General features: G+C 41.3%; 2 protein-coding genes across 4 annotated transcripts in view; both read right to left on the bottom strand.

The window, feature by feature from the left end:
- Nucleotides 1-6,681: 6,681 nt before the first annotated feature.
- vax2 (ventral anterior homeobox 2) lies at nt 6,682-45,402 on the bottom strand. Its single transcript, XM_030075851.1, has 3 exons — nt 44,294-45,402; nt 38,554-38,741; nt 6,682-12,073 (listed from the first exon to the last, which is right to left on the bottom strand). Exons 1-3 carry the CDS (start codon nt 44,526-44,528, stop codon nt 11,576-11,578), a joined length of 921 nt encoding a protein of 306 aa, XP_029931711.1. The 5' UTR covers nt 44,529-45,402; the 3' UTR covers nt 6,682-11,575.
- Nucleotides 45,403-52,347: 6,945 nt separating this feature from the next.
- adisspb (adipose secreted signaling protein b) overlaps nt 52,348-72,089 on the bottom strand; it is a 30,500-nt gene continuing 10,758 nt past the window's right edge. For all 3 annotated transcript variants that reach the window (XM_030076328.1, XM_030076327.1, XM_030076329.1), the window contains 4 exons: nt 67,498-67,637; nt 60,895-61,033; nt 58,948-59,073; nt 52,348-55,197 (listed from right to left, as the gene is read on the bottom strand). In XM_030076328.1, coding sequence (XP_029932188.1) covers nt 55,097-55,197; nt 58,948-59,073; nt 60,895-61,033; nt 67,498-67,637 — 506 coding nt within the window. In that variant the 3' untranslated portion in view covers nt 52,348-55,096. The remainder of the gene's footprint in view (nt 55,198-58,947; nt 59,074-60,894; nt 61,034-67,497; nt 67,638-72,089) is intronic.

The raw sequence follows: 72,089 nt of genomic DNA on the forward strand, positions 1-72,089 counted from the left end.
CTGTGTTTTATAATATTCCTTCCTATTACTTCCAAACAAGCCAGCATGTGTTTCATAGTCTCATATGAAAAAGACTCCTGAGGTAGGCATCCTATTGGAAGCTGGTTTCTGTTCCCCCCCCGCCCTTCCCCTCCCTCCTGCCTCACTCTCTCCCTGGAAGGTTTTGGGCTGGCCTTGGGCTCAGGAATGCAGCTGTGAATCTTTAGGAGAGAGCTTAAGCCCGACTCTTGTGTGAATCACGTCAAAACAAGCAGACATCACTTAGCCCACGAGAGCTGAGAGAAGCAGGCAGGCTTGGGGCCTCCGCTGAGCCGTCCAGCCCTTAAGGTCACCTGGCAATTAACCTCTGACCGGGCGATGCCCCCCCCCCACCACCACCACTACCACCCCCCCTCCTCTCCACAGTGCTGCCTTTCCTGTCTTTCCCTCTGCCTTCTTTCACTTCCTTTCCGTTGCTCTGCTTGCGTTTCCTCCGGTGCACTTTTCTTTGTTTGTGGGCAGTACACACTCCCCTGGTGATATTTTCTTCATCGATACAGTAGGAAAGCGGTGCAAGACACAGCGAGGTAAAAACACGGGGAAAAAAGGTTAATCCTGCGCAGCCCCGCGTGGTTTCAGAGAGAATTTACACAGAATTCCCGTCTTAAACTGCAACCGAGTCACTGCCATTAAAGGTGAGTCATTACATTACAGTGTCATCCAGTGAGAAAGATAAACTCTGGACACTGTGGTTATAAAAGGATCTCTGTACCTAAACTACATGCCTGACATAGCTGTTTACAGTCACCATGGCAACGACAAGGGCAGACCAGAGTGTTGCAATCTTGCTATTTCCCAGGGTTTTATGACTCCGTGTTGTTTACAGTTTGACAGTGTCCCTAAATAGGAAACCAGTGATAATTCATACCCCAGAAGGTTAGATATAGACAGCTCCCCATTCAAAGAGATACACGTCTGGTCCTCAAACATGGCGCCCAAGTGCCCGGCCTCTTTTTATAATCATAGTCTCTGTTAGAGTACTTCAGTGCCACTAAAAATAAAAGCTCCTTGCACATGATTATTATCACTATCTATCGTGTTTATCCTGTACATCCACAAATTCAAAATAGCAAGTCTTCACCTCTGCCGTTGCTGTTTACTGGCAATCACAGGTAGAAACACTATAAAGTGTACACACAACAGTCAGGGACATGTAAATATTTTTAATTTCATTTGGTTTTGTGGCAGAAAAAATCAGGATAAATAAAAATGTAATGTAGTGGCTTGTTTATTTGAAAAAGTAATGATGCAAGTGATCACTTGCATTGAAAAATCAAAGCATTTGGTTTCTAATTACCATTTAAAAAGGTAATCTGGATGCACTCCAACATGTCTCCTTGTACCACCTCGCTACTCTGGTTAGAATAACCTGGTTAAACTCGTACTCTGATGATCAGAAACCCAGTTTACGATGCCTGGCAGGTCGTGGCGACATGAAAATGTTTATAGCATTTTAGGAGCATTTTGATGTCAACAAAAAGACATAGTGGCAAGTAGCAGCCTACTTTCTATTACTATTGGGATAATCATTTGTCTCCCATGTATTAGGCGCAACCTATTGCTCAGTCAAATATGGAGGAGCAGGATAACCTTTCCATACTTTTGTGCTGGCAGACCGTTCTGGACATCACAGTGGATGGGAATATTCTGTTAGCTGATTTATTTATTTATAGGAACAAGAAAATGCAATTTTCAGGGTATCAGAGGTGGATGTAAATAACTTAACCTGCATGAAACTTTAACTGGGGAACGGGCCAATACTCGGAGCATGTAAACACAGCTGCTAATACCTTCTCCCCTCTGTCTTCCCTCTGCCATCCTCTGTCTCTTCCTGCTGTGTCCCCTCTCTCCCTCTAACCAGGCCGAGCTCCATCAGTCCCACTAATCCAAAACCTCCCCATCTCATCCCAACCCCCCAATATGTGACCCTTGACCCCACGCACCTCTTTGAATGTCACATGACCGTGCAGGTGTGGAGGGGTCCCTGCCCCAGCCAACCCCCAATTAGTGACCCTAATTAGTGGAGGGGCCCCCTGATGGGCCGCTGAGCTGCTTTATAGGGAGGAGGGTGACGGGAGGGAGGAGAGCGGTGCAGCGAAGGGGGGAGAACAGGACAGTGATGCGTGCCTAAAGGTTTGTGGACTCCACACACACACATACACACACACACACTGGCAGCTAACTGTATGTGTGTGTGTGTTAAGAGAAAAAAATGGAACTGGACAGCCCATTTGCTGATGCCCAGCGCGCAGCTTTTGAGTGTTGATTTGGCTTTGATCACACCAACACTGATACTAATTTACACTGAATGCTGGTTCTGCAATTAAAAGCAAATTATAGTTTAAACAAAGAACTATTAAGAAGCATCAGGTCTTTGTGAGATAGAGCTCTATTGATGCTATTTGCGGTTATTTTATCTATTTATTATTTGAAGGAATTTTTAATCGTGAAACATTGGGATCGCTATTGATATCTGTGATCTAATATTGAGAGATCCACAGATGACACATATGACACTTTTCTCAAATGTTGTTGCAGATTTGCGAAGGCCTGCTGAATTGCAAAGCACTGGTGTAAATGGTGGTGTTGTCTGCATACAAACACACTTTTTACTTGTTTACTACCAAACTATGATTTGCGTAACAATTAAAATACAGCACTATACCTAGATTAAATGTAGTGCTGCAGGATTATTGATTTTGAAAATATTATTGTGAACAGAATACTGGAGGTTTATGAAAAACCAAACAAGCACATTGGTCCCTGTGTATTTTTTCATATATGCATGTCACAAAGTGGCGAGTATTTTTTTCCCCCTGCCTTTATTGCACTGAGTTTAGCTTCAAATGAAATGTGCATTATAAATAATAACACTAATAATAATAAACTTTATTTATATCGCACCTTTCATACATAAAATGCAGCTTGAGTGCTTTGCCCTACAAAAAGATAATAAAGTCAACTAAAAAAGCCGAAACAATTACAAGCAAATAATAAAAGGCAGCTTAAAAGTGCTTTGAAACAAGTCAACAATAAACTTTTAAACAACTGAAAGCATAAAAATGAAAGGTGACGCACGAGATATAATATATGTATAGAAAATTAAAATATAAAAAAAACAGAGGAATAAAAAGTGCAGCTTCTTATATGCAAGTTTTAACAGACATGTTGTTCAGCTGTCAAAAGTGTAGATTATTATTGTTATTTTGGTGATTATCAGCATTTTCATCATTCAGATTATTTATACAATGATTTTCCTCAGATCACAATACCAGTCTTGTTGCTTTGATGAATTAAAGCTAATGCCCAACGTACATTTCAGCAGTTAAATATGATAGATTACTAGTTAAAAATTTCAATAAAAACACAATCAGTCCCGTTCGTGCAGCTTCATGCAACAAACTGCTGCTCCATGTCCTTCCTCTGCTCTCCTCCACTCTTTCTCTCCAGCTCTCCATCTATAAACCAGGCCACCCATCTGGTCTCCTTTCTGCTCCCTCTCTCGCCTCTTCCTTTGCTCAAATAAAGGTGCCAATCACGATAATTGGCACCCTGCAGGTCAATTGTCCTGGCTTGGTTTAGGGAAATGCCCCTCACTGAAGTTCTGGCCAGAGGGTTAGCATGGCTAAACTGGACAAACTTTACCGGCTTCAGAGCTCTGCACAGTCCAGGGCTGACTTGTTCTGTCTTTGCACGTAGGGGATAAAGGGATAAAATCCACCCTAAAATGTTTCAACAACTTCTATTTCTGAGCCTGTTGTGTTGTTTGGAATGAATATTTGGCCAAACACTAACAGCATAAGCTGAGATATTGCCTGTGCATCCACAACCACAAACATCAGGTTTCTGAGCCGTGTTGGAAAAGGAGGTTGTGCTCCAACAATGGGATTCTCAGTGGAGTGCTAAACCCAAAACACAATGTGTTTATTCAAGAAGTATGAAAAGGTAGCACATCCCGAATTTTCAGTTCAACGAGGACAAAATATTCACATTTCACTTGTTTGTTTGGCTCACATCACGGCAGAGAAACGGTTACGCGTTGCAGCGCAGAGCCTTCAGCCGAGCGCTTCGAGCTCTGATGAAGGTTTTTGAGCCAACCTCTCAAAATCAAAGAGACTAAAAAACAATCACACAGGGAGAAATCCTTCACAAGAGGCAGAATCACCATTATCTACACTGAGACAGGAGCCTCAGTATACCAGAATGCAATGCAACCTTATGACATGTTACATGAAGAAGGAGCATGGTGATGATAGTTGTCATACCCCAATGTTCATGAACTCTCTGACTTGTTTACTACATTCAGGCTGTGCACACATGCACTCATCTACTGGTGGAAGCTACAAGTTCACACCCCCTTCTCTGTTGTCAAATGGCATTCTGGGAAATGTTCGAAAGCAGTAGTTGAAGTAGAAGAGAAGGGTGCAGGTTGATGAAAAGTTGATACACCCTAAGAATAAATTGAAGCACATCAGAATAACCAATACATTGAGCATCACACATTGGTGGTATCTAACAGCGGAGAGGGTGGAAGTGTCTTTTCAGCAGTTTTAAAACCTGTGACCTGTTCTGCATGAGGATGTGCAGGCATTAAGGTGATGAACATGTAAATCAACACAGAATCGATCTACACATCACAGCACATCATGGATTCTGGGAATTTGTACACGCCTTACCCTGTACACCCGAAACCCTGCACAGTCCCAGCTCTCCTATCAGTTCCATCATTTAACACAAGAAATATGCACATTAAATGATGTCTATAAACTAACTGTATTTTTCTTTAGAAAACCCCTGGCCACAAGATATTTGAGATAATTGAGATTTTATATCCAGACTGTCTCCTCTCATTCTGATATTCATAGACTCTACACACAAGTTGGTTTTTGCACAGTACTGAGCCGAAACTTCCAGTGCACATGAAAGGACCTGACAGACAGCTGAGGTGTGCCATTTTATGAACAATGAATGCAATGAATGAAACCATGACTATACTCTCATAAAGTCTGACTACAATGTTTATTTCTATTTTGCCTCCATACCAATGAGGTGCTGGTCCTGAGACCCATCTTTTAACTGTCCTCCAACGAGGTTTTGCATGTTATTGTCAGTGGCTTCTGCAGTGGGTCTAGTGAAATGATGTCTTATCTTTTGGGACACCTTGGTGGCTCACCTGGTGGAGTGTGTACCACATATGCAGGTTTATCATGGCAGCCTGCCTTCAGTTCCAGCCTGAGCCCTTTGTTGCATGTCACCACCTTCACTCTCCTGCCTTTCCTGTCTCTCCTCACTGCCAGTATCAAAAATAAAGGGAAATGGCATAAAAAAGAAACTCACCTTTTGATTAAACTGTGTATTTTAGACACACACAACATAATTTTTTACTGGTTTCTCAGAGTGTTGCATAGTCTAATTCATTTCTCATTTTCTAGATGTGTTTATACAGTTGTTGTCCCAAGGGCATGTTGCCAATTCAGTCTTTGTGCGCTGGCCTAACCAAAACCGAATGAGAGGTGAAAGACATGAAAAGGAGAAATGTCCACGGCCTGATTTCCTACCATGCTAATGGCAAGGACAGAGAAGCCAAAGGTTTTGAATTAACCTGTGAGCAAGCGAAGGCATGCCCACAGTCCTCCGCGTGCATACTGAATAGTCTGAATACAAACAGCTCGATCACGCGGCTCCCAGTCAGCGCTCACGGAGATTTGATGACGACTCGACTGCACTTTGACAAATGTTCCAGTGATTTGCACCGTGATGAGTTACTGTTTCAAATGTGTAACATACTCTGGGGAGAAAGAGTCTTTATAGTTGTGTGGTTCAAGCAGCTCTAACAGCAGCAGATATTTTAGCTGATATTTCAATGAGGCTACTGCTGGAAATTTAATGTATTAACTGGAAATGCGCAGAACTTACAGAATGGACTGAGGTCATGACTGCCACTGGCGCCTTTGAATTTTTCAATGACTAGAATGACAAATTTCTGCAAGGAAAAGTTGTGATGGGACCATTTGCTTCTATACATTAAAGGTTTAATGCACTAAACTTTATGGATGCCATCAAGATGTAAGGGAACCATGTGATCTACTAATTTGGGTGCTGTCATAAGTGTTTATCGGCTGTTATGTTTTTCCTCCTGGCTTTTGATTGTGTTTGTTGAAGGTTTTTTTTATCTTTCTGGTGGTTGAGAGGAATATTGAATACATACTTGACTGACAATAAAAATCAAAAGTTCATTTAGCGGACCCTTAAGAGCACTCAGCAGGACTTTTTAACATCTTGCTGCTCATTCACTCAACCACTCAATACCATTAATGATTCATAACACCCACACACACTTACACATTAACACATTTTTTGTGCTATTATAAACACAAGCGCCCTTGAAGTACATTCATTCTCTGACCCCAAACCACAGCCTTCACAGTGCATCCCAATCTTAACTTTTACCCTAATTCTATACCTAATCTTTAACGTTGAAATAATCTTAAAGAGATCTGAAAAAAAAGTCTACATGGTTAAATTATTGGTTATTCTCTCATGCAAATAGTCAAAAAAAATGTGGCTGATTTAATTACCTTCACTGTGACCTTTGCAGGTGACGTAATATAAGTGAAAGACAGAAGAAAACACACAACGGGCAAATTACATAGACATATATTTATATGCATATGAATAAAAATACATATACATATTGTACAATATCTTGGCCGAGCGCGAAAACAGCTCTTTCAGACCAGAAACAGAAGAAAGCCTCTTTAAATAAGTGCAAATGTTAATGAGACAAAGAATTGTAAAGCATATATAAAGTCTTTTTCTGAACCTTCTTTCTTTCTCATTTTGTTTTTCCTGTTAAAATCACATGGAACGGACATGGAGATATCTGTGCAAAGACCCATATATATAAATTTATATTTATGTACATAGAGTTTGTTCATCATAAGTAGTAGCTGGTGCCATTAGCTTGACATTAATTAACATACAACTTTACTGCTCAAAGAAAAAAAGAAGTTATGGCCTATGCAGGACCTTGGCTGTGCATCAAAAAAATAATAAAAATAAAATAAAAAATAAAAATAAAAAAAAGGTAAACCACACAGATTCAGTTCATTTCAACATAAAGGAACATTTTCCACACAATCTCAAAGGACTTTACCCATCAACAAAATCATGTTACAGTAGCACTGTTCACAGGGAGAGTAAGTGGAAGAGCTATTTGAAGGCTCTTCCCCGGTTAACGTCTCTGACACAGGACGGAGACTTCGAGACGGTGAATAGCCTACACAAGTGCAAGATGTCACAGATTGCACGTTAACAAAAGAAATACATCTACACAGGTAGAGTGAGAAGAAAACGCCTGAAAGGAAGCTAAAGGAAGCAGAACCACCGTCGACCAAAAAAGGGAAAACAAAAAAGGCTTTCATTTCATTGATGCGCGGCTTTACAGAGGGTTTTTTCTTTTCTTTTCTTTTCTTTTTTCCTCCTTTTGCGCTCACGTGCCTTGAACAGAAGTGGCATCTCCTTCCCATTAATGTCTTCCTGAAGCAAAATCATTCAACTAGTAGCGGCATTTATAGCACTGCGCTGCTGCCTGTGAAGCTACATTGTGAATGAGCGTAAAATAGCTGCAGACTTGCGTTACAAAATGCACGACTGTACAGTCGCAGGGTGAGGAGTCAGTGCTGCACATTAGGGGAGTGCAGATGTTGTTTGTAACCTTCAAAACTGAAAAGGCGCAGTTCACCCAAACTCCAAAAATGTTGCATCTACAAGTCATTGTTTGTTGGGAAGAACCGTCTCCTACGAGTTTTTCCAAATGTAAATTTTTGACATATAGCTATTAGCTTCTTTGCATTGAGGCAAACAAAAACTGGAAACCTCACCAAATCACACAGAAACTATTTGGATGAACAGTGTATCAGGAGCACGTAGGAAAATCTTTTTTGTGCATTTTGGGTGAACTGCTCCTTTAAAAATATCTTTTCCAATATGCTAGTATATTAATGCCATGCCATAACGACTGAGAAAATTATTTTGAAGTCAGCAGCCTTCCATTCGAGGCAACTTTTTAATTCGAAACCTAATTTTCCTCGACCGTGGCGTTTTCTTTGATGTCGGCGACGGACACGTAAACAACTCATCTGCCATCTTGAATCGGAGCTGACACCTGGATACGCGCGGACTGTCATCAATGCTGAAAGCTTCCACAAAAGCGGTAAGACTCTGGGAAAGAGACTCCAAAGCGAGGCGGCGTTTTAAGTCTTTCAGGGAGCGGAGTGAAGTCGTCGGATCACACAGCAGGGGAGCGACTCGGGCGAGGTTCTGCGAAACTCAACAGCACCGTTGTGAGGAAAGACCTTGAGTAAAAAAAGGGATCTGCGAGCGAGAACAGCGGCCTAACATGTGAGGCAAGCCTCCTGACCTCTCAGCTCCATCTCTCTCCTCAATATTTGATGCCGGGGCGTGTGAATTATGGATGGTGCTTATAGAAAATAATACAGTGTTCAACAACAGCAGAGGTGTACCGCTGCAAAGAGCTGAGAGAGATAACAGGGGTTTTTGCAGCACCGCTGGGGTCTGAACACAATAACAAATCACCAGCTACCAGCTTGCACTACATGGGTGTAAAAAGGACCAAGGAGCCGACGCTGCAGCAGACTGGGAGTTTTCAGAGGCGGGGGTCACGGTTTAGTTCAAAACCTTTTCATACACACCGCGAGAGGTTTATTTGCAGCTGGAAATACGCCGAGCTGCTTAAATGTACCTTGGCCTTGTAAGAAACTAAGAGCTTTTTTTTATTATTATTATTTTAATGTCACGGAAATGGCCTTTTTTTATAGGTGTCATATCACCTTTTCAGAGGGTGAGAGAAGGGAACCAGGAAACGTACAATCCCCGCAATGAGATGAAACGTAGAAATGAATAGATACATAAAATAAGAAAGAAAAAAAAAGCGAGAAATGAGAAGTGCCATAAAGAGAGGAAATACAGGTTATGAACAGGTTAAATACAGGTATATGAAATAGCCGTGGCAGCTCGGCTGACCTGCACAAATTGAGGGCAAACTGCTCCAAATCGCAGGTAATCACAGGTGAGATTTGATTCGCTTTGGACACAGAAACAGTGCTGGAAGCCTGAAAACACTGGCAGTTTTTAGCGGAGGCTAAATACATATTTCATCTTCCAAACTTCTTCTCAATCGAAACCTCCAGTGTAAAGTCCGAACGAGGGCTGCTCCAGTGGCGGGAGTCAAGTCAATTTCAAATCAATCAATTCAGAATGTTATTGAAAGACAATTGCAGTTCCTTTGAAAATAATACAGCGTTCCTAGAGTGTTCATTCTCAGTTATTTAAGAGGCAGTACAAATGTTTTTTTTGTTTTTTTTTTCAGTGCTTGAATTTTGAAGAAAACCCACTTCCTGAATTGATTCACCCGTCAGCAAACTAATCCCAAACCCTGGTTGCTACCACCAAGGTCTCCTATTTGATTTTCACTAAAATGTCAAAGCTGGGAAGTTTCCAGACTGGGGGTCAGCAGGGATCTACAGTAAACAAACCGCTCTCAAAATCGAGGAAGGGACGTGGAAGAGCCTACAAACATAAAGTGCTTTCAACCAAGGAAAATTAAAGGAATCGTCTAATTTCAAACGGGCGGCGGGAAAGTCTAACGGGATGACTAGCCGAATGTCATCGTTAAACATCGAAACAGGGAGTACAGAGCAAGCGGCGAAACAAGTACCAATTTCAGAAAAAAAAAAAACAACCCATAAACATCTTGAACGAAGCTTATTAGCTCACGACAAACCTGCCGCGTGTCGCATCCTAAGCATGTGCATAACAGTTTCCTGTGTAAAAGACAAATATGAAGCTTTCCTTCTGACTAGAGATGAGGCGTGATCGGTTAAAACAGCACCTGGCAAAGCTGTTGTTGTGGTCTTGTTGCAAAACTATAATACATGACAAAACATTAAAGGTGCGATCTGCAAAATCGCTGAGGGTCGAACGAGGCGAGGATGGATTAGACTCAACTTACAAAAAAAAAAAAAAAAAGATGGAATAAATAAAGTCTTTACAGTCCTCACTTACATTGCCCCCCCCCCCCCTCCCCTCCGCCGTTCTGCATAGTGCACCTTTAAAAAAAAAAAACATATCTTACAAAATAATATTTGGTGAAACAGCAGCAAATCCTACCTGGTGTTGTGATCTAGCTGTAACACTATGTATGTCCCAACCAAAGTGACAAACAAGGATCCTCAATCGGTTTCTTATGGATCGATTATTGAGTGGAAAAAAAAAAAAAAGCCAATTGCACTGACTGACACCCTCCATCATTTTCTGTATCTGGAAATTTGGTTCTGTAAATAAAGACTGTGCTTATTCTTCTTTTGTGACAATCTGGGAATGCGATTTAGTGAATGAGACAATTGTATGACTGTGACACCGGTGAATAAAAGATTAAAAAGTGAATATGGGTTCAAAGGTCATCTCTCAGACTGACCTTGATTTGCTTCATTGCTTGGAGGGCGTGAGCGTGGCGACGCCAAAGCACCGCCTAATCCGAAAAATGCTTTGGCATGGACGGGTCGAACCAGTTTCTCACAAAAACAGTGTCTCTTTTCCTTCGCGTTTTCTACTTCATATCAAACCATGGAATCCCGAAACACCTTCTTTTTTTTTTCTTTTTTTTTCTTTTTTTTTTTGCACCATTTGTCCAGATCCTATCACATACACAAACACAACCAAAATAAGAATTTACAAAAAAATACTGCTGGACACTATACAGACTGATATTAGAATGCTACGATTCATTCAGTTTTTTTTTTTTCTCAGTGTTTCTTCCATATTGTGACAGCACATAAACTAAAAGAGAACATGGTCACTTGTACGGAAATATGTATTGAAATGTGTACAACTGCTCTCTTTGAAATACCACTCTTTGTCAATCAGACAGCAAAACTACACACTGACTCGGTCTGAACTAAACATGTCAAGTTTTTTTTTTTTTTCTTTTCCTGAACAGTAAATGAAGGCCTATATATAGAGAGAAAGAAAACACGCCCACAAACTCACTGGACAAAGTGAAGAGTCATTTAAATCACCGCAAAGAGACAGAGCGGCGACAAAAATTCCTGTCTTTCAGAGTTCACGCAACATACACACACGTCATTTTGCAAAAATTCACAAGCAAGGTTTTTTCTTTTTTTTTTCTTTTTTTTTCTTTTTTTTTTTTGATTTTTTAGTGTGCAAGAGTGACATCATCACTCTCCACCACATCGTGTCCATTCACCATTTTGTGCCAGCTGCTGGAGTGTGCCAAACAGAGTGCAGGGACACAAAATGGCATTGCGAAGGAATACCGCTCATCTCTTCCTTGTCGTTTTTCACATTTCACACGATCCAGGGTGCTCTCCTCTCCCCGTCTGCAGCCTCAGCAACTGGTTAAGAGTTAAACAGGCGGGTGAGAGACTGAGGGGCAAAGCTCTTACAAACCACAGTACCAGTCCCCTCGCCTCCTTAAAGGGGCGGGGCATATTATTTAAGAGACAGTCTTCTTCCCTCCCAGGTCTGCCTCCTTCCTGTCCAGCCGCATGTACGGCTCGAAGGCCGAGGAGCCGCAGCCGTAGGTGGTCGTCAGTTCGTGGTGCGCGCCCCCCAGCAGCGGCATGGAGAAGCAGAGGGAGTGCGGCGGCGGGACGCCCAGCCGGGGCGAGGGCGGGGTGCCCCCCAACGAGGGCAGCGACAGCCCGAAAGTCCCCCCGGGTAAGGAGCTGGGAGGGGTGCTGCTGCTGATCCCCGGGGAGGAGGAGGAGCCGCCGCCCGGGCTGCCCAGCAGGGAGCCGTTCACCGAGTGAGGCGGAGGGCCCAGGAGGGAGTTGGGCGGCGGGGCGGGGCCCGACAGGAGGCGCCCCTGCTCCAGGAGGCGCAGGATGTTGCAGGTGGCCAGCGACTCGGACGTGGAGGAGGAGCGCTTGTCCGAGTCCTTGGTTGTGTCCTTCTTCTGCTTGGTGCGGCGGTTTTGGAACCAGACCTTCACCTGTAACAACCAGGAAGAAAGAGAAAACAATAAAACACACCTGCATCATTTTTGCCGTCCCACTGGGAGAAAGTTTGGGTGCAGCACAGTTTGACATCTGACACTTGTCATATATAAAACAATATCCACCTCATTCATTTATTTGCTGTATATGCATCAGTTATTTTGTATTGAGTGTATAATAAACTGTAATATGACAACTATTGTTTGTCCACAACGTCTTTCCTTTCAAGGTAATAATTCAGAGGTGAGGAAATACCTCTGAGCACTACCAAAAAAGCATCTGGAAGCAGTTGTGTAGGAGGAGAATCACAACTTAAGGCAATAGAGGAAAATTCACCACACTGGCTTGAACACCCATCCAATCCCATTGCACCAGGGTGAAGAGTGGAAGAGTGGAAACCTCACCAAATTACAAAGAAATCTGAAGGGATAGATTGCACTAGGGGCAAAAAAAAAAAAGGCACAGATACCCGACATAATTCGTAGGATTTTAGTTGGGGACTATTTCCTGCCGATGTATCTATTCACCTCTTCTACTCTTTGGCGATGACAGATAGAGTTTGGTGCCCTTCTCAAACAGATCATGGCCGACTGGAAACCTCACCAAATGACACAGAAACTATCGTGGATGGACAGATTGCAATAGGGGTAAATGGGGAAAATCCTCTTTATATTTTGTGCAAACTGTTCCTTTAACACTGTATTTATGATTGATGTTTCAGAGTGTGATAATAAATGAACACGGCGACATTCTTCTGCACTCGACGTCGACCACCAGAAGTGAACAGGCCGAGGGTCGTGTGCACACGCGACTCGGCTTCCACCGGATTGCCTCTAATTGAAGCCGCGTTGGTTCCTGCAGAGCGGCGTGTTGTGAGCACTCACGGCGGCGAGGGCACGCAATGCCTCGGCAAGCCAACCAGTCGTACGCGCATAAATCTGTGCAGAAACAGACAGAGACGCTGTAATCCCCTGACGCAGCCCATCGGCTCAGCGCTGCCTGTTGTTTTTCTCAACACATTTGATCACGACTGGGCCCGTGCACTTTACCTCCCTCTCACTCACTCTCTCTCTCTCTCTCTCTCACTCCATCAGGCCAGAAATACACAACGGGGGAAAGGTCAGTGATATCACAGTGGAGAGACCGTACAGGAGAGTGAGATAATTTGCTCAATCACACCTCCATGCCAGGGAACACAGAGAAAACAGAGAGACAACACAAATAGGTGCAAAAGCCAAAAGATAGCAATTAGAATTTACAGCACAAAGTATGCTTATTAGTCATACAAATAAATAAAGAGTAAGATGTGTATTAGTAAAAAAAAAATAAAATTAAGTAAAATAAATAAAAATTAAAAAAAAAAAAAAAAAACATTGCAATGATGTTATGTAGGAAGACTTTTTGGCTCTTTAAGTTAAAAAAAAAAATGGAAATGTCAAAAAATCCAAAAGCCATGATCATCACACATCACGTTCGGCTCCTGCATCGCCTTCTCTCACGGCAGTAAAGAGCGAGCGGATGCCACACGAGCCATCATGCCACCCACAGCAGTTTGTGGAAAGCTCAGTGAACTCTGCCTGTCCTTGTTGGCCATGTTTAATTCATGCGCCGCAGTGTAGCTTTAATGTATAGCGTGTGGAAGAGTTGGGCCTGGGTGGGACTTTGATTGGAGGGCACGCTGGGGTCAAGGGAGATCGCAGCACGGAGAGAGCCGCCCGCACACCCACTCTGAGAGGAATCGAGCTCATGAAAGATGCATGCGGGCCTGACCGACTTTCCAGCGCGCTCCGTCTTCCTCTGCAGCCTCACTACTCGTCACCCGGAGGATGCCCACAGCGTGAACGGAGAGCCACAGGCCTGGGTGCTCACACTGCAAAAACTCAAAATCTTACCAAGAATATTTGTCTTATTTCTAGTCAAAATATCTCATTACACTTAAAATAAGACATGATCACCTCAGAAGTAACTTGTTTTTAGCCAAAATTTGCTTGTCTGAATCTTAACAAGCAAATTTTCAAGTGAAAATTTGGCTAAAAACAAGTTCTTTCGTAGGTGATCATGTCTTATTTTAAGTGTAATGAGATATTTTGACTAGAAATAAGACAAATATTCTTGGTTAGATTTTGAGTTTTTGCAGTGCAGTCAGTGTTATCATCTTTCCACTGAATTGTATTGTAATTAAGAAACAAGTCATTTTTATTGTGATATAAGAGTCTAAATGAATGGCAAAGAGGAAATAGTAGCTGTAATCTCTCGCAAAATGAGAGCAGAAACAAATCAGGGAAATGTATTTGAGTTTTATTATAGTCTGAGGATCATCAGTTTGATCAAAATGTCAGCAGAGGCTCTTACATGCAGTCATCCAGAGAATTCTTTATCGTTATCATGACATTAATTTTGCCCACGTTATTTTGTCATGCACATTCACAAACACACACTTTCACACACGTTTACACACACGTTCACTCTCCAGTTTATCGGCAGCATGTCTTATTTCTGTTTTGGTAAGATGACAGAAAACCTGTGTGTAAACAAATGTTCTTACGTTAATAATGTATCGCCACGAGGAACTTTGTTTTTTGACCTCTCTCCTACCTCTTACCTCTCCATTTTTATTCATAATTGATGCTTGTGAAGGCATAACATGTAAGTATAATTTATCATACACTGGAAAAAAAATAAAAAACCCAACAACTAAATTTTACCAAGTCCTTTAGCTTCATATTCTAAAAGTCTTGTTTTTCTTCAAACAAGTGAAACTATCTCAGAGCCGGATGAGATAATCCCACTTGTTTCCAATGCTGATCAACTTGTTTCCTTATTTTTCATGAATCAAGTGTCATTTTCTTGATCCTAGTAGGCCGATCTGCCTTATTCTGCTGTGTTTCAACATATTTATACTTGTTCCCAGTGAAATTCCTGAAACAAGTGAAACAGAATTGGAAAAAAGTTGAATTATCTCATCCCGCAGGCAGATTGGTTTCACATGTTTGGAGAGAAAACAAGATTTTAACACCAAATATGAGACTAAATGGCTTGATAACATAGACTTTTTTTTTTTTTTTTTTGCAAAGCATCATAAGAGGCCATCAAATACACAAAGTAGATGATTCTGCTCGGTTTGAATGGGAACCCATGTATGAGGGACGAAAAATGACAAAACAATAAATAAATGAATAAATAAATAAATACGCATATAAATATATAAATGCATAAATAATTAAATTAATAAATATTTCTACATTTATTTATTTCTTTATTTCTGTTTTTATTCATGCATTTATTTATTTATTTGTGTATTTATACATTTATGCATGTATTTATTTATTTATTTTTACATTTATTTATTTATTTATTCATTTCTACATTTATTTATTCATTTATTTATTTATATATTTATTTTTACATTTATTTATTTATACTTTTATTTATTTCTACATTTATTCATTTATTTATTCCTTCTTTTATTTCTACATTTATTTATTTATTTCTACATGTATTTATTTATTTCTACATTTATTTATTTATTCCTACATTTATTTCTGTATTTCTACATTTCCACATTTATTTATTTCTGTATTTCTGTGTCGTATGTTAATCAGGTGGGCGGTTCTTACATTAGTCTTAAGCACGATTGGTTTGTGGGTGTGATCCTGTCCACTGCTACTACCTGGACTGGCAGTAGCAGTGGATAGCAGTGGACTAGCTAGCTGCTAGGGCATTAACAACGCCAGACTTTTCCACGTCGTCGACGTTACGTCGACCCGTCAACACCGGGAGATTTTTGGGGGGCTAGCGGGGCTCTAACCGGAGGGAGGGAGGGGTTGTAGTGGAGCACCGACCGGGCGACCGGGGGGGTGAGGAGGCTGTAGTGGAGCGCCGACCGTGTGTGTAGTCGGACTACTGGAAGTAGTCGGTGGGTGCATGATTTACCACATCATTCGCCATTGACCTTAAATCACTGACGATGGCTCTCAAAACACTTTCCATTGCGTTTTACACAGTAGCTAGTAGGGCATTAATGTAAACATCGACCCGTCGAAAGTCGAAGAAACACCCACACACACACCCCCACACACACGGTCGGTGCTCCACTACAGCCTCCTCACCCCCCGGTCGCCCGGTCGGCGCTCCACTACAACCCCTCCCTCCCTCCGGTTAGAGCCCCGCTAGCCCCCCAAAAATCCCCCGGTGTTGACGGGTCGACGTAACGTCGACGACGTGGAAAAGTCTGGCGTTCTTAATGCCCTAGCAGCTAGCCAGTGTTGCCAACTCCTCAGTAAGGAAAGTAGCTATTGGCTGTCCTAAAAGTCGCTAGAAGTCGCCAAATGACGTCATCGCCTAATTTACATAATTGGCAATTTGCACGTGATTGTAATGGACGCTGTAGGAGAGGAATAACATCGTGGGAGAGACAAAAAGTGAGTAAAAAACATCCTAAATATGTTTTAGAACTACAAATTTACGGGAAGGGCGGGACCAACAGCGGCTTTGCGCATGCGCGATTCATCTGCTGCCTGGACGCGGAGTGGTGGGTCTCCTCTCTGCTCCTCTCCTGACTGCAGCTGCCTGCGACTGCCGCGCGCGGCTCGAGGCTGTGACCGCCTGTGAGGACTTTGGGGCGGGGGAGGGGCTCGCGGCAGCACCCGCTGCTCACTGAGAACAGGAACTGCAGAGGAACGATACATGCTTTCATGTCAGTTTCCAAAATACCAGAAGTCTCCAGTAACACCAGGAAAAGTCGCTAGATTTGTCGCTAGTCGCTTTTGACAAAAAAAGTTGCCATGGGGAGTTGGAAAGTCGCCAGATTTAGCGAGAAAGTCGCCAAGTTGGCAACACTGCAGCTAGCTAGTCCACTGCTATCCACTGCTACTGCCAGTCCAGGTAGTAGCAGTGGACAGGATCACACCCACAAACCAATCGTGCTTAAGACTAATGTAAGAACCGCCCACCTTATTAACATACGACACAGAAATACAGAAATAAATAAATGTGGAAATGTAGAAATACAGAAATAAATGTAGGAATAAATAAATAAATGTAGAAATAAATAAATAAATGTAGAAATAAATAAATAAATGTAGAAATGAATAAATAAATGTAGAAATAAAAGAAGGAATAAATAAATGAATAAATGTAGAAATAAATAAAAGTATAAATAAATAAATGTAAAAATAAATATATAAATAAATAAATGAATAAATAAATGTAGAAATGAATAAATAAATAAATAAATAAATGTAAAAATAAATAAATAAATACATGCATAAATGTATAAATACACAAATAAATAAATAAATGCATGAATAAAAACAGAAATAAAGAAATAAATAAATGTAGAAATATTTATTAATTTAATTATTTATGCATTTATATATTTATATGCGTATTTATTTATTTATTCATTTATTTATTGTTTTGTCATTTTTCGTCCCTCATACCCATGAACAGGAAGTGTGTGTTTACCCAACAACACCCTCTGTTTCCTCCGTTTTCCTCCGCTCAGCCCCACCTCTGCACTGTACACCACGTATGTTCACCCAAGAGCGCATTCAAAAGGTAGCCTGTTGATGCACGTACCAGACTTACCCATCAGGCCTTCTTAATTTTTCGTAGAAATCCAATAATCTAATCCCTGGTAAATGGGGATTGGCAGCAGACGACCTAAAGGGAAACTTTTGCAGATACGCCCGTCAAAGATCGATGGTTTAATTGTATAGAAGTTTCATAAAGAATTGGTGAGTGTGGGCAGCACCAAGGCAAGGCACAAGCACACGCACACACACACGCGCACACACACACACACACACACACACACACACACAATGTATAAAGTAAAGCCTTGATAGAGCGGTGCCACTGCCAACTGTGGCTACAGTCCAAACACAGCAATACTACACACCAAACACACCAAGAGGTCATGTGAGTGGAGCATGCGACACACTCTCTCTCTCTCTCTCTCTGTCTCTCTCTCTCTCACACACACACACACACACACACACACACAGACCATGTCTCTCACATGACCCCCAGTATCAGTAAGACCCCTGTAGCTCCCACTGTTCAGTCCAGCTCCGCTCGGCAGAAGAAGAGTTTTGGCTGCGGTTGTTGGCACCCAGCAGGCATTTGTGAAGTGGTCAAGTCTTTCCCTTTAGGTTAACATGACCACACACAAATTTCCACAGAGCACAAAACAATCCATATAGCAACTAGAATGCACTGCAAGTGCTTTGGTGACATTTTTTTTTTTGAATGATATTTATATGGGTTTTCACTGTTGCTGCCGATCACTGCATCTCAGAATGTACCAATTTTCAGATCCAATTTTTAGTACAGTTTTTAGATCCTCTATCTTCCTCCCCATGTCTGTCAAAACTGTTCACAGGACCATCAAACACGCCATGAGTTTGCCACTGCAGCTCCAGCTCAGCATTTCCCCAAAACTGTTAAACGTACCAGAGCAATCTTTGCCAAAAAAAAAAAAAAAAACAGAGAGCATAAAACTTCCCTTTAATTCCACCAAACAGCCTGTGCAGTATAAAAAAAAAAAAACAATCCAGTCACCTCATTATCTCATGCACTAAATGTTGGCGATAACGAGGTAAGTATTGAACTTGAACCCGCCATTCAATTGGCTGACTTCAAAACACTTTGAATTTGCTGCACGAGCTGTAGGAAGGATTTCGTAGAAGCGCTGTGCTCTGTTAGGGATGTGAAAAGACGCTTGAGAACTCGCTGTTTCGACTCACATGGGAGTGAGCAGAAGTAGAGGAGTTGGGTTGCTGAGAAATATGATGAATTAGGCTTTTTTTTATATCTGTATAAATATGACTCTGTCAACTTCAGTATGCTGGGAGAAGAGCAAGAATTTACAACAGAGGCTTTGTTCTCAGCGCTCTAATGGAAGTTTTCAGCTGAAATGGGACGGAGGCGATCCCACTGCAAAAAAAAAACCTTTAAAATGAGCGCACTGCTTAATAAGACGCCATGATGGAATTTCAAGAGTGTGACTGTGATTGAAGTCGAATGCCTTTACAAAATTGAGTAAAAATATCTTAATAGCGTGGTGAAAATATTATCTTCCATTTAAGGCGTAAGTGCAGATTTTTATATTTTAAGAGGCATTTCAGGGACGAATTAGGGGATGATATTATAAAACGTATCAAATGTAGGTAAAATAAGAAGGACGTGATAACTCTTGATTTAATGTTTTCAAAAATTAAGTAAGGAACCTATTAAAATGATAATTAGGTGCATATTATAGCATGCAGGTTTCTTAATCCATGTTAAATAGCCCCTGAAGTCCCCCCTCCAGCCATTTATTAACCTCCAAAAAATTATCTCTGATCATCATTACATATTTATGTAATGTGAAAACATAACCTTAGTGCCTCAATCCAGCTGAAATATAACTCTAAATCTTGCCTAGATGTATGAATATGCAACAGTCCCTGCTCCTCCACCTGCCTGCTGGCAAACCGGCTCATGACCAGAGCTCTGTTCACAGAACCAGGAGGTCCTGTGCTGCAACACTCATGAAAACTGTGCTGGATTTGATAATCTAGTCATGCAATCTTTTTTTTTTTTTTTTTGGCTTAGGTACACTACTATTGTTCATGTGAAGCAGGCATTTGGAGTTGGTCTTCTGGATGTTTTTAAAAATAAAATGCTCAAGGGACTGGTACTAATGATATGCAAAGCTCCACAGCGTCGGTTGATGGGATTGGCTGTCAGATTTGTGATGTACCAAATCTCGCGGGCCCGGTGTAACAGGCCAGATTAACCCTACGCCACACTGTACCCGGGTATAGTTTGGCCGGGCCCAGAGTATACCCTGGAGTATAAAATAGCCTGGGCTAGGCCAAACTATACCCCCCTAGGCCAAATTATACCCCCCAGACTCAAACAGGGGGTATATTCTGGGCTAATCCAGTTTATACCACAGGGATTTTAATTTCTCTGGGTAATCATTATTTATTTATTTTTTATCTGCAACTAGGCCTGCATATGTTGTGACTGTAATGTAATGTACATATGCTCTGTATATGCATATGAAATGCATGAGATATTTTGTATTATGATCTCATTACCATACTATGGCTGTTTTTCTGAGACAACAGGCCAAATGTTGTATATATTAATGACAGTTTGATGGCCACAAAAACATAATTATTTACTTTAGTGATTTTTATTTTATTACAAAGAAGCCTGAGATGGTGAATTGCTAAGGGAAATGATAGCAGCCGATGCCGTATGAATGTTTGAGTGTTTTAATTTTTAAAAACTAAAAATAAAATAAAAACGGCCATGAAAAAGAACTAGGCCTACAGTACAGGCTCTCAAGACTCTGAACCAATCTACACTGCTTCACTTAACTGCAGTGCTGCTAAGATCTCTGAACTCAGTGCGAACAAGCCTTCAAACAGTCCCGACTGCACCGCCATACTTTGATCTATAAGTTATATAGAGACTGAGAGAGACTCACCATTATTTGCTGAAATTACCGCAAGTCAGACCACATGTCAAGAAATCTGTTAGACTTTTGAAACAACTCCCTCTAGTGTGTGTGCATGTAATATGGACTAGAGGCAGTACTCGAGCTGAGGGGGGATGAGGGTGGATGGCATCCCCCCTGAAATAAAAATGGTCAAAATCATCTCCCCTGTAAAACTGCCATCCTCACTTTTCATCAAGTGAAAAAAAAATGGACCATCCCCCCTTAATTTTTTTTTTACAACTCGACTACTGACTAGAGGGGTATAGTCTGGCCTAGCCCAAAGTTTACTCCAGGGTGTAAACTGGACTATACCCCGGAGTATAGTCTGGTCAGGGGGTACACTTTGGGCTGTTACAGCGGGTTCATCTGAATCTTATATTTTAGGGGCGTGGACACACACCTCCACCTTCAGTACACGATTGTGAAGTCAGTATAGTCAGTGTCAGACATTTTCGGGGACTTAACATAAGAAAAACAAATTTTGAGTGGAGGGGGGTCTTTATTTTCTCACATACACATTCTGTTTATCAAATTTAACATCTACTTCTTGCCACCAAGAGGCTCCACTGAACAATTGAGGCCAAAGCACTTGCTCAAGGGCACTTTGGTTGTTATTTTAGTGGCTGTGGAGAGTATTATCAATGTCAATCCCCTATCCAGAGTTTCCAAGAAGTCCAGCTACGGGAAGTGTTACCTTTCCAGTCGCTGTCTTGTTTTATAATCTTTATACTGCTATGGCCAAGTGTGGCGGCTAAACCTGACAGTGATGGTTTGGTGTGAACGTGTCACTAAAGCTGGCTTTAGTTATAAGCCAAGCCTAAGTGTCCACAGTGTGAGCATAATCGGGCTGGGCAGTGTTAGGCACAGTATCAGTGTACTGTAACAGTTTGAACTGCGGGCTCAAGAGGCAGATAGGGCAACTGAGATCATAGTTTTAGCCACTAACCAAGACACAAATAATGGGATCGGAAAGGATCCTGAGGCTCAGAGAGGAATACTGACGCCAGCAAGTCTCAGTGCAAAGACCTAAAAGAGGCACGAAAGCAGGGGGGCGGTGGTGGACATGGAGATAAGAGAAGGAGGGTAAGGAGGGAGGGAAGGAGCAATAGAGGACAGACGGATGGGATAAGCAATGGATATCATCTCCGTGCAGCTGAAAGCCAGCGTCTCCATTTCTTCCTCTCTTTCTGTCTCTTCCTTCGTAGTTAGCTCATAAACTGTTTCTTTGAGATTTGATTCTGTATTTACGTGAACACGTGCAGCAGCTTTGCCAAACACCCATATCCCATAAAAGGCTTCCACTACAGATGAAATTCCCAACAAAGTCTTCTCCTCCGCCCTCGTGCAGCGGGTGTGGCTCGATTGCCTGTTCACGCCGCAGTCGTCCTATCCATTGCACGGAGGGAAAAAAAAATGCTTGCTCGTGTTTTATAGGGATTTTAGTAGAGGAGGGGGGAATGATGAGAAGAGAAGAAGGCAAAGCTGCCTTTGGTACATCTACACTATTGGATGTAAATCCTTTTTAATGGGATCCAGGGTTCAGAGCTGGGGCAGAGATTACCAAGGGAGATCTGGATCTGGCGTGACCTGCATTTGCCCTGGCCGTGCCCTCTCTACCCCACCCTGCTGCACTCTGGCCTGCTGGGGCACGGCCAGGGCAGAGTTAATGTCGGGATGGGAAGACAAGGGCAGCACTGAGGAGGGCAGAAACAAGGAGGGTGGAACCAAGTGATGGATAAGACAGATATGACAATAACTGGGGCAACAGGTAGCTGATATTGTCATACACTATGGAAAAAAATGTTTTTCAAATGTTTTCCCTACTTCAGGTAAAATTTAAGGACAAATCAGAGTTTAAGAGGTTCAAAAATAAATGCTAGAGATCAGACAATATATGGAAATTCAATATATCACAAAGTAAAAATGCAGCAAAACGAAATATGTATCAGGATATTAACTACACGTCATTCTGCTGTAGTAATCACGATTGAGATGACTCACCCATCACTGTCTGAAGTGTATACAAAGTTTGTTATAACCACTCCTAAGTATTTCATTTCCTTTTTTAATGGAATCTGATACAAATCTATCAGAAGATGCTCATATATGGCTTCAGAAAAACTTAGCAGAGGCATCGGCTCTGAACTCTTGAGTAAGACGGTAGAATCGTCTGTCAACTCAGTTACATACAGATGATTTCCACGCACATTTAAGGGCTCCTTGTTGGGGCTATTTTTTATGAAAATAGCCAACAGTTCTGCAACTAAAATAAATAACAAACAAGAGCAGGAACAACTGTGCTGAATTGCTCGCTCGTTCGTTTGTTCCAGTCCAGACGAGATGAAGGCTGTTGGGCCTCCATCCCACCTCAGAGGAGCCCCGACCTACTGAGTGCATAAATGAACACACTTTTCAGAGGGTCGACATCTATAAATGTACTATAAATGCACTATGTATTTACTATAAATCCTTTTTTGATCGGTCGTATGTCATAATCTAATATTTTGAGAGACTGGATTTTTGATTTTAATGAACTGTAAGCCATAATCATCATATAAAAACAGGCTTGAAATGTTTCACTTCATGTGTAATGAATCTAGAATATATGAAAGTTTCACTTTCTGAATGAAATTACAGAGAAAAAAAAAAAAACTTTTCCATGATGTTCTAATTTTTTGAGATGCACCTGTATCTTATTCTTTCTAGTGGAATTTTTTAATTTTTGTTTACACTCCAGCAAGCCCATGTTGTTGCTAGAAAGATTTGTGGCTTAGAAACAGCCATAATTCTGTAATTCTCCTTTGTTGTCATCAAACCAACACGTTATCCCCTCTCTAATAAACGCAGGACAAAAGTTTTAATTGTTGTATTTTTACATCGAAATCCAAAAAAAAAATCGACTCAAGCTGCACTAATGAGCACAAATAAAATTAAAACAATAAAACAATCTCAGATTTTTTTTAAACCCCCCAACAAACACACACACACACCAGATTTTTCACCCTTAAAACTGCTTTTCTCTTTCTAACTGATATCCCACTGGTTCACACTTCTGAATAATCCCTGTGGCGTTACGTCCTGCAACAACATCCCGATTCAAGATGCAAATTAAGTAGGCAAGATGTTCTCAAAACACAGTTGCAGTGTGACGTAGGGGCAGGTGGGACCAGGGCAGGACAGGAGCGAGGTCAGAGGCTGCAGGCAGGTGTAAAAATAAAGACTGTAGAGGACAGGACAAAAGTGAAAAATCAAACAGAGTTGGGATGAGGCTGAGGCAGGGCAGCAAAGGGCAAGGCGAGACAAGGAAAGGGTTAACAAGCGAACAGAGCATTAGGCCAGTCGGGCAGGGGTCAGCGGAGAGACACCTGCACTGTGAATCAGAGAAGCTGGCAAACAGGGCTAGAGGTAGAAAGGTTAAGCCAGATCCTGACCTGTCCATATGTGTTCAGTAAGTCAGTTAAGCTCTGCTGTGTCCCGACATGACACTGTACCAAGTTCACATAAAGATGAGCGAGAGGCGGCGATCATGACAGGGGGGAAAATGTCTGAAAAAGTGTCGATTATTATCCTCTAAGCCCCTTTCTCATGCTGTGATGAAAGAAAAAAGCCACACATTTGTCTCGAGTCAATATGTTTCCTACTTTGGCATCCCCGCTGCGCAAATTGGTGCATTAAACTTGATTGTGTTATATCAGTTTTAACCACTTCACTTCTTTACTTTTATCATCACATAATAACGCTAAGCTGAGCGAACCCGCTGCGTTAACGAAAACCTTCTCACTGACAACGCTCCGCATCGGGAGCTGAACGGGATCCGGTGTGCTCGCACGATGACGATAAAGCAAAGTGAAACGAAATGTCTGGGAGGGCAAAGTCCTCGCTAAGCAGGACACCTGGTGACTTTCACACTTTCTGTGACCCTTCCAGCAGCTCGGTGCTCCCCCTGTCACCCCGCTCAAACCTCTTGATCCCAGGCATGTGATGAGCCGCAGCACACAATGCAGAGCCTTTTCCATGGAAACTGTGCCAGGCAGACCAGTGGCTATTGAACTGTGTTTTTAACGGACCAATGGCTACTCAACTATATGTAACCGACCAATGGCGTCGCAACTGTATAGGACACACACCAAAGGCTACTGAACTGGACGGGAGAAACCAGTGTCTATTCAGTTGTATGTGACGGGCCAGTGCTTGCCTTTAATGGGGGAGATTGTTTGTGTTTGATCAAAAAATGAGCTCCTAACATGGAGATGGAGTGAACCAATGACTACTCAACTGTGTGTGACGGGCCCATAATCACTTCATTACTCTGTCAATACTGTTACAGATGAATCAATGTTGATTATTTACCAGAAAATGACCGACTTTTATCATCCAAAGGGTCCAAAGGGTACTGTTTTGGTTAATTATCACGTTTTTCACAGCGCGGTGCAGCCATTGGGCCAATGATTGTACTAAATTGCATGTAACAGAAAATGTTAGCTCTTTATTGGGAAAACGGTATGTGGCAGAACAGCGTCTACCTGTATGTTATTGCATCTCCGTTGACAGAAAAATGGCATTAATACCTGCAATGTTACGATACATAATTAGGGATAGGAGGATATTTCAAAATTCAGTGTATATTGCAATACAAATACAATAAGAAGCCAAAAAAATGAACTGCGATATTAGTTAAATTTTATACCACTCTAGTAATCAGAAATGAGATGGCTGGCCCATCAAAATTTAAATAAACGGTCCTTTAAAATTATAATCTGCAGTTGCTGATTTTGCCCAGTCATGCTTTGCTGTTATTGACTTTCTATGTGTTACATGGCATCATGCTTGAATTGAATCATGAACCATTTGGGTAAAGAATCCTCCATGTGAGATTGTTCCATCACTATACGGTTTGAAATAAATAATATAAATAATGTTAACGTAATAATGCATTATATCATAATTATCATGTTACCTTTTACTATGTGCTGGACCAGTGGCTTCCTCCTTCCCTGCTGTAACTTGCCCTAAACCTACTGCTGATGTGGGACCGTGTGTTTGGTGACAGAAAGACGTAAAGATATTGAGCAGCCTTTGAAACTGCACACATCATCTGACTGAGAGAATGCCAAGTCAAATCCATGTGGACATCAGCATTAGGATTAGAAAAATAAAGAGCAATAATGGTCACAGGCATGCCACTCTTCCTTCTTATGTCAGTGGTTTGTGCAGTATCAGCCCCGCTCTGCTCCGGATTTTTTTTTTTTTTTTTTTTTTTCACTTTACGGACACATCCAGCAGCGCTAACACAAGCTTCTCCCATCCGGCACATCCATATGATGGCCGCTCTTCCTCCTACATGACCTCCTGCTAAGCTCTTTATCCCGCGTCCCCCTAAAACACCCCCTCCTCTTTCCACCCCGAGCCATGCACTTTCAACCCTCCCCACCTCGTCTTACTGTACACCCTGCAAAGCTGCACATCCTCTTTTTCCTAACCCATCATTATCATGATCACAGTTTGTGTTCCCCTTCTGCCCTGATCCTTGAACCCCACCCCGACCCCGAGCCCGTCCACCCCTCAACCCTGCCCAAATAGACCCAATCTGGTCCTGCAGCGCTGCAGCACATGTCCAGCCAGGTTCAGCCAGGGGTTAACCCCGTCTTACAGAATCGCTGGTCGATATGGCTGCCTAATCCTCCTTAGTGCAAAAGCACTTGGGACTATTATGAGGCCCACCTCTCTCTACCCTCTATCCTTCGCTCCACCCCCCCCCCATTCATCATATTCCCCTTTACCACGCCCCACCTGGGAAAACCCCTCCACCCCAGGATGATGAGGTTTGGATCAGATAACGAGGATTAGAGCATGAGAGAAGCGGCTGGGAGAATATGCCTCGCCTTGCGTTGTCCCTCCTCCCTTCCCATAGCTCCGCATCACACCCTGCAGGGATGCGAGAGACACGCCACGCCCTCTCACCGCGTGCTCGCTGTATCACCGGTTTCTCGTGACTTGGGCTGCAATCCTATTTCCCAGCACCATCGTATGCGTGTTACATTCTGCAGCACAAATGTAATATAATTATCTTAGTTTTTGTAAAGAGATTGCATGCCTCACCGCAGCCCCCCAGTGTTGAATCCTCTGACATGCATCCTGATGACGCTCAGTGTCACTCAGACCTGACCAAAAACAGACTGAGGAGAAAAATGAAACAAAAAACATCCTTTATCTTTGTTTTTTTTTTTCCACTTTTAAGATCTTAAGTATATTTGACTGAGATAAAAAAAATAACTGCAAGTGACACAGTTGTAAACTGAGAGGCCAAAAAAAAACCAGACAAGTGGATTTACTTCACATTTTAGCTGTGACTTTTTTTGTAAATGCATCCTTGCATGCTATGCATATACATAAATATGTATATGTTCAATGTGGCATGTGCTGTCATATGAACACATGAAGGAGATTCACTGGCAGGTACAGGTGTCTGTAAGAGTTCCCGAGCAGGTAATCCACTAAATTAATTGCATTACACCTTTGTCTGGTGAATGACACAAAGTGGTTTCATGCACCTTTGACCGCGCTGACCTGCCTATCAACTTGAGGCCACAGTTCAGTGCATGTGTGCGTGTGTGTGTGGAGATGCAAAGTACCACCCTCGATACATACACACACACACACACACACACACACATGCACACGCACACGCACATGCACATGCACAAGGCACTTTACTCAACCAGCAGCAGATGGAACAAGTCAATTCAATCTGAGTGGAATTAAGAACAAAACTGCATCGACTAAGACTTAATTGCCATTACTGCACTGCAAAAAAGTCAATTGATTAGATCGGAGGTTTTCAAAGTAGGGTCTGGGGACCTCAAGGGGGCCTTGATGGGGCTCCAGCAGGACCTCAGCCAGAATAGTGTAATTTCACAACAATTTAACTCACAAGAAATTATTACAATATATTAAAAAATAGCAATTATGTTTTAATCTCACCACTTTGAATGCATTTGCCATGTAAACTATTTAATACTTGACACAAACCAATATATATTTTAATGTCAGGGTTGTATAGTGCAAAATCACATCAAATGGGGGGGCCCGCAGCTTAATTAAAGTCAACTTGGAAACACAGAGACATTTGAAAATCCCCGGATTGTAAAATCAGAACACACAAGTTACCTCCTGACTGCTCATACGGAGTTCACAGACGCCATGTCATTACATTAGGTCACTACAGACTAGTGAGGGGCGATGTGATGGTTTGTTCCTTTTCAATAACGTTTCTATGAAGCCCAAGCATCTCCAACAGCAACTGAAACCAAACTCGATGAATGCACAAAGGCAGCGAGTGTGGCTCTGACTGTCTGTGTGTCTGTCTGTCTCCCTTCCTATCTCTTTCTCCATTCGGAGTGTCGGGACAATCCGGCCACTATGCTACATCTGCACAGCTAGACGTCATGGCCGACTCCTCTGCCACCCAGACGAGTGGCCAGACACCGTCTGTCTGAGCCGACATGGAGAACAATGCACACAACGAGGACATTCAAATGTATGTGCACACACTCTCACTTTCACAGACACACACACAAACAGCCAGCTCGCCTCCCCTCTGGTCAGCCTGTGGACAGCAACAGAAATAACCATATAATCAAAAGGTAAACCCACCTGAAGCCGATTTATCCTCATTTTTTATTTGTGGGGCAGATTTGACCCAACTTTCTATCCTGACATCATGACCTTTACGATTTTAATTCACAGTAAGTGTAACTAAAATGATTTAATTTGTAAGAAGCACGAAGAAGCACAAATTGACGCCTTTCTGAAAACGAAACCAATTTTTCTTCATATCGGTGGTTGTTTTGCCTTGTGACGATCACTAGCTAAAGAGGTCATTGTTTATCCAATTTTTTTATTTAGCACTGCATCACTGCATGTGATTCAAATTCTTGTGGATGATAAACAAGTAGGTTAAAACTGAGCGTGCCAGCTGCACAACCAGATGTGACTTTTGAACAGGGAGTACAGATTGACCAGGATTCGTAAGGGGTCATACAGAGGCCAGCGGGGCCTGGTGGTCACAGAGCCTTGACGAGCTGGATCGAGCCCCAGAGCTCCGTTGCCAGGCATCCCACCCTGCTGAAGTGCCCATGAGCAAGACACTGAAGCCCTACCAGCTCCAGGGGCGCTGCAGCTGACTTCTGACATCCATATGGCAGGGAAAGCGAGAAGAGGCATTATTATTACGTGAGCAAACAATCCGTAAACATGTGCCAACTAGAAGAGGCTTCACTCGCAGTCGCCACGAAGAAAGGTTGGCATTTTATGCTTCTGCAAACCAAACATGCACTGAAAAGCCCGGTTTTGTCAAGTTTCGTGACTTCAAGTATCCAGAGAGTGAAAAACGCTGTGTTAGGAGGCAGGTGGGGATGGCACAACAGCACTTTGATCCTCCAGACTAGAGTTCAAGTAAAAAGCCAATATTAGGGAATGTTTGCTGACATTTTATAATGTCAACCATGACCCTCTCCTAACCTTAGCCAAGTAGTTTTGGTGGGTAATGAAGCTAACAAAGCTGAAGAAAGTGGTGGAAGTAGCTCATACTGTTCGATAGTGTTTACGCACATTGATGCAGGCGCTGTCACATCGGCTACAAGTCTAAATGTTGATGTGCAACATATTTTTGTTTCAGAAGTGCTGACATTATAACATATTTGTTGGTTTGCAGGAACTTAAAATGGCAACATTTTATTCTGGCAAACCAGGTTGGTATGCCGTAGCTTTCTTGAGCAGTAACATATGAATGCCTCTGTTTTAAAGAGTCTTGTCACTCTTTGCCCATGCTGGCCCAAGTACATTATCTCTGACCATGAGCCAATCAAATCACAGGAAACATTCTGTATCAAACAGACTGTTGATTGGCTGCTGGTAATGCTGCTCCACGCAAAATGGAAGCATCTAAACTTCTGAAATCCTTGATAAAATTAAAAAAAAAAAAAAAAAAGGCATACTACTGACTAAATTATGCACACAAATGACTCTTGATGGGAACATCCTTTTAGTTTACCATATTCAGCTGTTTGTGGGGGAACTAAAAAGCTAATTTCAGTCACTGAAAATGACTGAAAATGGACTAACTGCGAATATCATTAATGATAAATATGAGTTCATATAAAGCACCTACTCTTTTTAAAACTATATGCCTTTTTCTACTGCAGACCAAGAAACAAGAACTATCCCAAATAGGAACAAACAGGAACTAGTGTTTGGTTCGGTTCTAGTTATCGTTTGTGTGTTTCATTCAATTTCAGACAACAGAAAAAGGCGACTGATGCAGCAGATTTAACAGTAATCTAATTAATCACAATCTAATGCTAGGAGTTTTTTGTTATGGTTACACATTTATTTATGGTTTTAAAACGTATGCAGCTTTTTTTTTTTTTTTTTTTTTTTTTTTAGCCATGTCTTTCTCATATCTTTTAATTCCTTAAAGCTGCTGCTCCTCTCACCAAATGATGATGAAAGCTCCAACCTTTTTCTCAGTTTGGCTTCTTCAAATGTTTGACAGCAAGCAATAAAATGCTTAAGCTTGAATGTAAACACAGCAGCTGCTGGTTCTCACTGTCAGTCACTTTAGTGATGCAAAAATGTGTGACCAATCAGCGGCCTGAGCAGTGCAGTAGCCCCGCCCCCAGGGTCCGGCTGATTCCTTTGAGACAAAAAAATGAACTGGAACTGGACCCTCAGTGAATGCAAGATCCAGGATTCCTATTTTTCGTGCCAAATAAATGCCAAAGGGTTTGGTACCACTGCAGCAGAGAAAACGCTTTACATGGTTTGGATAAAAACAATGTCTTGCAGTCACATGTCCTCCTGCTGAGACGGCAGGGGTCTGAGTCTCAGCTCAGGTCGTGCTGCTGAACGTCTGCTCTCCTTCCTGTGAACATTTCTTCGCTGTGATCTGACAGCCTGATAAAAGAAAAAATGCCAGAACAGAGCAAGATGGGTGTTCACCGTGGTGAGAATCAAGTTTTCAAGGCCGTTCAGTGTGTTCCAGCTCTCTGCAGGAGCCCAACTCTGTTTTAGTCCTCACTGCTCAGAGCCCTGGTGTTAACATCAGCGCTGAAACCGACTCTGACTCACACCAAAACACACACACAGTCAAACAAACACACACACACGCATTCATTCTCTCTATGAAACACACACACAGATACACAAACTACCCACGAAATACACCAGGGTCTGAATATAATATAAAGTCACCGGCTGAAAATGCTGACGCACCATGAGGGCTGACCAGAATAGTGACATTTTCCAACACCTGCAGGTGCACACACACTCGTACACACACATACATGGATTGATACTCATTGTGTGAATGTTGTGTGGGCACATGCATAAACTCTGTCTCTCTCAGATACACAATTACAATTACATCCTTACAATTACAATTATAAAACAGACAACACACACATATCACAATCAGAGGAAACTATTATCTAAATTTCAATATCATAAATGCCCCCTATTTAGCAAAATTTTAGCATAACACAATTGTGTCAAATAGATTTTCAACCTCAACAGTACTGTTTCCTTGACATAAGACAGAGCTTTTCAATTTTTTTTTTTTATTCATGATGCTTGAGTTTGAAAAAGCCACAAAGTGATTCAGTTTTTGATTTAAAGTGATTCAGCATCAGTAACCCTGAACTGAAAAGATATTTGGGTTTTTTGTTAACGGTGCACGATGCAAAATTGCTGAGGATCAACTGAAGTGAGGACCGTTTAGACTCAACTGACAAACTGTGGAATAGGCATGTAGTTTGATGGCTGAATCTACACGGTTCTCATCGTCAGCCCAACTAATAAATACATTAAATTCTGCATTAAAATTTTGACAGATAGATTCAAAGTGGTGAGATGAAAGCATAATGTTAAAATAATCTCTGGTGTGTTTGATAAACTGGGCCTTGATTTGGTGAGGACCCCTGGAAGCCCCTAAAGAACCCCTTAAGGTCCCGGGACCCCACCTTGAAAACCACTGGCCAGTGACACCACAGCTTCATGTCAGTGGAGAGAATTTTAAGCCACCAAAACAAAATATGAAAACACATGTCCCGGTGTTTGTTTACATCCGGTTATTGCACAAAAAGCCTCACGGTGCAGAGATGCAACCATGATTCCATTACCTGTCACTGAGCTTGCTCCCATTTGTTGCAGGATTAAACCAGTTTAGAGTTTACAGGGACCATTAAATCCATGGCTTCTCCATGAACAATAGACTGGCACAATAAAGTCAGCTGCACTGGGACTCGGGACTGGGTAAAACGGGCCACACACCACTGGTCTCCCAACATTTTCCTGACTATTTTCATGTGGTTGGGCAGGCAAAACATGCAGGAGAAGTCTTAGAGCAAACTGTGTTTTTGTTGTTGTTGTTGTTGTTGTTGTTTTTTGTTTTTTTTGCATGATTTTTTGCAAAATCATTTCACCTTTTGCACCTCCCATTCTCAAGTTCAGAGTCTAAGTTTTCTGCTGAAGTGAGTGATAAGATGTGTGTTAAATGTGAGAGAGGCAGAAGGAACAGCCCCCGGTGTCACATAGCCTAACAACTCAAAGATACACTGAGGTTTTGACAGGTAAAACACATATGGCTCTGCTTCCTGGACTGATAAAGTTTAACTGAATATGTTGGAGTATTCAACAAGATTACCAAGCAGTGCTAGGCAATGCCAAAAAAAGATGTAGCCTACTTTATAAGCTGTGGTCCACACAAAATATTGTCTAAGCTATCAGATAGAATAACAGATAAAGCAAAAAACAAAAAAAAAAATAATAGCTTTCACCTGCCATCTTTTCAAGTAAACCCAGACAGGCAGAAAACAGGCCAGTCCTAAACAAAAGTATTTAGCATTACAGGAAGCCCCTCGGTCTGCAGAGCTGGCCACATACCTTCACTGCAACAGCAGCTGCAGCCTTCAGGACCATCCGTCAGAGTCCTCTGCAACCATCCATGAGAAATTGATCATATGGTAAAAGAAATAAGTCAAGGCTGGTGCCGGGGGTCGAAAAAGAAAGGGACTAGTTCAAGGTGTGTGTGTGTCTGTGTCTGTGTGTGTGTGTGTGTGTGTGTGTGTGTGTGTGTGTGTGTGTGTGTGTGTGTGTGTGTGTGTGTCTGTGTGTGTGTGTGTGTGTGTGTGTGTGTGTGTGTGTGTGTGTGTGTGTGTGTGTGTGAGAGAGAGCAGCTGAAGCCCACACACAGGCTTCCTGCAGCAGGGCTGGCCGCCTGCAGAGCGGCTCCCCCGCTGTGTTGGCCGGTAGCGGGGAGCCACCTGCCGGGGTGAACGGACAGCTCGGGCCGGTAACGGATTACTTAGTAACGCGTTACAGCAGCCGGCTCAGTTACCGTGTAACGAGCTGCTGTATCAACTTAGCCTTCTTAATTTTGCAGAAACCAGTGGAGAGAAACGAAAACGTTACTTTAAATACCAGACGGAAGCTGAATTATTAAAAAACTGAAAGTAAAGTGCATTTTCCAAGGACTTCCGGTGAAAAATGGTAGTTTATTTTCTCCAAGTGGAATAATTCCCTGTGTTTCGACTGTTCTGAGCAAACCGATGCCAATAACAATAATAATATTGAGCATTAAAATAATTTTCGCAAGTTTATGGTGTTTGTGGCCAATCAGAACGTAGCTCATAACCTTGACAGCTCTGTAAGGAGTATTTTAAGAAATAATAGGCTACGTGATATTATGCCAACTATTAGACTTATTATAATGTGTAACGAATGATGAGTAACCTATAGGCCTGGTAGATATGTTTGTTTGTTTGTTTGTTTGTTTGTTTTTAGAGCAGCACAGCCGCCTCGGATTGGACTGGGCTCCACTTTGCGCCCTTAAAAAAAGTTTTATCTATTTTCTTAAGTTCTGTTTTCTCGTGATTTCTTGCGTCTTTTTCTGTGCCTGAATGCCAGTTTATTGGACTAACTTTTTGACGACTTAACCTGTGTTAAAAAGACAGACTAGGCTGCATTTGGGCCTATTCGTTTTTCTCTTGGAGTGGAATTGCGCCTTACCTCCCTCTAGTTGTTTTTATCACTATAATAGAGAAAATAACACACACTTAGGACGAAAATGCCCAGAAATCAACGTGAAAGCCGTATCTTTAACAAGTAAATAAATACGTAATTCTGCTTTGTGCGTCTGGACAGGATAGTTTGGTGACATATTGGTCTAATAATTTACCACAATCGTAATATAATCATAAAATTATAAACTCACCTCTTGGCTTATTTGCCTCTTCAATAGCCTGCATACTCTCCAATAAAGGATGTGACATTTTAACAAATGTGTCTCTATAATATTTTTGTTACTTTCCAACAGAACCCTTTGAGCAATAATTTATTTATCCTTCTAAGATAATACCTATTCATCTGCTTTATTTGACTGTGGTCGAGCTCATGGCCTACTCTTGTATGTCTTATTGTCTTGTGTGTGTATACTTTGTAGTGGAACGAGTGTAAGTACATAGAAACACTCCTAAGAACCTTGTGTCAGTATTTAGTATCTTTGGAGCCTCGAATATTGCATACATGTTAAAATGTGGTGTAATTAACATATTTTAACTAACACAAATGTGCGTTGCGTTGACAAAAAGAGCGTAAGGATGGTGTGTTTTGTGTTTGTGTGTGTGTACGTGCATGTGTCTGCCTCATTGCGTGTGCAGTTTGAATACCTGACCAAACTAATTGGAGTTACAGCATGGGTCAACGACCACATCCCCAAACATTGTTAAAAAAAAAAAAAAAAACACTCCGCCACCCAACCTGATGCTACTGTAGTCAGTATTGGCGCTTCGCTCTGCGTCACAGGCCTGTCCAAAACACACACTCTGCAGGAAAAAGTCCACCTTATGTGGCCTGGCCTTGTTTTGGAGTAATTTTCTGGAAACAAAAAGGGGAAGATGATGCCAACAAGGGGACGAAATTTCACTTTGTTTCCAACTTGGGGAGCCAGTGACAGCATCTTCAAAATAAAGTGCAGCATCAAGGGAATAACATCCAAGAAAAAAAAAAAAAAAACTTTAAACGAACTAATGCTGCTTTGGAGACGAAGGGCAGAGTTCTTGATTTTGTAGCCTACTTTTAAAAAAAATTAAATCTCCATTCCAGATTAAACAAGCTGTTGACGGGCCTTTAGTGCAGTTTAGCCACACTTTGAATCTGCAGAGCATCAAGTGCGATTTGCAGAGAAGCGCTCATAGCGAAAATAGTAAAAAATAAATTAATTAATAAATTTAAAAAAAGGACCTCACTAGTTTTCTCTGCACGACGTATCAGGCTGCAACAGGTTTGATTATGCAGCAGACAAAACACAACAGAGGCTGAGCTGAGGCACATGAAAAACTCAATCACAAACTAACAGGAACTTCATTTCTATTGAATCGAAGTATCGATTTAACAACCTTATGACGAATCCGATCGGAATAAAAAGAGAAATGATGTACAAATAAAATGCATTGCATGTTGTGCACAAAAACTACATCGAAAAAGGTTTGGCGATATAACGCAGAATTTATTACTTATTTTCTATGAAATCAACAACCATACAGTGATGATGGGCGAGTTAAATTGTTAGTTCAGTGCCTCCATTTTTATTTATCTATTTATTTATTTATTTGTTTATTTCCCATCCAATGTAGAGAAATAGGCAAGTTCAGAAAAAAAACTGTTTTGTAAAATCACAACCTTGCAACGCCACCGTTCTTTGTAATGGGAAGTTTATAGCGAGTTATGCTGTGATGAATGTACCTGCAGATGTGATTCAAATGTTGGGAAAAAAAATATTATCTATAGGCTACATGATTTGAAAACTTTGAAAAGTTTAAAAGGAAACGTGAAGAGAGAGAGAGAGAGAGAGAGAGAGAGAGAGAGAGAGAGAGAGAGAGAGAGAGAGAGAGAGAGAGTTTAGATCTGCTCTATTCACAAACAGTGGAAACATTTGCAGTGTTTTGGTTTCGACCTCCCCCCTCTAAAAATGAAAACACATTTTGTTTCAGGCATCAGTCTTCCACTGAATGTTTCACTCGGGGAGAAAGGGAGAGAAAAAACAGCGAATGAAAAGCACTGGCTTTTCAAATGGAGCTGCTTTCAAACCAGTGCTGTCTAAATTGGACATGAAAATCAAATTACTTATAGAGAACCTGTGAAAACCTTGAGGAGCAAACTAGAAAGATCCCGACCTCTTTCTCGAGTTAAGTCACCTGACAATCAGAAAAAAATGGCCCCAAAAGCTCAAGCAAAAGGGCCCAAAGTTTAAGAATTATATTTTTTTCCTTGGGTTATTTTGCACGATTAACCTTGAATGGTGCATTTGCTGAAAATACATGGTAAAAAAAAAAAAAAAAAAAAAAAAAAAAAACATACACCACAAACAGAACACTGCTAATGTCAGCTAAAAGCATTTCGATCAAGCTTAAAGTGGTCAAAGCTGCTTCACAAGACTGACATTAAGAAATTTGCCCAAATGGATGTGGCTAAAATATTCCTATACCATTAAAGAATTTAAATTTGATTCTAACTTGAAGGTCAGGCACATTTGTGGCTCCATTCAGCAGGCAGGCAGCCTCGGAGCAGCAGCAGAGGCCCTCCCATTAACACCCCCAGTGTCACACAGTGGCTCTGTGTTCCCAAATCTAACCCCCACCCCCCTCCTCCCTCCACACCGCCTCTCTGTTGTAGTTAGGATGATTTGTTAGGGGAAAATTATTATTGACGACTTTTGAGTCTGAAGTCCTCAACACCACAGCTGCAAGTCCGTCACGGTGCATTTTTGGCACGAGGGCTGCACGGTGCGTCAAGTTGCACTGGCACCTACACTCAGTGGCCACTTTATCAGGTCCACCTGCACAATCTGATACAACCATTACAACCGTTGTGCCAAAGTTTCCCGTCTGCTCTTGTCACAGTAATAGAGGTGTTCATGCAATTCTGTGTTTGGCACTGAGCTCATAGTTAGTGCTGCTGTTGTACTGGACTGCATTTTATCTACTATTCTGTCCCCCCTCATGTATATAAATAGGGAGGACAAAAAAATAGAAACACCTCTCAGTTTAATGTGGTCCAGTACAAGACCTCTGCAATAATAAACATAGAATTAAAGTGGCACATTCTCCACAATATCAAAACAAACTGAACATCATAAACTTTGTTAAAAGGTAGAATTTATGGCAGAGCTGTTGCATTGAACTGCATTAGATTGTACAGGTGGAGCTGATAAAGTGAATATTCCGAAATACATTTGTGCATCAACAAGTGTTTTTTTTTTTTTTTTTTTTTTTTTTTTTAAAGACAGGTGGTGATTAACGCAAAACCCTTTTGATCCTAACCCAAACCCTAAGGCGTGTCTCTAGCGCCTATATAAATTTTGCCATTTTTACCATTGTAAAAAGTGGCCTAAAGTGTCAACATAGGCCACTATGTTATGTATATCCCACGGAGGATGCGCACAGCTCCGCCCGGCTGGGCCTGGACGCTCTGGGCTACAGGCGTGAAAAGGGCGCTTGTCTAACAGTGAAAGCCATATAGGCCTACACACAGGCCGAAGTGAGGCGTACAAACATCAGGTATTATTATTTAATATTATATATTGAATAATAGAGGCCAACAACTGGTTTGAAATTGTGGGAGGGGAGGTTGGGTCCTTCAATTACTCACAGTTTGTGGAGCCAGCGTCACGGTTAGCCGACGTTTCATTCATATTTCAGGCGTTTAGCGGACGCCAGTGAAAGCAACAGTGCCTCCTCGCCTTTTTTTTGTTTTTTGTTTGTGTGTGTGTGTGTGTGTGTGTGTGTGTGTGTTAATGGACAGCATCACGAGCCACCCAAAGTAGGCCTAGGCTATGCAGCGGAAGGGTCAAAGCCTCAGATGCCTCTCCAGATGATAGATTAAAAATACCCCTGCGTCCCCATAATATTCATGTAGGGCCATGGATATACATAAAAAGATTTTTATTAATTTTTTTGTCGTTAGGAGAGGGAAAATATGTTCTACGAAGAGGGCGGATGATGTAAGGAGGGGGTTAATAATGTAAATTATCAATAAATAGATAAATAAATAGGCCTAAACAATGTAAAGTTAATACAATATAGCTTAGCCTAGTTTTTTTACTATTGTTTTTAAGGCCACCTTATTTATTTTTTATGACATATAGCCTAGCCTAAGGGCCGGGCTGAGCTTGCACATCACGTACGCTCTGACACGCCTACAGGAGCCGCCACAAACCAAATGTATCCTTGGCCTATGAAATTATATTTCCATCCAGTTCCCAACTAACATGATGTATACTAGTTTTAAATAAAGAAAATGCGCCATTCATTTGGACTGTAAGCATTTCGAGCCTGTATATGGCCTTGATAAGCCGCCATGCGGAAAAAGACATGGGCGGAACTACAGGCAGATCAGTTGCGCTCCTCGCCTCTGATTGGCTGGCACACGCCTGGCAAAACAGCTTACACCTGGGGCCGCGTAACAATTGGAATATCAATGCGCTAAACCGAAACACATCCTCCATCTTGGAGATGTTATTAACCTGTGCGCTCTTGTCGGGTGAAAACCACATATCCCCAAAATATAAACTTTTCTGGAGAAAAAAAAAGCCTTTTTTTTTTTTAGTTTGGGCACTTTGGAGTTTTAGTCTGGTTTTAAAATGGTTTCGTAGCCTGAATCCAAGGGTTTCTTGGAGCAAATCATCCCAAACAAAGTCTAAACATGAAAATCTCCAAGAGTGCATTTAGGATTTCAGCCGACAGCTGCTTAGGCCTGAGCAACCAATGTTTGACCACTAAAATATGAGAAATAACGTTCAGCCGAGTAATTAATATTATCTTTAACATTTATGAAACATTTGTGTTCGTGCCAATTGTTTTTCTTTTAATGAATTAATTAATTTTTGATACCTGGGCCCACCGGACTGTGCGGCTCGTGTCTTACCTGTGTTTCGGAGAGATTCAGCTGCCTGGCCAGCTCGGTGCGCTCGCGGCCCACGACGTACTGGCACCGCTGGAACTCGAGCTCGAGCCGGTAGAGCTGCTCGGCCGTGAAGGAGGTCCGCGTGCGCTTGGGCCTGTCGAGGTCGAGCCCCTTGGGTAGGACGATCTCCCGGATGGTGCCCTTGGCATCTGTTTGTTTTGATCGTGAACAGGAACAAGAACGCAAAAAACTTTCAGTGGACTTCACCAGCAACGTAAATAAATAAATAAATAAATAAATACATAAATAAATAAATAAATAAATAAATAAATAAATAAATAAATAAATAAATAAGATTCAGTGGAAGTTGGCCCCTATTTAATCCTGAGGTTACTCACTTTCCTGAGGGCCTACAGTGCGCTCTGAGCTATCAAACTGACGGAGACTGATTTGTATGAGGACAGAATTTCTATGATGGAAAAACACACAAATGAAGCTTTTCAATAATATAACTAAATTATGTTCAGTTGTGCTCGTTTTTACTCTTTAAGCTCATACACTGGAGGCCACCGTGTGGCCAGCACACGGTCACCGGACGCTCACTCCGCAGATTTATGAAAATTATAGGAACATTTTAAGGAAAAGGTGTGTTGGGGTACCAAGCGTAAACGCCACCATGTTTATTGTGTTGTGCTACAGGCTGGGCTGCTGCTCGCATATAGCCTCAGTCGTCAAAAATCATCAACAACACGCCTATCTGCGTGCGCCACGAACCAGTTTTACGCACATAAAAAATGAAAGCGTCTTTTTAACGAACGCCAGTCAGTGTCACCTAAACTGCTGTCGTAGTAGCAGCAGCCACCGCAGATATGACACTTGACAAGACACGTCACACTCACGGCCCTATAGCTGCGCCCCTTCCGCTGGGCTATGGCACACATATAGGCCTACTATTTACGCACCCAGGAGAAAACAAGGCAGCCTCCCTTCCTCTGGGCTCTTAACTGGGGTGCTTGTGGGTTGTCTAGGGGGTCCGCATGCGGCAAAATGGGGAATCATTTAATTTGACTATAATTTAATTTGGTGGAAATGATCCCAATTAGAGAATAAGGCGGATCGTTCTAATCAAAGGTTTCATTCTCAAACTATTACCACCCAGTGCACAGTTGCACAACTTAACGCCGAATCATCAACAAACAAAATCTTCCTCTGTGGGGTTCTCGGGACAAAATCTTATTAGATGGGGGTCCGTGGCCGACTGTGAGGCTGTTTGGGGTCTGCGTGTATCCCAATTATACTACTCTGAGTATGTGATGTTGCTCCTGAGAGGAAGAACAAGGTCTGATCTTTCCATTGAAAAGCATTTTTCATCAATCTGACAGAGTATCTGCATGTTAACAGGGAATCACCCTTAACTTTGAATGGGTATGGGAACAATCGTTGGATTACTTTGTATGATTAGCCGAATGGTGGGCTACATTGACTGAAAATACACGACCAAAAAACACCACACACACACACACACACACACACACACACACACACACACACACACACACACACACACACACACACACTACTAATGCCAGCTAAAAACATTTCGATCAAGCTTAAAGTGCTCAAAGCTGATTCAGTGGCCTGTCATTAAGAAATTCGCCCATTTGGTTTGGCTAAAATATTCCTATAGCATTACGAGAGGAATTTAAACTTCATTACAACTCGTGGAGAAACAACCACGGTCTTGTTTCCAGAAACGGCTTGCAAAATTTCTCATCAGGATTTAATGCAAAAAAATAACATTAGTGGAAGACCAGTTCCAATGAGTTTCCACTGAGTCAAATATGAGTCAGATACTGTAGATATCAGTGAGGGCCGGTCCGTGGGCTCGCGGGCAGGGCCTGCATGGCCACACGAGCCCGCAGGACATTGTCTTCTAGTAGCCCATTTGTCCATCTGATTGCACCTCTTGATTAAAACGAGCGAGCGTTATTTTAATTTAACAGTAATCGACACGTTATCTGTGTGTGCGGATAAAGTTTTTATTTCCTGTTACTTCCAGCTGAGTAGGATTTAAAAAAATAGATAGGCTACAAGAAAATAACGTAATAGCTCAAAGTATTATTATTATTATTGTATGTATTTTTATTTTATTTTATTATTTTGTATTTCTGAAATTTAATCTAAAGCGACCACACTTCTTCTTTGCTCTAGATTTTAAAATCATGAAATATAAAATAGTACCTGCAAATAAATATAGATATTTTAAAAAATAAAAATAAAAGACCTAATAACAGTCACATTATATTGCATTTCGCCACGATAAGAAGGCCACATTATCGATATAAAATCCATAATTTATTAGAAGAAAATAAATGTAAACAGAGCTCTAAAGTATTTGGTGAGCTTAATCCAACAGCCTGGTCAGCACAGGCGTATCCTCCCTTGGATAAACTTTGAATTTATTTGAATGTAAAAGGTAAACAAACCCAGTCAGGCTTAAATGTGCGCAATAAATAAAATGCAGTAGCTCCAGTGAAATGAGAATTGGTGCGTAAAAGGAAAGCAGTGGACTGCTGCAAATTTAGTTCCTGCGGGGCATTAAAATAGTTAATGAAATGAGTTGATCAGCGCTGCTCTGTGATCCTATGTAGTTATTTCAATCAGTGTAACAGACAGTTCATATTGCACATTAGAGTTTGGTTAGCCCGTGCGGGAGACGCAGCCTACGCCGAGCTCTCCATCTTGACGCACGCATAATGACTTGTGTGATGTGCTGCCAGGTGGAGGGGATTCAGCATCACATCAACCTTTGTAATAAGACAGACGTGCTTTTGCGAATTTCTCGCGGGCTATGTCTAAATAAAGGCTCGCGCAGTTGCGGAAACATTTGCAATGGAGAAACGCAGGCTTTAGGCAGACCTGCTGACCTTTCGGTGACCCCGGCCTCTCCGCAGCTAACCAGAGCATCCAGCCTCGGCTTCAAAAACAAATAGTGACATGGGGGATTGCAGGCTTGGCCGTCCAGCATCTCCCACACCCCCCCTTCGATAAGCCACGTCTTATTTCGGTCTGCAAACCCCTCTGCTGAGGGACGTTAATAGCACATGCACAACGACTGTCTATTCAACTCAATATCTGATACGTATAGCCCGAGTTAATAATATATAGCTACAGAGCTGCCGGCTCACGGAGCTGCGTAAAGAGAGAGGGGAGGACTTATGCTTTTATCTGACCACAAATGAACAGAAGATGATCAATAGAAGCCTATAGAAAATATCTTCGATAACCAGTGGAGTGCATGGAAAGCTGGCCGAGGTTCCCTGCGATAGCAACCAGTGTAGGCTAGCCCATAATAATCCAAGCGAACAAAGCCCAGACAATTCCCGTTTGATCTGGTAGCGTTACGATGAGCAACAACGCTACTGGATGTCATCGATGCCCCGGTTAACCTGTTTTTTTTTTTTTTTTGTTTTGTTTGTTTGTTTTGTTTTGTTTTCGGGGTGTGCATGCATATGTTTTAGATTTGTTTTAGATTTTTTTTTAAATGTCCACCATCTATGTCTTCTTCTTCTTTATCTATCTCTTGTGCCTTTCTCTTTCTTGCTTGCTTTCTTGCTAAGATCACCTATCAGTAACTTAAAAAAAAAAAAAAAAAAAAGACAATAGGTTATTTTACTTTTTTGGACGTTACTGTGAATCTGGGCCAAGGGAATGTTAAAGATTCAGTCGAAAACAAAAACTAGCAACATGCCCAAATATATATAAATAGCCTATATTTAAAAAAAAAAAAAAGAAAAGAAAAATCGCTTATACAGTTATATAGTCCGACATATAATGGGCAGCAACGTGCGTAGAGAAATGTTTTACACAAACAAGTAGCTACAGCTGCAGGTATCAGTTTATTTGCAACTTATGAAAATAAAAAGGAATAATGACGAAAACTCAGTGAAAGATGTGTTTTTGCAAATAGCTACACACACACACACACACACACACACACACACCTATATATATATACATATAAACACCCGCACATATAGGCTATAGGCTACATATGTAGAGAGAGAGATTTACACACACACACACACACGCACACACACACACACACACACACACACACACACACACACACACACACACACACACGACTTTCAGTGTAGTTGACATTTAAAATTATTCTTCATATTAAATATGAACATGAATATTCTAAAAAAAAAAAAAAAAGAAAGAAAAGAAAATCATGTAAGCCTAACTGGTAGTATTGGGAGCATCACTCTGTCTCTCTGATTATGCTGAAATAATTTTAAAATGTTTTATGCAAATATTCTACCCTAAATAATTTATAGGTCTGAAATTGAAATTTATTCTATATATTTCTAGAGGCTGACGCCCACTGGGGTTCCCTGCTGGCATTTAGCACATGTTAAAGCCACTGTACGCTTTAATTTGCTGCAGTTTAGTTTGGAGACATTAGAACAGTAAACACGTGATTTTTAAGGTATATGAATTCATCATATAGCCTGGTGTTAAAATTAAATGTAATCAGTGTCAGAATTATAAAATAAAAATAACACAGCAACTGAGGAGAATTTACTTTACTCAGTGAGCGAGTGGGTGAAGGTCCAATTATGATTTGGGTACCTTTCTGCATTTGAGTGTTTATTGTTTTTAATTTAAAAAAAAAAAAAAAAAAAGTATCAATCACAGACAGTTTCCTTCCAGTGGGCCTCCTCTCTGAGGGCGTGGACAGCATAACATTAAATCTGATGTTCATTGACACAACATTGGCACACAAAGGCAATCAATAACTGACAAATAGCCTTATATATACGTTAGTAATAGTTTATGGATCACTCTTCTCTTTTCAGCCATTTTTTTTTTAACAAAATCGAGAATTTTTCACATATAAGCCTCCACTATAATACCCTAAAGGCATTACTGCTTTCACTTCTTTTTTTCTTTTTTTTCCCTGTTTTGCCCATTGGGTTCTTAATTCATTGCAACTTCAAAAACACAAATAAGCTTATATTTTTTTTTTTTTTTAAGTTACCCACTCAGACTAATGGAAATTTGATAGGCTACTATGATTGTTTTAATTTCCATTCAATCTTATTTTCTATTTATATAGGCTATGTATATATAAAAAACAAGATCAACAACATTACACTAGTGCCATACTACACTAGTGCTGTAATATTGCCTCTGTGTTATCAGTATTATTATCGGTATTTTTATTCACATTGTGCTGTGGTTACAATCACTTTGGCATGGCGGAAGTGAAAACAGGCTATTGTTATTAGCATATGAGCAGTGGCGTTTTATATTCCAGCCTGTAGTTTACCAGAGGTTTTGCAATGTGAACTTGAGCTCAAAAACAGCCTTACTTGTGTTTGAGAGTGACTGTCCAAGTTTTAACTCAACTTTTACAGCCTGCTGTCTGCACTCTTTGTTTGAGTCTCAGCAGCAAACAGACCCACGTTCACACACAGTTGGTGATGTTTTGTCCAAGGAATCGCCAGATGAGAAGTTTTTGTTTTGGGTGCGAGTTGCAGGAGCTGACTGCACTGTATGGGAAGACCAAGGCGGTGAGAGAGAAGCCTATAATGATGGTAGGCATGGTTACACTCCTCACAGGTGCACTGATTTCTAGTGAATTAAATAGTGAAAAATTCCCTGGATAGTATTTAAGCACTCCCTTTTTAAGAATCACTCTTTTACGCACAGTGCAAATCAGTGTTGTTGTTTTTTTCTCCACACTTACCCCTTACTAAAATCCTCCGACAGTAGTCAGGGTCCACTCCTAAAAGTTTCTCGTGTCCGTCTTCGCTGGAGGACGTCGGGGTGGAGGCTGATGTCCCCGGGGTGTCGGTGGTGCTCTGAACCGGGGACCGGCTCCCTATCTCGGCTCGGCACTTTGAGTCCATCCGGTCCGGACACAGCGGGTTGGGGCCACAATGGTGGTTCCCATCGCCCATACTCGTGGCCTGATCAAACATCTACAAGTACTGTCTCTAACGCTTTCTCCCCTCCTTCTTCTTCTTTCGCGGATTACTCCTGTGTGCTCACTTTCTTTTCGTCTTTGCAAGTGTTCTCCAGAGGCGATGAGAGCATGCCCCCTCTCCAAATCAAAAACAAAATAAAGTAGATCCAGTTACAGAGGAACCATGCGGTCCTGCAACGGGACCGGGGTGCGCTTCAGGTGTCTCGGCATGACGCACGGGTCCGAAGTCCAAACCAAGACAAGGGGAAGGGAGGGTGGGGATGAGGAGGAGGAGGTGGTGGTGGTGGTGGGTGGGGGGCGGGCGTGCAGAAACCTGAGGACCCTCCTTAGCTATAGGAGCCAGGAGCCGGAGCAGAAATGCATGGTGCTGCCTGCAAGGTAAAGGGGGTAGCCTATAACCAGATCTGTGGACGGCCGAGGGAGGAACGGGGAGGTGCCACACACTGCTCACCCACGTAGAAACAAATTGAAAGACGGCGCGCAAAGCCCCACAACACAGCAGCGGCCACAGTTCACCGTGCACACGCCGGGGGAGAAAGTTTCTCCCGGATGGCCAAAGCCTGTTACATTACCCCCGGTACGGCACGGCTCGGCTGCTGCGGCGGATCCTGGAGTGCATGGTGGTGGTGGTCACATATGGGGGTCGGTGGTCTTCTGCTTTAGAGAGCGCAAAAAATGTCTGTGATGAAAGCCTTTAGGAAGGGACTGTCGTGGAAATGGGAAATGGTCACATTTGACTGCCAGCACGAAACCAAACCTGAAAAGCAACTGTGTAAGGAGTTATCATTTGCTTTACGAGTGAAACATCACATATCTGAGAGGGGGCTGGTGCAGCCTGCCCTGCCCGTACCCGCTGATATATTGGTGTGTGGATAATATTGTAGTGGCACGGTAGCCTATACTTTACAGAGGCAGGAACCTGGCGCGTCACTTCCTGTTCACGCAGGCTCGCTGCTGATTGGCTCGCTGGCGGGGCACGTTTTGACAAGAGGATGAGCGGCGCTGCAGACCGGGATCAGGCATGGAGATATGAGACGATGGTTTGGTGCGCTTACTCCTCCAAGTAGAGAAATAAATGCAGCGCTGCCCGGGTTCCCTTAAAAACCCTCGAACAGATTTTGAAATTTAGTTTTCCTAATCATAAAATGCTCCCATACACCAGAAAGCAGTGCTAGTCTAAGGCGCACAGTAGGTTCCCCTGGAGGCAGCTGCACTTCTAACTCAGTAAGTTTAATTCTCCAGTTTTTAAGACCTGAATTACTTCACAATATTTCCCTTTATACTTCATTTGTACTTAATGGACTTGACTTTTTTTTATTGAACATAAGAAAACAAACAAATAAATGCACCAATGCATATACAGACATAAAAACACAGGCCTGCATACATATATAGGGGCCTATGTGCATTGGATTGGACCGATATATCAGGCAATACAGGCCTTTTCGTGTATCGGCCAGTCTTCCATGATGATGGAGCTACATAAAAACAATCTGTAAAACCAGCGGTGGAATATGCTTTTCTTTGAGCGTTTTATTTATTCATTTAATTGTTCAGTTAGGCTGTGTTTTGTAAATTAATTATTCATTGGAGGGCCTAATGTATCCCCGAGTTTCCCCCCTATACCGCTGAATAGGTGTGGTGGGTCACCCCGTGTGCACTGAGGCCTGTGCTGGCTCGAAAATAATTTTCATGAACCTCATGTGTTTCATGGAGGAGCTTTAATGGCAAATGTTGGCCTAAATGCTGTCGCAGGGACGTCTTTCACCCTGACAGGAATAAAACAGGAGGGGAAACAGGTTTTTGCCAAGAAAATGGTCAAAATAAACATTTAAAAATGCCAGTTGTTGTTGTCAGGTGAAATAAATAAATACATAATAAATAAATAAATAAATAAATACGTTCCAATACATTAGATACAGTTTTAGAATGACTTGATTTATGAAAGGGGGATAGTAGAAATAAATTACTACATTTTTCACTAAAAGTACTGACTAGGCTATATTAAATGATAACAGTATAGGTATGGTAGGGCTATAGGTAAGTGTGCTGTTTTTATTGTTGTTGCTTTTTGCACTGAAGGCAATAAAACACTGTATACTGTACACATGCCAGGCAATCTTTATAAACACAAGCCACTAATAGCCTCGGTTTTTCTTCTGTAAGCATTTCTGTTGGCTAATAACTGGCTATTGACAGAGCAGCCTATACTTTTGTTGTGATTGTGAGATCATTTTGGCTGCAGGAATGACTGAAAGTGGAATTTCCTCTTGTGGGCATACAGGTGAAACGTCTTTGAAAACACTGCGAAAAGCATTTTGAACGGGATTATATAATTATAGTTTTGCCGTGTGCGTATGTGTGTGTGTTTTTATCATAGGCCATAATTACTGAACACAGCCATGGGTCGTTACTCTTTTCAGCTGGCCTAATCTGGGAGAGGATGAATAGAAACTGTCAATCACAAACTCCACTCAGCAGCAAGACAAGAGGGGACTGATTGCTTCTTCTGTGCTGCTGCTGCTGCTGCCTCTGCTGCTGCTGCTGCAACACACATACATTCATACACACACACACACACACACACACACACACACACACACACACACGCATATACACGCACGCACGCACACACAGCCTTCTCCTTCCTCCCTCACTGCAGTGCTCTCACCCTCGCACAAATACTCCAAAAACACTGTTTATCACGTTTACCTGTTTTTTCAAAGACAGCTCATATGTTGATTTCAGTATTTAGACATATGAAAACGCTTCCGTGTCACTACTGCTGCTCTTGCTGCCAAGTGTTCCTCAATATTGTTAAACCGGTCAAAAGCAGGATAAAGCTTTGATAATCCAGTCTCTCTCGACAAAAAATAGTTACAACAAAACGTAAATGTAAATAGAGATGGATAGATAGATGCAAACCTACTTTCTTTGCAAACTTTATTTATTAATTTACTTGCTATGTTTTTGTGAAGCCAAATTCTTCAGTTAAAGGCAGTGATGTGTATGAGTTTGTCATCCTCATTTCACCTAATAAACAAACAAACAAACAAACAAATCTAAAAAATAGTTTGGGTTGTGATCGAAAATGTTAGTGTAATGGTCTGAAAGAGGCTTTTTCACCCCGACAGGAATAATAATAATAATCTTGAGGTAACACCTGTAATAGTTCGCCATGATAATGTTCAACCTTAACTCTAACTTCCCCTTAAATTCTCCCTCAGGCTAAGGAGCCTCAGAGGTAGAATATTGTCCTTAAGTGTCACATTCTGCATCTACTGGTTGCACCGCTGCATTGAGGCTTCATCACACTGATATTGAGTGAAATATTCAAACTCAAGATGTCATTGCTTTGTGGCTGCACCATTACATTAAAACAGAAAATATCCGGAGGTCTTGTGCATCATGTTACACACACTGACACTCAGCAGGACATGTTTGGTGTCTTTTGAAACCTTGGGATCTCGGCTAGAAATTAAAATAAAGTTCTGTGAGGTTGAACAAAGCACCATCCATTTTTACTAGATCCGCAGAATTGAAGAGGGTGAAGGTTTAGATCAGTATCGGCCCTCAAACCCCATATCGGTACAGACTCATTTTGATGCTGCACTCAAAACCTCCATTAAATTAAGTTAGATAAATGAGCAGCTCCATGTAGCGCACAGTGAATTTCCCCTCTGACTGTCTATAAGAGCAAACCCCGTCGCCTTGCATGCAGCCTGTTTGCCCACAGGCCAGGGTCCTGCACAGGAAATGTTAATTTGCACCATGCACCGACTGTTTCATCTCCGTCCCCGTGCAGCTGAATTGCGTCCTTGTGGAGATGAATCTGATCAATCAGATCAATCAACAGAGATTACTGTAATCCCGAAGGTCAAGGGGAGGGCACCGGGCCACGCAGAGTTCACACATCCCACAGGCTTTAGCCAAATCTGTGAAGGAATGCAAAACATTTGGCAACCGCCGCATGAGCCCATCTGTGATTTTAAAGATACACTAATTTCCTCTTAATTTCCATGTCAGTGACCGGCTGTTAAAAAATGACCCTACAACGCAGAGTGCAGTCTATTCCCAGGTATCCAAAAATAAAAAAAAATAAAAAATAAAATAAAACAGGTGGATCCGAGGAGCTGCAGCATAGATAGGCCTACTGTGGATGCTGTCAGCCTCTTGTCTTACAATAAAAATGGACAAATAAATGAATGTATCCTGGGCCCGAAGGAGCGATTATTCATTGCATTTAACCAAGCCTGTATTAGATAATAAGACACGCAGCCAGCCTAAATACTGCGTGGTGCGTCTGTTTTTAATTGCAAAGCAGGTTATGTCACACAGCAACACTTGACGGGTTGTTTTTGTTGAACAGGGGAGGAAAGCATTGCATCCGAAATTAAACACAGCACGGACACGGACACGGGTTTTATTGTTCCGAATCACACACACACATTAAAATAATAATAAAAATAATAATAATAAACCCCTCGCCGGACACAGTTCTGCTCGTTCAGCTAAAATGAATGAGAGGGACAGATGAGGCAGAATGTGTCCAAGAATGAGCCTAAAATGTCCATTTGGAGGGCAAAACACCCAAAACTCAGTTTTTACGCACAGTTTTATTTGTGGGATAGATTGCATCCATCCATGCTTTGTACTGTGAAGTCATTCTTCTGTACTGCAGGAGGAGGTTTCAGCCCGGTGTAAATTATGTGCCAATAGTGCCTCTAAACGCTAAAATTAATAAGGAAGTTGTTTGTGTTTATTTATGTCTTGCTTTTGTTCACTGGTGGCCGATTTCTCTCACCATTCTCACTAATTGGAGGTAATGTAGTTTACTAGTGCCACTATTTATTTGGCACAACAGTGCATGTCGGCTGAAAAAATTGGACAGGGGGAGAGAGTGTGCTTGTCCATCTGTTTCTCTCAAACCTCCACAGCGCCTGCAAAAAAAAAGAAAGAAAAAAAGAAAAAAGACAGAAAGAAAGAAAGCGGAGCTGCCCTGTTTCACCGGTAACTCCAAATTCACGTCGTGTAGACTAGATTTTTCTTGACCCCAGCTCTACCGCTCAAGGTAAGACGAATAAAAGCATGCTGGCTAAATATATTTTGTGTTACAGTGTACAATGCAGAATATACAGGCCAAGGTATCCACACAGCGAGGACAACAGTTCATATTTCCGTTCAGATACAAATCTGTAAGCCGGTTATTCTTACATAGATTCAGCATGCCGGCACTGACTATTTCTTTTAACGAATTTTACTTTTAACATACTGACATTTAAAATTTACTTACTTGTAAAAGTGCTTACATATTCCACTTTTTGGACACCTAAGACTTAGGTCAGTTTTTTTTTTAGGTTATATAGGTACATCAATATAAGGATTAGGACTATGTAGTACTGAAATAATAAATAAATAAATAAACACCCAGTGTGTGTCGATTCATGCCAGCGGACATTTTCATAGTCTGGCCATCCAGGGAATTAAAAAGACGTTGGCAAAAGGCAGAATAAATTTTTAAAACTTGGAAATTTGGTTTACAAGTGTAGTTATGATGAAACAGCCTGGATTAAAAACTGTAAAAAGTAGGGCGATATAAAAAGGAGTGAGGCTATTTTAGGCAACAAGTTGTGCAGGAGCTGCTTGTTTTCTATCGGTGGGGTTTCTCAACATTAGAGGAAGCTTTTGAAACATGTTTAGGATTAATAATTCCATACCAAATCCTTTTGTAGCCTGTCTTTTTTTTTCTTTTATTGTTTCATAAGCCTGCTGTAAAGTGAGGTAAGCCACCTGAAGAGCTCCAAGTCAACATAGGCATAAAATACTGCTCTTTAAGTTAATTAATTAGAAGTTACTTCTCTGATTGCTGATTAAATACTCCCATGGGAATAATGTTGTTTAATAAACAACTAATCCCGCTGTAGTTATATTACTAAAAAAACAAAAAAAACAATAACTTCATAGGCTTATAATATTTTGTTTATTGTACTCCAGTTCTCACATTTTTTTATTTTATTTATTTGTTTCTCTACACTTAACTGTGCATTGTATAGATATTCACGTTGTCTCACACACACACACACACACACACACACACACACACACACACACATACACACACACTGAAAGAGAGGCAATAAAGAAAAAATGCCATCTCTTTTTTTTTCTGTAAAATCTGGACTGATCCAGCTGCATCAGTTTCATTAACAGACTCTTATTATTATTATTGAAATATTAAGTTAAATGGACACCTACCCCCCTCTCTCTCTGGTCAAAATACAGTTTTCATGTCTGTGCCCATTTCTAAAGGAGCACGCTGCTGTGTTGGGCCGGGACAACAAAGTCTCCAGCGCCTTTTGGAGAAGTTATCCAGAGACACAAAACACGCCAACAGGCCAACTAAAGCTCCCATTCTGCGGGCTGGTCACCTCCACACTGACATGCGTGTCTGCGCGTGTTATCCCAATCAAACTAAACAATGGGCTGTATTTATTAGGCGTGCATGAGCAAAGTTTAGTCGGGTGCACCTTTAATTTGCTGATTGAGTGCATGGGGGGGAATAGGTAGCTGTGGCGGATGGGACTCCTCGGTTACTGCTCAGTTTGGTTGTGTTTAGTTTGCAGTTGTGGAAACGCAGTGAGTGTGTTTTGTTGTGTCCTCGGTGGCTGTCATCCCACCTGCCCCGGGACTGCGGCTGGGAATTAGACAAGACGGCTAAACTAACACATTTATAGACGTGTAATAATGTGCACTTTCCCAGTAACAGAGGGGGTGCAAGCAGTCATACAAAAAAAAAAAGAAAGAAAAGGAAAAAAGAAAAAAAAAATGACTTTATAGACACACTACCAATTTTCTGAAAACTTTTGGAAATTCTTCTGTCTGGTAAGTTTAAAAGCATGCTTAGAAAATTGCCCTTTTTTGTCTTTTCTTTCAAATCTGTTATACTGTTACAAAAAGGCATGAGTCATATAAAAATAAGCTTTTGAATCAAGTTTTTTTTCTTTATTTCCTGAAATAAAGTTGACATTTTGGAGATACAGGATTGGCTGTCATACATGTACATTATAGGCTATTATGGCCTTAACTAATTGCTCCATAATTTTACCATTTTTCAGACCTATGATGACTAGCTGTTACATTATAAAACTCAACTAGAAGTTTTTTTTTTTTTTTTTTGAATGGCCCTAGGCAACAAATGCATCTCTTTCTCACTACACACACACATTCACACACAGAGAGGGTATCCTTCCCACTCCAGAGAGTTAGTAGATACAGTAGACTCCAGAAAAAGGGCCGATGTGTAGGTGCGACAGACTGGACCACAGCAACTCAAATCATGTCTGCTGGATACATAACATAATATGAAGTGTATATTGTGAAGCCCCAGGGACTCTACCTGTCTCTCAGGGAGGCTCACACACCTCCACCAGTAATCTGTGCTCGTACAGACCACCATGCTCTGGCTCAGTTGGTTTCATCAGGCTTTATTTTAGTCCCTGAAATAGAATAGGCTGCCTGTTCCTGAGGGGAATCTGTCTGGCACAAAGACAGATGTCAAGCAGGGAGAGGATCTTGAAATAAATCCAAATGCTGAGTTACCAAATGAGACTTGGCTTTACATCCATGGTAAATGGTTTACATTTTGAGCAGAAGTGCAACAGGAAGAATGTTGTGTATGTTTGTCCAACAGGCAGGATATCAGATTAGGACATTTTATGCAGTGGGTTTGGGTACCTAGAGTTTTTGCCAAGATAAAGTGCCGTTAACGGTGTCGACTGCCTCCTAGTGTTACTACAATGAACTATTAAGTAACATAACTCATACATATACACATTTTTTATTAGTTTTTGACATTAAAAAATACAGTGTAACAAATCACACATACAGGGAGTAGATATGAACAAATAAACTGCTACATTCTCCAAACAGTAACCTATTGAGCACTTCAGTTTCGCCAAAGGTACACTAATTAGCAACAAGCCAGACTTTGACCTATTATGCGTCAGCAATTACCAAATAAATCTATCTAATCTGGACTACACAAACAGTTCAGAGTCTATTAGGTGGAGAAATTACACACCGAGTTGTTTTCCTTTAAGGCTGAATGCATTCAATGTAAATATAACAAAAACAAATGAGACGAAAGAGCTGATTCACGAGAAGGGAATTTGATGGTTTTGTAAAAAGGGGGATTTGACTGTGAGATTGCAGTGCAGCCGATACATGGCACTTACTCTAAAAGTACAAGTGTAAACTAAGCAGAGTAGATAGGCAATGCAATCTATCCATCCACTTGTGTGTCCATACCTATCCAGCTTCCTCTCATCTGCACTCGCACCATGAGGAGAGCAATGGGCCAAAGGGCAAATGATCAGAAAGAGAGAAAGAAAGAGAGACAAGCTGGTGGATGTGGGATTAAATACTGGAAAACCAAACAGGCTATAGCATCACAATGGATCATGATGGCACCACTTTCACCACATTACCCATGGTGATAGCTCCACTATCACTCCTCCAAATTTAGCATCTTGCTAAAGGGCAGTTCAGCACAGAGGGTGTTTGCTGTCAACGGGTGAGGGGTGGTCTCCCTACGCACTACGCCGCCCGGCTGGTCCAAATTGGCCGCCCTCTTTGGCGGGTGGGTGTGTGCCAGGATGTAAACAGTTACAGGACGGCAGGTGACGTGCAAGACAAGACAGTACTGATGAAAGGCACTTGTGTCTCATGTGGGGTGTGAAGGCTCGACGAATTCAAACCAAGAATAAATTGCTTCTCCCTCCCTACACCTGGGAGGCTGACTGTGGAAGGCCAGTTTAAAGGAAAAATCCACCTTAGAATACTTTTACATTGATTACACTATCAGTGATGCACTTTGTGTTTTCATTTTATTGTTTGGTGGTGAGTTTTTCCTTCGGCTGCAGTCACATCCGTTACTGGTTATGCAGGAATTTGACCAAGAGACCATCTGTCTGTCCAATTGCTTTTGAATTTCTTTTGAGTGGTTGATGAAAGTTGCATTTGAAGTCAGAAAAAGAATGCAATGGATGAAAACAGGAGGAAAAAAAAACTTTTAGGTGTTGGATAAACGGATTATGACACTTCCATCCATTCCAAAAAGTTTCACACTTTGCTGTTTGACAAAACCAACACAAATCCGGTGGAAACAAATGCATCATCAAACCAATTATCTTCATTGAAAAACAATTAAAAACAGACACTGACAGACAGTTATGATGGATCAGTGCGGCCGCAGGTTTATTCCAATGACTGACTAGTCAAACGTGACGTCATGTCAAGATATCTCCAGCACAACTACACTGCAGTGTGTTATCCAACAAAAAGTTTAATCTACATAAAATATCAACAAAAAACAAGTTTTGGTGTAAGCCCCTCAAACAGCAAGAGCTTCCTCCAAGACTTTCTATTTGTAACTGATGTTCAACAATCATAAAGTGGAAAAATCCATTGTCGAGGAGTCAGAGATATCAGTTTCTCCACTGGCAGAGGCCTCAATGTGCCATAATGCAATGCAGCCACAAGACATGTTGTGTTTTGAGAAAGAGGCTCGGTGCTATCACTTTTTCTCAACAAGAAAAACTTGCTCCACATATGCATAAAACCCAAAGTTGAATGTAAAAAGCTCTTCTTGGAGTTGTTGAAGTGCATCGTGGGAAATGTAGGAACTCTTAAACTCAAGCAGAAATAGACAAAGCAGGTTTAAGTAAACCAAGACATTTCATCATAAAACAAGACCTGAAAGACTCATGATATCGAAGTGTGTATGTGTATCTTGGTGGATTTTTCCTTTAAATGGGAAAATGTAACCAGACTGCAGCCGAGTGAAGGACCACTGCTGGTCCACATAAGCCTTCAGAGGTAAGGAACATCACATACAGTGGTCTGAAGTGCCCCCTTGTGGTAAAACACAGACATTACAGGCTGGGTGCAGCCGCCCAATCTGACACTTACATCCCTGAAACGTGAAGCTTTATTCTTTCCCTTAGGTCAGTTTCAAGATACTGAATGAATGGAAGAGCCCTTGTATACAGCCACACATATAAATCCATGCAGGGTAACAGGTGAGTGTACAGTTTACACGTCAGGGAAAACAGCGAACCGCAGTTCAGTGGCTGTGAAAGGGATCTGAAGCTGGACTGGTTCAGAGAGCACTACCGCCCTCTAGAGGTTTAATGAAAAAAAAACCACAGGTTAATCACAGTACACATGATGGGAGCGGTCTGGGGCAAAACGAAGACTTTGAGAAATGCTGTCGTCAGAGCGGGTAAGTAGCAACGTCACAACATCCGTTAAAATGCTGCTGATTTTGTGGTGAATGTCTCAGTGGAGAAGGAATGTTTCTGAATTTACGCCAGAACCACTATCCGTTCCTGTCTTGGTCCAGGGGGGTAAGTGTGCTGGCTTCTTGTTTCTTTCTCTATCCAGGAAGATGGGAGCTGTGTGTTGTGTGTGTACATTTGGTAAAGCGTGCAGTTATGATTTTTCTTTTTTGTCTCACAAGCTTGGAAGTCTGTGTGTGTGTGTGTGTGTGTGTGTAATTGATATTTAGTCAAATCCTTGCCAGTCACTCTGCTCAGAGTCGTACTCCAACTCCACACCAATACAGCGAACTCCCTCCAGCAGCATGGGCGTACCATGGTGACGATCTAGACGAGAGAGAGAGAGAGAGGGGAGAGAGAGAGAGAGAGAGAGAGAGAGAGAGAGAGAGAGAGTCTCAGTGGGTTTCCTTAATGCTCCTTTTCTCAGACACTGACAACATACAGATGAATTAATCTGTGTAAACACGTTTGCAGAGACAGAATTAAACGCTTTTGTGAATATCAACCTGTGTTACAAAATAGGCTGCATGAAAAAATCATTATGTAACGCGATGGATTCAGTGCTTCTACAGAAATGTAAATCCAAGTCTACTGGTATCAGAAGAGATGCAACAACTCCATGCCAGCCATCAGGGGTTTCATAACTTGTGGGGATATAGAACTTTGTTAAAGAGAAATAAATTCCAGATTATAAAGGTAACCCAGTTTCAACAGCTTCCAGCTGAATTTTCAAAACCGTGTCAGTCTGATAGAATAACTCATCAACTGACAGTCTGCATGCCAACGCCTTTGATCACACTTCATCTTTGCTTGGCAGAATTAGACACAGAATAATCAATTAATCACATGCCATGCATTAAAAACACCACAAACTGAATTTTTTACTGGCAACAACTGCATTACCACTTAGTATGTGGCAGAGGCAACACTGTTATTTTACTGCTGTGCAGGAGAAGTTAGAATCATATCCAGGTTATCACACCATGCTACCTTAAAGAAACCTTATTTAAAAATACAACTTGGTAAAAGGGCAGTGGATGTCCTTTTTAAAAACATCTTTAAAAAGGTCCATACTATATATTTTGAATGATTGGCCAATTTCACACTGCAACATAACATTTTGCAAATCATGGAGGGGAACTAAAGATTTCACAGCATATAATCAAACAGGATATCAAGGCACAGCCACTGCCACACCAGCAGAGTGTCCAGTTCAGTGACATTAGGAAGACATCTCTGCTGTTTGCAGATGCTGTAGACCTGGTTAAAAGAGACTGTGTTCTCTGGTGTGCAGCTGTGTGCAGATTACTACCTCCAAGTGTGAGGCCATGTTTCTCTCACTGGAAAGAGTTTCTTGCCCTGCAAAGGTGAGAGGGAGGAGCTATGATCCCAAGTGGAGGACTTCATGTATCTCAGGTCTGATTCATATGTTGGGATAAGAGGGACTGTGAGATCGATGATTAGCATCTGCTGAAGTAATGTAGGCACAGTATCGGACCATGGTGTGGAAGAGACATCTGAGTCACAAAACAAAGCTCTAAATTTACCAGCCGCTGTTTGTTCTGACTTTAACCTGCAGTCGGGTAATGACCACAAGAATGAGATTATGGATACAAGTGGCCAGAATGAGATTTCTCCACAGGTGACAGAGTGAGGAGGTCAGCCACTTGGGAGGAACTTGGCATCCAGCTGCTGCTTCTCCATATTAAGAGAAGCCAGTTGAGATGGTTCAGGCACCTGGGCAGGATGCTCCCTGGGTTCCGTGTTTTGAGTTGGCTTCAGACCAAACAGAACGGGAGGACAAACCGGAGTAAACCAAAGACACGCTGAAGGGACTACACAGCTTAGGGATCAGTCAGGAAGAGCTGGAGGAACCTGCTGGGTAAAGGACAGCTGGGAGGCTCTGCTGACCCTTTTGCCACTGTGACCCTGACCCAGATAATCAGCTAGAAAATGAATGGATAGACTGATGAAAAAGAAAAGGAAGTAACAAGAAAGAGTACCACCTACTACCCTGGTTACCATAAGAGTTTGCAGAGCAACAGATACCTTTAGGGAATTCTTAAAAATTACAGTGGCATCTTCAATTGAGCAGACTGAAAACGACCTGCTGTATAAAATGCTTTATTGTACCCAGCCAGCCACTGATGTGATAGTGGTAGTACTGGTAGGAGGTAATGGCAGTGACAGAGGGAGAGTAAGGAGCTTAATCCGCTGATCTGGTTGCCGTCCAGGCCTCAATTACACACCAACATCCGCACAGATGTTCAGGCCATGCTTTGTGAATAAAAACACTCGCCAGTCCAACCCCCATTCATCCATCTTCAATCACATATACACACGCACGCATAGAAAAACACACATACGCTCTACTATATTTAAGCAAACAAAGACAGAAAGACCCCTCCCTCGTTACCTAATTCTCCATCTGCTGAAACAAATGGCAGTCTCTAATTCACTGTGGCTGACGACTGCATTAAATCGAGAAAATGCCTGACAATGGTGTATGACTGAAATTCTGCTTTATTAAATACGAATAAGCATGAGGCAACAGTGTGTATCTGATCTTATTAACTGAAGAAAATGAAAAACAATTATACAATCCTTTCAGCCTATAAGTAAATGTGATAATGATGGTAGTAAAAAGTAAAAGAAAATTAACTGGCATCTTATGTAATTTATGTCTTATTGCTGTTTAGGAGCTCTGCAATTTGCACAGATGAGCTACTTTTTTATATTGGACTATATCAAGTTAAGTTAAGTTAAGTTTCTTTAACTGGATAATTAATAATTATAATGAGCTGAATTTTATTTTTAGGATTTTTCACATTTTCAGGCCTGTTTATGTATAAGATTAAGTCTCTTGTCTTATGCTAAGTTAATAAAATAATAATGAGGAGGGTTGCTGGTCGTCTCAGTTCACCTGGTTCAGAGTCACCAGCAGGGGGCAGCAGTAGCCTGGAGAATTCAACCTCGTCTTTGGCTCTCAAACTATCAAAAACCCAAGCAAGCAGTAGTAGCAAACCCCCGAATGAGTCAGCACTGATTAAAAACCAGACGCAAATGTGTAAACAACAGATAATGGAACAAAGAAAGCTGTATTTAAAGAGAAGCGATGCCAATGGTTTGTAAGGATTTGCTGATAAAAGATGAGATTTACATTGACGTTCAAGTTTACTTTGAGGAAATACTAATGCCTTAAAAGACAAAATACTGTATTGAAAACAATATCCTCATCTCCTGAAACATAAAAGGCGACATATTCCAATCTGTAACAGTGAAAACTTTGGTTTTATGAGTACAATTTTATTCTTGGGTATTCATTCTCATAGTCCATCATAAAAATGTTGAGGCTGCTCCAGGGTTCACACTAGGGCTGGGTGATATATATTGTAAGACCAGATATCATGTGGGAGTTTGGATATCGTAAAATTATGATAGAGCGAAGAGTTTTCTCTTCCTGGTTTAAAAGGCTGCATTACAGTACAGGGATGCAATTTTTTGAGCATATTAGACTGCTTATTAGGTGTTTTATTATTTGCCTGCACCTGCTCGGCCATCATATCCACGTTAATAATGACTGTTAATCCAAAATCTTTTGTATAAGTGTCTGATGTAAGCACCAGTAGTCATCCTTACAATATAGTAATAATATCTATTTCATCAAAGATAGTGATTTTAGATTTGGTCCATATTGCCCAGCCGTAGTTCACACCAATTATCTTTGGTGTTTCTCATCACTAAAAGGTAAGCTGACGAACAGGACAAGCTTCTAAAAGCCAGGAGTATTCCTTTGAAGTTTTAAAAGTAAAAATGTGAGAGCGATAATCTGTGTAAAATCTACAGCCATAATGGATCAAGCACTTGCAAAGTTAGATTTCATTCTTATACACCACCAGACACCACAGTAACCTTCAGTTCAAACTCTGGGTTACTTATTTAACTGACTGCCACACAATAAGACAAAACATAAACCACAGGCCACAGAGTGGTGTAAAATATACTGTATACAGAGAGACACTGTTGATAAGGAGACTGAGGTGTTTTGTATTGCATATGTGGATAAAGTAATCTCACCCATGACTCTTGCATGAACTTTGACCTTGACACAGGCCTCCTCGTTGGTCTCGCTCAGCAGCAGCACCTCCTCGCAGAGAACCCCTTCCTGGTGGGCCATGTACTCACAGGTCACCTTCAGACCACCTAAAGAGAGAGAGAGAGAGAGAGGAGAGAGAGGAGAGAGAGAGAGGGAGAGAGAGAGAGATTGTATTTCTTCTTTATTGCCAACTTCTCACTTCATCCACTCTCTCTGCGTGAGTTTCTGCTTTGAATATGGATTAGCCAGATACTAGACAGACACTCCGTGGACCAACAGAACAAAATGTCAATACAATGGAAAAACACATAAACACAGCTGACAATTGAGTAAACAGTCAGGAACTTAATGAATGCACAGCCACACGCACAGAAAATATGGCCACAGACCGACGTGCGCACACACACACACACACACACAGACACACACACACACACACACACACACACACACACACACACACACACACACCTGTCACCGATAACATCAGCAGAAACAAACAAACATGCACCCAGAGGTTCAGAAACAGTCCAGAGGGCATTATAAAGAGTGGCCCAGCAAAACAGCCAAGTAAAGGTCAGTTACTTGGCCAAGAGAGAGCTGGATTAGTGAAGTGGGAAGGGCTCCAAAAAGCATTACGGCACTACAATCACCTTTGGCCCATTTAAGCAAGTGCAAAAAAGGTTTTTTTTGTTTTTTTTTTGTAGGGTAAATCCAGTAGAGATTTAACACTATGATAATTCATGAAGTAGTAGCTCAATATTTAGTAAAACCTGTGCCAAACATTAATTCCTTGTTTTAGAGTACTTTGGTGCCAGAGCTTGTCAACTGGGCAATTTTAGGAGGCATTTGAAAGGCTGTTCTGTTTTTATCACTTTTCCGTGATGGACAGCTGAGCCAAGACTATTTGAACTGTCTGCTGCAGTATCCCCATCCATCTGGTAGTCCATGCAGTCTATAAAAATGCTGTGATTTATTAGCAAATGCTATTTCACCCAGGTCTGCCAGCAACAAAACAAGCCACAAACCTAATTCAGCTGTATGCGGCATTTCCTATAGTATTATTGTGTAAACATACTATAGACTAGTTAAGGTGAAAGGTGCAGGTTTATGTTATGACATCAGAATTATTTGTGACTGGGATAAGCCTTATAATGAGTAAGCCTATACTACACTAAAGTCAACATGTTGTAATCTAAAACAGGCATTAAGCAATCTGCGACCTTGATTGACCTCCACTGGCAAATAGCAGGATCATCATCATCATGAACACCATTTACCTCGTCCAAGACAGCTGCCACAACTCTCACATTCACTTAAAGTCAGTTTTCAGAATTGAGACAAGTATCTATTCATAGCAGAGATCTAACAGAAACTTCTCGAGAAATGTTAAAAAGTCATGATTACAAAATACTGAAAGAGAAATACTGCTTGTCATTTGCATTTTTAGCACGAGAGCGAGGCTTTATAGTGTCAATAAACTCAAAATGTCTTGTGTCACCGGCCAGTTGTAACAACGTAAATTCAAATGGGGAGTGAACTTTTGTTCCAAAACATGAGGCAATGAGCTCTGAGATCCAGGACCTCTACCTACTGCAGAAACATTATGACCATATTGTTCTATTTGGGCAATGAAAATCTTACTTATTGTGTTTGTTTTGTCAAAGAGTTGACAAAACATTGCAAACATCCTTAAAACATAACAAACATCTTCTTAACAAAGAAGTGTCGTCCTTTATGTAGAATTCATGTCTCAGTTGTCTCCAAAAAATTTTTCTTTAAGCTCCTGCATTCTTGTTTTCACCTGTTTAAATTAACTCATGGAAATAGATGTTCCTTATATTCTGCATACTCATTGCTCAGTTTCTGCACATGTGCTGCAGCATTTTGCTCAGCTTTATCCCCTCATATGTCTGTGTTCCTCTCACCCTCTGATGCGGGTGCGATGTCAGTGATCCGGAGGTGTGGACTCGGCACCGGCGCCGGGCACACGTCCTTCCCCAGAGCTGGAACCTCGGGCAAGGTGAAGACGATCTCATACCTGTGCTGCGTCTTCAGGAAGCCAACCTGAGACACGGGCAGACGGACAGAGGTAGAAGGAGGAGGGGGGTTAATCAACAAGCTGTGAATAATGAAGAAATGCAATCTGTCTTTCACCTACAACATCTGGACTGATGCCACTGTAACCTTGCGGTGTTGACAAAGAGAGGAAGAGAAAGAAGAAGGAGAGGGAAGGTGGGAAAAGAGAGAAGTAGACAGGGGAGAAGGATGCAAGGAGAAGAAAGTCAGAGAGAGAGAGAGAGAAGGGAGAAAGAAATGGAGAAAAACTGCCTGCGGCTTGCTCTGACACCATACAGGGCACACCTATTATACCTCGATGAACAAATAATTGATGTTTGTGAATAATAAGACTAAGCATTAGAGGGTAATGTCTCTCTCAATCAAGACTGCGAACACATAACAAGATCATCCATCAGACCACAGATTAATTTGCCGACTGACTGGTAAGCACAGATCAAAGAAGTGAGGGCTTTACGGAAACAGGTTCCAAATTGTTGCATGATTAATTTACTTCTGATGCAACGGAACGAAAGCCTCTACCCTACCTGCCACAGTCAGACAGGCTACAGCGCAATGCAGACGTTACAAATCATTTCATATCACCCATGTGCTGCATTAAAGGGGAGAGTACACACAAGGCAAAAGCACGAGATTGAGAGAGAGAGTGAAAAGTGATTGAGATGTTGCAGCTTAATATTTAGCAAAGGGAAAAATTCATGAGGGAATCCCCGCAGAGAAAGGAAAGTAAGAAAACCTTGGAGAGAAGATGGGATTAAAAACAAACAAACAAAAAAAAACAGAGGGATCAAGTGAAAGAGGGAGGGAGACAGCAGGGAGTGCAGGCAGAGCAAGATAAGCCAAAGCCCCTCCAGCTGGAACTGCAACTGGCAACTTCAGCCCAACACGACCTCCAGCTGCAGCAGAGGAGAAGCAGCATAAGTGAGGAGGGCGGGAGAGAAAGAGAAAGGGAGATAGAGAGAGAGAGAGAGAGAGAAAGAGAGAGAGATGCCACGCAAGATCCAAAACCGTGAACTGGCTCTCACAAATTCACTTGGTTTGAGAGCTACAATCCACGCTGGGAAAAAAAGACTTTAGATGTAAGATAGAAGATAGATCACTTCTAAATTAAGAATTAGTGAATTTGATCACGGGCACACTTTATATTTGACAGATAGAGTTATTTTGACATGACTGCATGATGTGTAGATCAGAGCATCTCTGCAGCACCAAACTAAATACTTCACTTATGCTGTTTGTCACACATTTTACTTCAGCTTCTACTTACTTACTTATCAAAAAATTGCATCTCCTAGTTTGGAAATTGTACTTGAACATATTGCAATTTTGATAATATTCTGAATAACTGTTGAGCCCTGACTCGCAGAACACAGAAGATAAGGGAGAGTCCAACAAAAGCAAAGTTTTTATTCTTCAAATAAAAACTCAAATAAAAAATAATAAAAAAGAAAGAATTATGAAGCTCTGACACCCTCTGGTCTCTCTTGCTGCTACACTGCCAGCATGAACTGAGGCAGACATACAGAAAAGTACATTAGGTGCTGCTTGTTTATACATCAGGATGCCCCCTAACTTATGTTCAACTGTTTGCCACAGGGCTTCAGTGTTCTGTAACTTGAAAATAGCCTTGTTCTCCCCTGTGATGACATACTAGGGGAGTACAGATCGCCTCGGTCCGTCTGCCCATCCTGCACAATATCTTGGACACCACGAAACTTCAGGAACTGATGCCTGTGATTTCTCCTTTCTTGCATTTTCAAAATTACACAGACTGAACCTAAGGGGGATGGCACAGTTTAATTGTGTGCACATCAACCAGGCAACATGAGGTAACATGTTTTCTCCTCATTGCTCCAACGCGGCTCGCCATCACTCATGAGGGCGACATGTTGACTGGTTTGAACGCGTGGAATAAAGATGCATTCAGACGGCGGCGGTATGCATACCACTTCCATCCCACACACTCCCACCTCATCTTGGTCTGACTGCCAGGATCAGCAACCTCCGGCCGTTGCCATGGCAACCGCCCGGCTCCGTGGTGATAATGTAGACACGCGGCACATTGAGCAGTGACGCCGGGCTGACAGAACTCTGCACCCACTCTGAGGCAGGCCCCAATGAAAGGACTTGGAGAAAAACACACACACACACACACACACACACAAAAGGGACTGCTCCGAAACTGTGAAGGTCAAAGCCAAGTTTCTTACACACGCACACACACAGGCCTTAGGCATTAAAATTGATTTGGCTTTGGTGAATTATTTTCAGAGCTTGGACAAGCTTAATTACAGTGAGCGCATGCAGAACTTTCTTCTGTGTTTTCAGGGTTTGAATAAAGCTAAGAGCTAATAGTGGAGGCAAAAGGACCATGCTGAAAGCACCCTGAATGTGTTAGTTTAGTGTCTGCCAGACCATTTATCTCATGTATCCTTCACCTGACATTTAAATTTCTTTTTTTTGCAAGCATGCCGTCATTAAGAAAGAAATAGTGGAAAGCAATTCAAGAACTGCTTACTGAATGAACCAACAAAAGTAAGAAGTGAGGCTTATTCAGTGACTGCCGGTGAAAGAGAGACAAAAATACGAAGACTGCTTTAGTCATTTAGTAATATTCATATAAAGGACGCTCAGACGTATCTTGGAGGCAGGAAATCTTTTCAAAAGGCGTTGTGAAAATGTGAGCCACTCGAGATGCACTTCATTTTATATACAAGGCACTCGAGCAGTCGCAAAATTCCATCACTTGTAAGGTTAAATCTATCACGTGGTGTATTTTTTTTTTCAAAATACCAAAAACCAATGCTTTTCAACTGGAATTGCATAAAGACCAAAGTATTAAGTCAAGTCCCTGTGTATCAGATGACCTAATATTCCTCTATTTGAGTTGTTCTTATTCTGTGACCCTGTCAGAATGTCTCACAACCCACTTTGGTGTCCTGACCTAAAAGCTGAAAAACACAGAACAGCTTAAGAAATGTAAAACATATCAAGGTACAAGTTAGGTTTCTCAAACATCCATTACAATCTGATCACATTAAAGAAAAGGAGGAAGTAGCCAGCTCTGATGAAATGAATGATTTTACTGAGCAGTCACAATAAACACGTTTCAAGCTGCATATCCCTTTAAGATTCAGCATCATGACCATCAGCAGCATCGATGCTGAGAAAACTTGTATGGATAAAACATTTTCAGTTACAGCTGAGTGACAGCACAGGTCACTGATGTTTCCAGGCTCTTGCAGGTTAACATGTTTTTGAGCCTTTGGCACATCCCTATGTCTTTCTCTGGCTTTTGAGCTGGAACCACCAGGGTTTAATAACAGACGGTTACGAACAGAGCAAAAGGTCTGACATTCTTGTTCTGTGCCTTTGTAGCCGACAGAGGAGATTAGCAGTGATGAGAGACGACTTTCATCTTCTCCTGGATGTTTCACAGATAAAGCTCGTCACTGCTCATATGAAGTAAGGAGACCAGCACCTTGGATCAAAGACTTGCCTTCCAAAAAGAGATATTCACCATCTGAAAAATGTGACAGCCAGGCCACTCTTACACAATGACAGACAGCCCTTAATTACAGCTAATTAAAGCACCGTCATGGGGTAGAGGGTAACTTGAAATACAGATGCCATTTGTTAGACGCAACAGCTGCACTTATTTCCATGGGAAATGAACTCTTAACATGTAAAAATGGTGACCTTGTTTCACTGGAATTTTAATTTGTTTTAACCTTCTGTTTTAACCTTTTAACTTGCCTGGTTTGGCAAGTTAAGCAATAAAAACAGACTGGGGATTTGGGGGAAAAAAAAAACAAACATTTGGGAGATGTGGTGAGAAAAGAAAAAATGTTATTCACATCTGCCCCCTGTCAGACATTCAGGAGGCAGGTTGAACTGATGTCTCTGGGTACTTTCGTCTGCCTAAACTCAAAAGTAAAAAGACCAAGGGACATGCTTAACTTGAATAGTAAATGATACACCATCATACAGTGCAAAAATTCACATCATTTCGTCTCATTTAGTGCTAAAATCTTGTTTTCTTCTAACAAAGTAAAAACAAACCTGCCAGAGAGATAAGATAATCCCACTTGTTTCCCACACAAATCAACTTGTTTCCAGAATTCACTTGAATCAAGTGTCATTTTCTTGACCCTAGACGCCCGATCTGCCTTATTCAGCCTTGTTTCAATATAATTTTTACTTGTTCCCACAAACACTGAAACAACTAAAACTTCATTGGAAACAAGTGGGATTACCTCATCCCACTGGCAGAAAAACAAGATTTTCAAACTGAATAAGAAAGCGCATGACTTGTGAATTGGACAGTTTTTGCAGTGTGTATGGGAACTCTGTATTTTGCCCTGCCAAGCTGTCTTTTATCGCAATTTATTCAGCTACAGGCTGCCCATCTGGTCCTATCTGCTAATGTTTTCATGAATGTTGTGTTATTACTGTGTGTTTCAAGTCTGCAAAGAAATTTCCTGTCCTGTCCTCACAAGACAGTAAAGTTAGAACTGAACTAAGTTACTGATGATGGCACTTTTACAAAATACGCTATATATATATTTTGGAGATGAATAACCGAATCATTAACTTTAGGTAATGATTTTTCATTCCAAAATGGGCATGAAGTGCTTTTGAATTTAACACTCAACAGCACTTCACTTTGATTCTCCATGCAAAACACAGCATTGATTAAAAAGGTTTCTGTGAAGAGGAAGGAGGACTGAATCACATCTGATGGCTGGGAGGAAACTACTGCAGATCATCTTGGCTGTAAGGGACGATCTGATGATGCCAACTGGTAAATGAGCTTGGCAAAAAAGGCTCACATCATTATCTCACAAAACAATGCTTCCCAACATTTCCATCATTTCAACACGAGTCCTTGAAACTAAATAGAACATTATGAGATCATCATGTGACTGCATAATTTATCATATTTATAAAACAACATTCAAATCACGACCCTTACTCTGAGGACAGCGCACAAAATAATGTGATTAAAGCTGTTTTTATGCATGACAGAAGAACGTTTTCTTCATAATGTCACTCAGAGGAACTGTAATTAATTCACTGCACAAGTCGTACATCTCCACTGCTGATGTCAATCATGTCCCTCCTGTCATGGAACAACAGTATTTTTCTGTCTCCCTTTGACATTTCCACAATTTATCCAGTGCCAAGACTTGAGGTGTGGATTATTATTTTTTGTGATAGTGTGATCAGAAACATTAATCATGACTTGAAAGGCTTTTTTACTTCTGGCACCTTCAATCATTTCTGCCACATTGGAATTTTTTATTTAAATGTTTCAGTATGTCACAACTGTTAATTATGGAAACTGAAATCAAACAACACAATACAATTAAACAATAAAAAGCAGCAATAAAAAATACACACACACACACACTACCTAAGCGTGGTATCTCATGAAAACTTTATCTCAGAGTAAACTGTTACACCGAGTTACATCACACTACTCAAGGTGTCTTAATCATAATTTTAATACTTCAAATACGACCTCCATGTGAGTCATGTAATTTCATTAGAACTCGTACTCGGCGTATTAGGGTTTAAGCGTTGGTGTACAACTGAACAATGGGCTGTCGCTGTTTTCTTTTGATTAGATTTGATTTCATTTGAACTGACTTGGCACCCACTGTACTCTTGGCCCTGAAGGGGCTTCTCTCTCTCTCTCTCTCTCTCTGTGATCCTTCCAAGATTTCTTCCATTTTTTTTTCTCTACTGGCTACTGGGTTGTTTGGAGGAGATTTTTTTTTCTTGCCAACCATGAGGGTCCAGGCCAGGGGATCATTTTGTTTTCAATAAACTGTATAGCCCTTTGAGACTTTAAACAGTGATTAAGGACTATAAATAAACGTGAACTTGAACTTGACTGTTTAAAAACAGTAAAGCAAGGGAAGAATTTAATAAGGATGGAGATCTTATTTGTCATGTGTTCACGTCACAGAGGCTAAATTGACACAAACAGGAAAGCAGAGGGTAGAAACTGGATTATCTCAACCAGTGTCAATTAATCAAAAACCTATGTCCTCCTTGCTATCGGCATCTTACAGTGGACAGACAAAGTATGATGGAAACAGGAAGAAACATACTGGAGCAGGGTCCTTTGTTTTGCAACTGAATCACCAGATCGGAGTTTAATAATAGAGTGTGTGAGCAGAGTATAAATACATCTATTGATCCTCGCTAAAACCTCAAAGGAAAAAAAAATCAAAGATATATTGACTAAGATAATAAACTGAGATTACAGCCATACTGAGTGTGAATGCTCAATAAATTAATAATTGTAGCCTGGGAAAAATAAACCTGAAAAATAGGAAACCGATACAATCACATTTGGGGGAAATTAGAACCATAAATAAAGTGGAGCAACAGCACAGACAGCACTTTAACCAGTTTCAGCCAATCACGAGCTTAAAACACACCTTGACCATGAAGTTGCCATCAGCCTCTGGGGTTACCATGACGACTGAGTCATGCAGTTTTTCATCAAAGTGTACGTGGGAGGGGGTGCCAGCAGCGGGAGGTTCTTCTGAGAAACGCACGCCCCCCGCCTTCGCAGAGCCTGAAAGAGAAAAAAGTACGAAGAGACAGTGAAAGTTGGAAACTGCACGCGAGCACACACACACACACACACACACACTACATCCCATTAACAGGAGAAAGCTATGTTAAACAGTGTTGGCGTACTCCTCTTAGCAACATAATGGAGCATACAGTGGAGCGCTTTACCAAAGTAATTACTCAAACCTGGTCTGGTAATCTGAAAGCACAGGGAGCTGTAAGTGCCTGGAACAAAAAAAAAAAAAAAAAAAAATTGCAGGCACACATCCATGCCCACTAACACGACACCCTGTTCATGCTAAGTGTTCAGTGCTGGCAGGGCTGGAGGAGCGAGGAGAGAGAGAGAGAGGGTGAAGGAAAGGGGGAGAGCAAGTAAAGGTAACAGGGAGATCAGAAAAACAGAGGAGGGGAAAAGGTGGTGTAGGTTTAAGAGAAGACATGTTGATAGTGTGGGGAAAAAAATAGCTGGCACGCAAAGAAAAGCACGCTAGAAATGTTGGACCTAGAAATCTGGTCAAAAATCCACTGGGTGCCAAAGTGTAATAACAAAAATGTGATACTTGATGAATCCGCGTTTGTAAAATTCTCTTTCAGCAGGCGAGGTCAGAGGTCATAGTCAGCTAAAGAGCAGCGGTTTTCCAGAGGACAGCGCAGCGGATGAGATGCCTGCTATCTGTGAGGTTATAAACAACCATGTTTCAGTTTGCCAATATCGACTTTTTATTAATTATTGGAGGCTGTCCCATTATGTCCGTTTTTTTTTTTATTTCCTGACCACAGCTCCATAAAAACTGCCTGTAAAGCCTGCAATAAAATATTATGTTCTTGGACATTTTGTGTGTTTGCTTACTTGTTAAATAGTGTTTTTGTTGGCGTGTTTTCTCTGCCACTGAACAGCTAGAGATGGGGTAGCTGTGCGTTAAAAAGCTGCTAAATCTGACAGAATTTCATTAATTGAGTTTCAATTGAGAGTTTTGGGGTCACACAAGGTTTCCACTCCGCCAAAGATAAAATTGGAAATAAGAAAATTCACAATGTCATATTGAATACATGACTGAATCTGAACAAAATTCCTATATCCTTTTTCTATTCTTTATTTACACAGGTGACTTCAGACCAATAGCTTATACTCTGTGCCATCAAACTTTCCACTCCTGCAATATTACACTGCAGGGCCCGTATGCCAGTCTCCGTGGGAGCTCTAAGTTAAAATAAAAGACTTTAAGGAGTTTAGGCTTACAAGCTAAACGTATTATTTCCTGTTATATAACCAAGGGTTTGATTCTCTCCAATGACACTGAGACACACTGATATTTATTGTTCTTCTGCCCAGGCATTCATTCCTTTGTGTGAGAGAATGGAAAATTTGTCTTCCAATATAGTCTCTCCTCCCACATAAAAATAATTCTCTCTGACAACAAATAATTTGTCTGAGTTTTTACTCATTTAAAGAGCTTTGGGTTTGTACATAGACCATCAGTTTCCCAGACCTTTAAAGAGCTAAAATTTCAAACAACTTGAGTATGATAAATCAACAGCACTGCCTTCTCTACTATAAAAAAACTTTTTAATTTTGCCATTTTATACAGATAGCAGTCTTCTCAAAAGTAACCAGTCCTTACGCATCACTAGAACTTGTAAGCTATTTTTTTATTTATAGGACTGTTGAATGTGGGGAGATAACGGTGATGAGATGTGTGTTTGTATAGATAAAACCACAGTTTATCATTAGCTGATGTTGCACCAAACCTTTGACTTACTGGGACTACAAATGACAATTAAATATAACCCTTCAAATAACTTTTTGCTCTTTAACTCAAGGAGCCAAATATACACTGACAGCTGAGGTGATTTAACTTAAAAAATGGCAGCATTTTAAGGTGGATGGAGGAAAACCACTGCATTTACATGAACCTGGGGACTCTATAACTGAAGTTATTAAGTGGAGTTGCTCTTGATCTGTACACGCATATTAAGACAGTTGAGAACATGTGCATGTATGAACAAGCAAAGGGATTCACTCCTGGATGTTCAGATATATCTCCGCGCATCAACCACAGGCTGTCAAATCCCGTTCCCAGCCATACACACACACACACACACACACACACACACAGCCATACAGGCTTGTCTGCACAGTAACTTGAGCCAACACTGGTTGTCTCTACTCGCTCTGAACAGAACTCAGTGCCACTAGTTGTTGCTCTCATTAAGAAAGGAGCGGAGTGTGAAAGTGTGCACTAAACTGAGCAGCGCCAACCTATTTCGCATTTAGCTCCAACGTGAACGGGGCCTTAGATTAGTAATTGAACCATCTTGGTTTGCTTTAGAAAAGGATGGGCAGAATTTTGGGGTAAAAAACTGCTGTCACGTTGTATTCGAGGACTGTGACTAATACTAAAGAGACTATTCAAGATTTTTTTAACAAACCTGTCAGCAGCTGTGGTTATTATACCATACAGATTTGCTAAATACGGATCTAAAACTGGCAGGCTCACAACATAGCAGCAACTTTCACTCTATAAGCTGTACAGTAGATTAATTTCATATGCTTACTTTTGTCTTTGTATTACAATAAAAAACACAGGCCATTACTGACCTGCTTGGCCCCACTTCTGTGAAACTTTCATAGAGTCATATTAGAGATTACAAATCCTCACTATCAGCAATCTGGGTCACAATAATGAGTTCAAGAGTTACATCACATTCCATATGTGCAGGATCGCCGTGTTTAAATGGATAGTAGAAACGAGAATGAGGGTGGGGGTGTTATGCTGAAATGTAGTTCGCTACCGCTCTACTTAACAGATATGAGGCTTTAGAGTAGGATATCTTGGATTACTGAGAATACCTCTAAATAGTGTATGTATGGATTATGAAGACTGTATCAGAATATAAAAATTCTGTTCTGAAAATATGTGACTTAAGGCTGAGAATAAGACTCAGGGTGGGTTATCTCAGATAGTTAGATGTTTTGTTTTGAGCCTTCATGGGAACTTAAACCGTAAAACAGAGCTCATGACTAATGATACTCTATATTGAGATATACCCCATGTGAAAAAAAAAAATGTGGCACCCGCACTCACAAAAATACTGCTGGTATGACAGGTCTGTGTTATTCTCATTTTAGATAGCTGGTGAAAACTTGCTGGTGTTTTTCTCCAATTCCCAGGACTGCTGGGCAAACACAGACAACGTGACATCATGTTCAAATATTTCCAGTGCAGCTACAACTGACTTTAATAGAGGGAAAATTTCCAACTATCCAAAACGTCAATGGTAAATGTCAAGCTTTGGTGACAGAATCTGATAGCGAGAGCTTTTTACAAGACACTTAGCAAGTTCGACCATCATACGGGGAGAAATCGATCTTAGAAGATGTGGAGAAAACAATTTCACTGCTGACTGTAACCTCAATAGGTTATGAGGGATCTGTCACTGGGAGTGTGTGAAATACAATGCTCTCTTTTTTCTTTTGAACCTTGAGCAGGGTACTGTCACTATCTGTTTTGTCCTGTACTTTTTTCAATAGGAAAAACTACATTATTACTGTCGCTGTCTTCCAATCCTCTGGTTGTAGTCTGAGATAGGTGGAGGAAACTAAAAAAAAAAACTTCTTTAAAAAATACTCCTGGAATGCACCCAACATCACAGACTGATCATATATAACGTTGTAGGAGTATTGGAGGGTGGATTTTTCTTTAACAGAGGCAAGATTCGCCTGTTGATTGAATCAAGAGGCAAAGACTTAAGCTTAGGTGACCCTGTGTCACTACTGTTATAAGAGGCTTTCTGCACACAGTCCAGAAGTTCATACAATAGCGCTCCATGACAGTGTAATTACTTCACTTGGTGCACTCTATGCTTAATAATAGTAGCCTTTCAAATGAAGTCAGTGAGAGTTCATCAGCAGACACAGTTTAAAGGGTGCATTATACCCTGTGATGTGGAACACTTATTAATGAGGGGCTCGCACCTATGAAGTTAAAAAACACACTGATTCAGTAGAGTCAAACAGGCAGTATTTGATGGTTTATTCCAAAATACGATATCCATGATGTCTAAAATGAGACAGCTACTCTGACAAAATCATCAATGGCATGAATTTAAATATCACAATTCAATATTACTGAACTTAGCTATCTTCAACCCTTTATTAATGACATGAAGAGTGGGTGGACTGGACTGGGTGGACCTCTGCTTGTCCTGTCCTGTCCCCAGGAATCCTACGGGTAATGCTTCATCAATAACTAATGGCTAACCCAATCCAACAGCAATAGATGAGATTCTCACAAGATACCAGAGATGGTGCAAAATAAATCATTACTAAAAAATATTAAGTCAGAACACTGTTGCATAACATTTGGGTGATCGCATTCTCACCACTCTGCACTTACATCATGCCAGTTAGTTGAGTGCATTTGCTGCACCCTTTTGCAGTGCTTTTTGTTAT

The sequence above is a fragment of the Myripristis murdjan genome, chromosome 18, assembly GCF_902150065.1.
Source record: "Myripristis murdjan chromosome 18, fMyrMur1.1, whole genome shotgun sequence".
NCBI classification, from domain to species: Eukaryota; Metazoa; Chordata; class Actinopteri; order Holocentriformes; family Holocentridae; genus Myripristis; species Myripristis murdjan.

Coding starts and splice junctions, on each gene's coding strand:
- vax2 (XM_030075851.1), bottom strand. CDS start 44,528: ATGTTTGATCAGGCCACGAGTATGGGCGATGGGAACCACCATTGTGGC. Junction 38,742..44,293: donor TCGGAGGATTTTAGTAAGGG/GTAAGTGTGGAG, acceptor CAAAACAAACAG/ATGCCAAGGGCACCATCCGG. Junction 12,074..38,553: donor TGAATCTCTCCGAAACACAG/GTAAGACACGAG, acceptor TGGTTGTTACAG/GTGAAGGTCTGGTTCCAAAA.